This window comes from Alosa alosa, chromosome 3 (genome assembly GCF_017589495.1).
Source record: "Alosa alosa isolate M-15738 ecotype Scorff River chromosome 3, AALO_Geno_1.1, whole genome shotgun sequence".
Taxonomy (NCBI): domain Eukaryota; kingdom Metazoa; phylum Chordata; class Actinopteri; order Clupeiformes; family Clupeidae; genus Alosa; species Alosa alosa.
Genome location: NC_063191.1, coordinates 16,287,688 through 16,359,776, shown reverse-complemented (window position 1 = coordinate 16,359,776; position 72,089 = coordinate 16,287,688). Strand labels below are relative to the sequence as shown.

Genomic DNA, 72,089 nt, shown 5'->3' with positions numbered 1-72,089 from the left:
CTGATGCATTAATCTAAGTGGGCTCCATCCGTGTTGAAGTCAGAGGATTTTAGTGCATAATCATTATTGTGGCACAATTCAATGACTAAATAACTTCCTCAACATTTTGAACGTTTTGTCCTCCTTTTTAGCTGTCATTCATCATCCAGCCACATGGACTCCGATGACTGGGAAAAAACATGAAATTGTCCCCCTCTCAAACACATCAGAAGAGTACAAGAAAATTGAAAAGGGGTTTTTGAGGAGTAGCATAAATGTTGACCAAGGCTATGTTCAAAAGTATCAAGTAGTCAAGGTAACTCACTTATCAAGTAACAAGATCCAAACATGTGCTTCATTAGTTTTGAAGAAAGCTCTAGGCTGTGTCTTTACTCCTAAAAACATATTCTAAGGGTTTAACATTGATTTATGCCCACACACAGATCGAAAGGGTTCAATGTCGGGACCAGTGGCAGAGATATGCGGTATTGAAGCAGACCATTGATAAAAGGCTCCCAAAACAGAATAATCAGCGGCATCTTTACCATGGAACAACCAAGGAAATCGCTCAAAAAATCAACATGTATGGCTTCAACAGGAGTTTCTGTGGGAGAAATGGTACGGTTTATTTATCTACCTACTGGAGCATGGATGAATTTCATCAGCTAGAGGCATGTCAAATAAGATAATTGGTTGCTATCTCCTCTGAATCACCTATTGGGTTTAGTACAATGGGCCTCATTCACCTAGCCTGGCCCCACCACACCTAGATCTTCTTTCAGCAAGATTTTATCTACTATAGTTCATAACCGTATACCTCAAACAAGAAAAATGTCAGGCCAATCAGTGACAAGAGGGGAAGACGAAACCAAAACTTATTGTGATCAACAGTAGCAGCAACACCTGCAAACATAAAACATGCAGTTGCGAAAATACAGACATTTATTTACAGAAAAGGTAGACCCACATACATTGTTTCCTGACTGTTGATGCCGTTTATTGTCCGTTTGTAATGTTAGGCGAAGTAGGAAGTAAGGTTAGGAATCTCTGGCCAATGTGATTGGTAAGGCTGGACTAATGATTTTAAAGTTAGTGCCCATCGCAATGCAAGTGTTCCCATCGTTCCAATCCCAATCGTGAGTCACCAGACTCTATTCACTTCATGAATGAGTGATATCTTCCTTGAAGAAATGTTGAAGTGTGTTTTATTTATTTTAGAATACCTTAATGCTTTGAATAATAATAATAATGATAAAAATGATAAAATAATAAATAAAATATTTTTATTCCAAAATATCATAAACGATAGAATATATACCGGTAGTTGCCATTTAATTGTCATTCTATTATATTTTACACCTGCTGAAATGATGGAAATTTTGCACAAACAAGTCAGTTCTCAAATGAGTGCACTTGAGTGTTCGTAGATTCTGTTCTTACCTAAGAACAAGACAACAAGTGTACAATTTGTATTGAGTTGAACACTGCCTGCCTGTCTGCAGGTTGGACATGTGAATAAACAGATAACTCGCATCCAGAGAACTAATGAGTTTTGAAGAGAAATGTGCAATGAAAAGCACTCAATTCCATAAACATTTAGTGTACAAAGCAGTCTGACCAATCTATTTAAAATCACAAGTATTAGTGTTGCCCTCTTCTCCAGCATTCATCACTTCAGACATAAACCTCTAAGGCCATCTAAGCTTTTTTACCTACACGTATTCGTTTCCTCTGAAATTATTGTCGAGGACAATTGTGTCTCAGAATAACATTCCGTTTTTTTGTACAGCCACAGTGCATGGTGAAGGAACATACTTTGCCAAAGAGGCATGGTACTCCAGCCATGACACCTACTCCAACCCTGATGATCAAGGCCTGAAGTACATGTATTTGGCCAGCGTGCTGACCGGCTCTCCCTGCAAATCCAAAGGCGGCATGAAGGAGCCTGACCCATTGGACGCCAGCAACCCAGGAGCTGGCCTGCACGACTGCGCCGTGGACAACCTGCAGAATCCCTTCATCTTTGTGGTGTTCTGTGATGCTGGTGCCTACCCTGACTACCTAATCACATTTAAAAAAGCATGATTGAATGCATAAACAACTGGCTTGTTAGTTTTGAAGGAAATGGAGCTTCTTCTGAGAGGAATACTGCACTAGTATATTATACTTCTCACGATCATGTAATTCTAATAATCAACATTTACCTTTTGAAGTAGCTCTATTCTATACAAATGCATATTCTATAAACTTTGGAATTTTAACTAACTCAGGGCCAACATGTTTTAAGATTTTTCAGCAATTTACTCTATTAAATTAGAATGCTGGGACACGTCCAGACTGAGTAAGAATGGCTTTTGTTTGTTTCAAAATGCTTGATAACAAACTTGAAACCATATTGCTGTTATGAAATCTAAAGTAACCATTTTTAGACTTTCCTTACGTGTCTAAATATAAATGTAGCATTTGAATGCATTAGAAGCACGACAAGAGTCTACTAACGAGAACTGTGAGTCAACCAAAAAGACAGAAGGAATTTCACACCAGCCCGTCGAGAGCTTGTTTGTTGAAAAACATCTTTTATTATCAGTCTTCTAGTTAGATAAGAATGCTAGAGTGGATTCCATCATCAACTAATAGAAACACATTCTAATTCCGTGTCGGTCTTAACCAAGAGCTGGGAACCTTGATATAAAACGTGTTGCTGGTGGCAAACGCATCCTTGCCTAAGAGCCCTTGGTCAGGTTCATGTAGCGTCCTCTAGGTCAACGGGATTACTGTTAAATAAAAACCCATCAATTCAGTACTCTGGTCATTCCCACACCAGGCAAATAGGGCCTCCTAACCAACACATTTGTTTTTTTTTTTTTTTTATTTAATCCAGGTTAAGAGTAAAAGACACCATTGTCATTGCCTACAGGAGAAGTTGTCCAGTAGATTGCTCACAAGGGGTACTCGGTCAAGATGATGGCATTAACTGGATTATAATTTATACCCATGCAGAGGGATTAGCTGAGGAAACATTTATGGACACAAGAGGGGGGCGTGACACCACTATAACCCCCTATTCCATAAAAAAAAAGCAAAGGCCTAAAACTCAGCGTAACCCACCATTTGGACTAACACGCGCACTTACATACATACATACTTACATACATACACACACACACACATACACATTCAAAAGATTGCAACCGGATCAGAGAGAGAGAGAGGGAGAACTGAAAGAAAGCGAGGAGAGGTATGGGAGGACTTGTTGCTTTTCGCTCTACATCTGCTGGGTGGAGTTGCCATTCCAGGTGTTGTTCTCGTCCTCGCTGTCCTCTTGGGTCCGTAGCCGGTAGATTTTGCCATCTTTTTTGAAGTCCTCCGGCCGTTTCTCCAGGACCCTTTTGCGAATCGTCTCCCTGGAGAGGGAGAGAGTGTAAAGTTGATTACGAACATGTTATAGCTTTAGTTTTGGCAACAATTACTTAATTCATTCAAGCCAATAAAGCCTCATTTGATTTGATTTAATTTGAGAGGGAGAGATGGGAGATCAGGGAAAGGAAACAACTGGTTTAACACAGCCTTAATAATAAAATAATAAAAAACACACTTTATGGCTCAAGCACTCAAATGGAGCTATGCCATGAGCCTGTAGTCACGGGATGCATGTTATGAAGGGAATACTGAGACCCTTGGAGCATTGTACTGGTGTTCTCTTTGGCCATTGTGCTCCTGTATTCTCACACCCACTGAGTGCCTGGTCCTTCCCACCTAAATGCTACCTTCAGTGCTATGACTTTGTATTCCATAAGTAATCGTCTGTGACAAAGTGATTTTCACTACGGAAAAATAGTACAGGGATTTTGAATCATTTTGCACTTTAGCACCACATCCAACAACAACGTACTTGACCCCAACATCCTCATAATTTCTACGTCAAAACAAGGGAAACGGGACCTCCCAACTAAAACGGGAGAACTCCCTCGGTGACCCCGGACAGACTGTGATGGCGGCTCACCTCTTTGGCTCGGCGGCGGCACCTCCACTGGAGGGTGTGGCATTGCGTTGTGGGGGGGCCTGGCCGGCGGCCGCCGCTCCTCCCGAGGCAGGCGGGGGACTGCAGAAGAGGAAGCCGCTCAGGAACCTCCACACAGCCAGCAGCGGGTAGAGGATGGTGCCAAGCAGCGCCCAGATGCCCCCACTCGACGACTGCACCACCGAGTTGGCCGACCTGCCTGACTGCTGCAGGTGACATGTCCCGTGCACAAGGAAAAAATAGAAGAGAAACGGTTACACGGAAAGGCAGAATTACATTTGGCTTCTGGTTAAAACAGCACTATAAAATATTACCATCTCTGTTTGGTTTACAAGTGGTACAGTTGTAACCTGGCAACAACTTAACCATCACTGTTTAGGTTAGTGGTTCTCAACTGATGGGCCATGAAACTAAATTGAGAGGAAGCCTGAGGAGGCTTGTGTTTTTATACAGGCTTATGAAATAGACCAGAAGGCTATTTTTTAAATGCATCAATGACCCTGCTTCTTAACTAAAATGGTTTTAGGTTTCCTAAAGTGGTTGATATGGCCTACAGCAGTGTGCTGTAAACGCTCTGTATACGCTCGTAAACACTCTGTATAGAAAAGATATGGGCATAAGAATGAACACCCCTGTTATAGCCTATAATAATGTGTGACCATAAGCCTTGCTGTTTTGTTTTGATATTTGGTGTGCCTTAACCCCAAAAACGTTGAGAACCTCTGGTCTAGGACAACACTTCTGCTTCCATATTAAGCATTCTTTACCAGTAATGACAGCCAGGAGAAATGAAGGTTACTTACAGGCAGCAAGACAATTGAGGCGCTTGGGGCTAGCTCAAGTTCCAGCAGGGTTTTCTCCAGATCATCTCCCGTAAATTCCCTCCTGGGGAACATGGTAGCCAGGGAGAAGTTACCGTACCTGTTACCAACCTCCTATATATGAGAGGGGGGTAGAGGGAGAGGTAGAGAGAGAGGGAGAGGGAAAGGGGGGAGAGAGAGAGAGAGAGACTCTTGAGATATTAAACATGGACATGCACCAGTGTAAGGAGCCACAGAAAAGATGTGTGTAATTAGAGACATAGTGTAGTACCTTGGTTCTGTCTGCCAGCCTGTATCATGTAAATTCAGTTTTTTTTACTATATAATATTTTTGGGTAGCTCACAGCAGAGACCCATTTCACAAAGGAAGGCTTCCTAACATCAGTGACCTCTGGGAGTGTTTGAGATAAACACATTATTCCCAATATAGTCTTCACAGACATGCATTACTGCCACCACATCAAACACAGACACTTTTATTTGACAAGGAGTGTCCAAACAACAATGGCCCAACCTAGATTTGTCCTTAGGCAAACCTCCTTATCCAGGGAATTGTAAAGAGTGTCAGAGCTACACATTCAATCAGTGTGTAAAGTCTGGAAACTGATCCGTTGATCCCGAGCACACTTCTCCGAGCGACCTGGTGAGCCATCAGCTGTGCTAACCAAGCAGACAGTGTTCAGTTTACAACACTGTAACGCTAAAGCCTATAAGCTGCACTGGGGCCAAGTCAAAATTAACAAAGTACGGCCCACAGGCTGCTCCAATCACCAGTTAACAAGGCCAGTTAATGTGGGGGGTATGGAGACGACGCAATGCCACACAAACACACGCTTAATGCACTTTTATCGTCCACCGGGGGAAGGTAGACAGGCGGACGGGCGGAATCATCACCATAGAAACAAACCTGTGCGGCAAACTGCCGGGCCTCCTGCAGCCGGGTCTCTGAGGGGAACTGGTTGGTGAAGAAGGAACCGTCTGGCAGGCGGAACTGTATCCTCGCAATGGCACTGGGAGAGGGGGAGAACACACACCGTAACGCACCTGCACCTCGCCAGCGCTTGCAAATCCCTTGTCATAGGATGAAGACGGAGCGGTTTACGGTAGAAGGCGAGGGCCAAAGAGACACCAAAATAAACTCCCGATGGATCACTTATACCGACATTTATGGTGTACAACAAAGATAGTTGAGGCTGGGTACTAGCTGTTACACAATCAACACAATACAATTAATGATTGAGAACTCACAACATTTGGATGCGTCACTGATCATTATACTTCCTTCATTTGAAGAGGTCAGATGCAAAACCCTCTAAATCCGTCTGACCACTTTTATTATAAGTGGGCATTTTTTTTTATAGGTTTTTGCCTACAAAACGATATTTCAGACCTGGAAGAGAGTATTTAGCGGGTTTTGAAGCAAAATTATTTGATTAACGTATACTATGTGTGGAGAGCATTCACTCACCATCGTTATCTCATTTTTGACAGAGGTAGAGGGTTTTGCATCTGAACTCTTAATTTTTCCTTAACTGAGATCAACAAGCGGTAAACAAATGTAGAATGCTCTCTCTGACTGGCACTGTACCTCCTCTCCCGCGCTGAGGACTCCTTCTTGGCCTCCTGCTCAGCCTGCCGGGCCTGTAAGGCTGCGAGCCTCGCCGCCTCAACCTCCTCGTGGTTCTTTGCGTAGCGGGCAGCCCGGTCAGCACGATCCTGCAGATGGAAACAATCTTTTATTTGCACACTTTTCCGATTCTACTGTAGATCCTACTGTAGCACATCAATAACTACGTACCAGTGCTATCTGCTGTTTGACTCGATCGCGCGCTGCCTTCTCCTCAGCCTTCTCCCGATTCCTCTCCTTCAGCATCTGTTTGGTTCGCTCATCCTCCTGCTTGCGTTTGTAATCCAGCATGTCCTTCCCCAGCTTCCGTCGCTCCATCTCCTTCTTAATCTCATTCTGCCAACGCACAGGACATCAGTGGTGGAGTGAGCAGTGGACCGCCATCAGATGACAAACTTTATTTCAGCACTCATATCCAAGCATTTGGATGTACATATGTTGAGACTCTGAGAGCGGCTTACCTCCTCCTCCCCTTTCTTTTTCTGCTCCCTCTTCTCCTCCAGTTTCTTGGACAACCTAAACAAAAACACTTATTTACTTAAATAAATGCATTATGTCTCAAGTTACTCTCATACTCGGCTCAATATAACATGTGTCTCATACATTAGAGTACAATTCTGTCCATCCATCAGCTAAATTTGATCCTCTACACAGCTCAACCGCTGCGTCCGATGTGCGCTCACCTCTCCACCCTGGCGTCCAGCCCTTCCTCGGACTGTGATGCGAGAGACACGTCGTCCGAGGACAGGCTCATGTCGTCGCCTGGCGTCTGAGGGCCCGAGGCGCCGTCCTCCTCAGCTGGTCTCGACAGGCATTCTTACACAGCCGAGAAAACAGAAGGGGCCACATGAAAAGTGACTTCACATACCAGATTCTGTTGTCATGTACTGCTGTCAAATACTAAAGAGAAGATGTTTAACTTGTGTAGCAATATTGCAATTTTAGCAGCCACAGCAGCATCCTTTACATAAGGGTACCTTCTACATAAGCAGGAGTACAAAATACAGTTTGAATCACAATCTAAACATACCCAAGCTGGTCTTGGCAGACACATATAATGAGTGATGAGTGGAAGTGAGTGAGTGACCACTAATTTTATTTTTGTGCTAAGATGGAAGACAGGAGCTTTCACCTTTTGACGTGCCGGTGGGGGCTGGCTCGTCCAAGCTCTCCATGGGGCAGGCAGGCGGCTCGGGGTCAGGGGGGGCTGGTGTGTGCTGGGTGGCTGCCTCTGGAGCCATGCTGGTCTGGGGGGACAGTTCTGCCTGCATTTCCATCTCGGCCGCGTTGTTGTCGTCTTGATGGACTACCTGTTGAAAGTGCATCTAAGATGCAGAGGACACACACTGAAGGTTACCAAAAAGAGTAGAGGTCAAAAGCCTTCCATTCCCTCAGAAAACAGACACACATCCAGGAAATAAATCCTGTCATGGCTGAAATAGCTTGCCAAGTTTGCTTCCTTTTTACCTCCCCCAATAAACTATTTAAAGGGAAAATGTGGATGTTTTTAGCTCATGGTTAAAGGTAGAGTCTGTGGTTCTTTAACTGGCGATATTTCTTATTAATGTGGCACATCACTCTGATAGAGACATCAAGCCAGACCTGTTTGACTTTGTGTATTCTCTTTATGAGTTCTTCTGCAGACACACTGCCAGCTACAACCTCCAGGGGAATCCCATTCTCTCCAATGAAGAAACTAGACGGGACGCATACCACAGGATCTTTTTTCATCAAAAATGTTAAGGAAATTCATCAGCTGGCAAACTAAAAGTTACTGAAAACCACTAATGAAACTTTTACATCCAGAATAGCTGAATCGAAACTGATACCATATGTTACACAGGTCTACTGATTGAGAGAGTGCTTGTGTGGAAGGATACATATTTGAGAAAACTGGACACATGTCTCACTGCAAGAAACAGAGAACGTCATTAGACACCATCTTACTTCACAAGGCACAATCGGTCACACACATGATGAACAGAATAATTTCCCCCCCCGATAAACCACTGTACCTTTTGGCGTCTACTTTAATGGCTACAAATGAGTTGTTGGATGCCTCGGTGACTTGCTCATCCTCCCAGCTTGACATCATCTGTGCGGATAGTTCATCGTCACCTATACATGGGCGGAAACAGATCAAGTACGTTACACTGAGGGATCACTAAAATCACGATGGACGTAAAATTAAAACACAGACTTGAACAGACACCTTCATGGAAAGACATGACTGGTACATTCGCGGAGTTGCATTTTTTACAGTCTATGGTTGCAACACTTCGCGCATTGTAATAAACACAACTCATGAGCAATCAGCTGGCCTGCACCCAGCTGACATGAAAAATAATAGTATCGGGTAACGTTAGCGTTGTTTAATGTAGCTGTAATCTACAAGCATCGAGCTAACAAGGTCGTCAAAACCGTAGACTGAGGATATTACATGCGGCCATTTAGCCAACTCTGTCTCATCTCTATCCAACACAGGGCCAATGTAGCTGCACCAAATGTTTCGTTTACTCACCAGATGACACGCAACAGTTCGCCTCAGTGTTAGCTAACTAGATAGCAAAATCGCTAACGTCACCTACTACTCCGTTTTGCTAGCTAATTAGCTAGCTAGAACAAATTAACCATTGTAGCGTGATTTCTAGACAACGACACCGCATCACACGAGTCGAACAAGTAGCAGAAGGGTGTTTCAAGACACACTATTGTTATGCAATATTTCAATAATACCAGCAGTCGGTAAACGCTATTACTTTAATGACACTAGCTACTTTTACTAACCGAGTTGGCTAGGCCCTGACACTAATCCAAGTGCCTAGGAATGACAAACTAACATTGTCATTTGGGTTAAGACATGTACCTGTTATAACGACGACGAATACTGCATTTTGTTGTTTGGCAGCGGCAATAGCTGCTGGTATTGAACCCTCGAACCACAACATCTCAGCAGAATTTTTTTAGATATATCAATTTACTGTGAGGCAGTTTTTGAATGCATCTATGCTGACTGTGTGTACAGCTAGCTAGAACCTTCAGTCTGTAATCACGGAACAGGGTGCAAAGAATTATGGGAATTGTAGTACTAGTTGGCTACATCAATGCACCTGCGTAGGTTGGCTGAATGGGCTGTGTAGTGCTTTGCAAATGTATATGAAACTAGATGTACCGCATAGCGGTACAAAATATGACCGCCGCTCAGTCCTGTACATCCGTTCCGCGAAAATAAATCACACTTCAATTTGTCTCCATATTTTTTACTCCATCCCCCACTCTTGAAACTTTTGTGTATGCTTGTTTGGCATGCCTGAGTGTGTGTGTCTTGCTGCACAGAAAGTACCCTACTGGTGCTGAAAAGGTGAATAGATTGTAGAATAGCCAAAGAAGATGTAGAATTGTTATAAAACCTTTAAAATCTCTAAACAATCACAAGTAGGGCAGTTCATCACAGTTCATCCATTGCAACTGGATTGATGAAAGGTCACTTACACCTGTAGGCTACATTGTATTTGGGAAAAGCAAAAGGTATCAGCATAATGTTATTTATTTATTTATTTTTATGTATTTATAAACAAAAACATCTCTGTCAGTTCCATGCCGTTTTCAACAGCTATCAAAAACAAAGGTCATTTTGGATGGATGGATTTTTTTGTGAATGTTTCTTCTTCTACATAAGATTTTAGTCATCTTTAGTTCATGTAATACTTTATTGTCAATGCACAAATTAAGTAACAGTAGTCTGAAAACGTTATTGTTAATGCACAAATTAAGTAACAGTAGCCTAGTCTGAAACGGCAGTGCTGTTTTACATCTAACCAGTGGTGCAAATAACTGACATGTCCAAATGGGCCTTGATGAAATCGTTCGCTAGACTGTTCATACACATTTTAACAGGCCAACGCTTGAAGAGACTTTTGTCCGTTATTGTTAGTGCAAATATAGGCTGATTCATGTTCCCTTGCATTGTTTAACTGAGGTCCATGGCTAGTCTGGCTTTCATCAGACCAAGTTCAATCTTTTAAGAAATCAAAAAAAATAAATAGCGGGCAGATCAGGCTGGGTTCACCCAGCCTAGTCCATAGGCACCCGATATTGTTTAATTTTCCGATTGAGATATACACGCTCTGGCTATTCTAAATGCAAAAATGCATCAGGGAGTTATGACAAAACGGTAACTAACAAACTAGATCCTAATAGAAAGTTGTTAGCTTCCCCTAAGCTACAGGTAGGGATTATAAGGTAGGCCTATTGACAACATAAATTGTCAATAGGCTATGCTGGCTTACACAAATAAAATCTCCTTTGAAACCAATGGCTTACGCCTTACAGTATCAAGCGGACTTAAACTGTCATATCGTATTTAAAAGTTGTAATAACATTCACGCAGCTCCATGAGTCAATGAAAGCGCCAAATGAAGTAGCCACTTCTAAATGGGACCTACTACACAGTAGCTTAAGGTGTTTTGCTAAACAGCCATAATGAAATGAAGGTGTCATTGTTTGATACTTCACACACGCGTCTTTTAATTTCACAGACTACAACTACCAAGCTGTAATCAAAGCACATCGATTCCCCTCTCACACCCTGCACGCACTTAAAACAAAATAAACAGGCGTCTCAGTCTCAATGCATGTATAGGCAAACTGCATCAGACCGTGTAACGTTGGTAAATCTTCCATTGCACAGAATGATTTTGTAGCACGTGCAATAAATGACAGTCGAAAGATACAAACAGTGCTGCTATACATTTGTTTGGTATAAATCGCATTTATAGTTTTTCTACAAATGCAATAAATCAAATGCCTCCATCACTCAACCAACGCTAACGGTAACATTACCTGGGTCCTTATTGATATTACAAGATTAACGCATCCTGCAGTAAAACCAAGCATGTCCGATAAACATCCTCAGATTTATTTCGCTTCAAGAAGAAATGGAATTACACTTCATGTGAACATCGTCCCTATCCTTATTAGATGTTAAGCTGCGGTAAATTACAGTCCTTGTATGAAGCGCCCATTGTTTTTCCAACCCCTTTAACTTCCAACAAAATTACGTCTCACTGCAACGATGCGCCATCTAGTGGACAAACGACTACTTCTCGCCAATACTGAAAATGCAGCCATGATGATGATGAATATTTATTTTGGCTTTCTTTTAATCCTACTGATTTTCATTTTTTTTTTGCGGGAATCACAAATGAGTGATTATGAGCCAGGTTTATGTGGGCCCTTGAGACCAACATACCATAAAAGATTCACAGAGAACTGTGTCTGCCCTACCCCTCCTTTTCGGGGTCCAGTCCAGCGGGGGGGGGCTGCAGATGAAAACGAAAAATGACGGTTCCATGCTATCCATATGGGGTACATGCTCACCAAGTTTGTGTACCCGGTCTTTCAGTGTCCCGAATCCTTTGTTGGTGTATGCGCCACTAAATGTACACACATAAATTATTTTATTGTAAGGCCCCCATGAACGAAAGTACACAAAACTTGGCATGCATTCAGAGGGTGTCATAATGATCCTACACTTTTAATTTTGTGCAGTTTTGACCTTGTCAGCCAGAGATATTGAGATGAAAACACCTAATTTTATGCTTTTTTTAATTTTTTAACTAGGTGGCGCTATACATGAAATAAGTGGTAATGGGATGGGTTGACATGCCCCCTTAAGACCAACATACAAAAAAAAGGTGGACCTCCTAGGCCCTACGGTTCTCGAGATATTCACAGAAAACTGTCTCCGGCCACCTACAGGCCAGTTGGTGTATAGTAACATAAATTAATTTATTGTGTGGCCCCCCATGAACGGAATTCCACAAAACTTGGCGTGCATACAGAGGGTGTCATAATGATCCTACACTTCCAATTTTGTGCAGTTTTGACTATGTTAGGTCACAGATACCTTCAATTACACCACCTCATTTTTACTTTTTTGTGTTTAACTAGGTGGCGCTATACATGAAATGAGTGGTTATGGAATGCGTTGACATGGCCCCTTGAGATCAACATACAAAAAAATAATGGTCCTCCTAAACCTTACGGTTCTCGAGATATTCACAGAAAACTGTGTCTGCCCTACCCTCCTTTCGGGGGGTGCAGTCCAGCGTGGGGGTTCCATGCTATCCATATGGGGTTACATGCCCACCAAGTTTTGTCTACCCCGGTCTTTCAGTGTCCCGGGAATCATTGACGGAAATTTGGACATGCGAAAAGAAAAAAAAAAAAAAAAAAAAAAATCTGACTAAACCTATATGACCGCCGCTTCGCTGCGCGGCGGTCATAATTACTCAACATTTTGACTTTAGGTAACCTCTAAAATGGTACAACTAGCATTAGAGATTATACCATACATTTGGAACGATTAAACCTTTCACAATAAACAAATTCAATGTGTAGCCTTGGCCCTTGGCTTAACCCACCACCCACATGAAAGCGACGTGTCACGTTAAAATAGCCTATGGAAAGTGCGTTCGATATGAAGATTAGATAACTCTTTTGAGGCAATGTTAGTATTTTAATTCACTCAGGTCTTTTGATGTCGCAGATGGTAATGCCATATTCAAAACCTCTTTTAATTTCAAGTGGTGCTCTTGGCAGAACCACTAGTCCAGCTAGGAGCCGCTAAGGTCAAGCCCAACCTCTAGACCTCGACTGACGCGAATAAAGAAGACACGCAGTTTAGGCCTACCTTACGAGACCGATTAAATACTTTGACACATTTTAATGAAGATTCTGTTTTCAAGATCTGTTTACCCTCATAGGAAGTAAAGCGAGGCAGTAATGAAACATCCTCTAAATCTGCTTTTCCAAGTCTCACCTGCATAAAATATAGGCTAAACACAGATATTTGTGCATTTACGTAGGCTAGATAACATGGTATTTCGGCTACTGTTTTGTCATGTGGCCTTCTTTCTCAAACGATGTCCAGAGAAAGGTCCTCCTCGATGGACCCGGTGGTTCTGCAGTGAGCGCCTTCTCTTTAATTTGCCCATTCTACATGCATGGACTTAGAGCCACCAGTGGAGGGCGTCAGAACTGTTCTAATGAATTAGTAGGCCTATCTGAAAGGTGCTGTGCCCTGTGTGTTTAGAAAGATATTGTTGGAACTGTAAGATGCAGAATGGTGATCCGTGATTATTTCGATTATTTGCCACGATAACAATAATGATCAGGGGACTAAAATATCCACTCCCAACCCCTGAAACAAATAAATAGTAAGCCTAGGCCTATATACAATAAAGTAAATGAAATAAAACAAACTACAAAATCATTTTTATTGATTCCATGGTAGCTTAGGCCTTTATTCCATATTGTATATATGGATTTCTATGCAACCAAGAGGCAGAAAGCACCATAGAACAGCATAGAGCAATGCAAAAGAGCAAAAGAATAAAATGAGTTTTTGTGCTGAAAACTGCACCAATTCGAAATCACGATGGTTAGAGAATGTTAAATGTTCAATATCCCTAATGGAATGCGTGTCTTCGCCAAAAATTACAAAATACGATGTTATATTAATAATGCAAATGAACGTCAAACTTTGAAATATAGTCTGAAATGAGATGTTATTATCATTGAGACAACAGGGGTATACAAAAAAATCCGATTGTAGCTTACAGCAGCTGACTATTTAGGTTTAGTTTATAACGTTGTGGACGGCCACCAAGCGTCCTCACGGCTGCGCGCGCATCTAGTTTTGTTGGTAAACGGGAAACCCGTGTATAGGCTATAGGCTATATCATTGGTGGAGCCCAGCATAACTGGATATGTATAGGGCCAACACAATATGTAGGTCTTCCCTATGGGCCTCCTGATTGAAAAAAAAAACAAACATTGAGACAAGGCATTATGTCTACTGTATAATGTAGGCTGCAATTGTAAGAATGGTAATGACCTTCAGAGTTATTTATTGTCTCCAGATACACATTTAAATATAGAATCGGATGGTCTCCTGATGTGTGTATAAAAAAATTAAAACGAACATTTCAAATGTGTGTTACAGTATGTTGCTAAACTTACAGATAAATCCACATCATTTCCATGTTATGATTCATATTTTCTCTCACACACCTTTTAATTGTTTACATCATCTGCATGTTCTGAGATTTGTTTAATTGTGTGTATGTGACATTCTGATTTTGTTTAACGTTGTAGGTAAATACACCTCCTGAGAATTCTTATTTCATCCTCAAAATTGGATTATTCATGTGCATAAAGTACATATTAAGAATAGGTAACTAACCTAAATAACTAACCTCAACAATGTGCCCCCATTGCCCTTTAAAGGAAAGAAAAACACGAGGTCTCAATTACATATTGGAAGGTTGTGGAATTCCATCTTCTAATGGGACAGGTATCTTATATAAATTAGAACTGCATATAATTGCAGAACCTGTTCACCAACAATGACAGAAAGTAGAAGAGGGCAACACATAGATTATTAAATCTAATAGGCCCATAGGAGATTTATTATGGACATGATCTCTAGAACCTCCATGAGCTCCTATATGGAGAAGTATAATTGTTGAAGTGGTGACTTCCTATTGCAATACTGTATAGCCTTTTTTTTTATTATTTGTTCGGTGATATATGTCAATAATAACGGTTTATGTAGTTTTTACTGGCCTTCATCGGTCATCTGTCTGATACGGTTTATTCAGTTTTCCCTCCAAGACAGAACACATGCTTTCTTGTGAGAGCAAGGGTCTGTGAAGACCAGGCATTTAGAATTTCCATACGTAATACTCCTATTATATGTGCATTAGAAAACACAGATTTTCCCAAGATCTAAAAGGTGACTATATAATTTGCAAGCGACTGTATGAACATGTCAAGGAGTCAGTGCAGAAACCAAAGATTTTGTGCATATAGGCCTACCTGTCCCTTGACATTGTGACATCTGCTTCAGTGGTACAATGCCAGTTGATCTACTTTCTTACCAACTAATCCTGTAATAGGTCCATTGAAGTGTTTTAACACCTTCATATTTATTTCACACGGGCCACACAAGCATACAACACTGCCAAAAGGACCCAGTGAGACACAAATTTATGACAAAAAAAAGCTCTCAGCAAAGAGCCGTTTCACAGGTCTAGGTCAAACCTGGCCGAATGTTCCAGATGTTGACTTAATTAGGCGTTGATAATTCTGTGGCAAGTGCAGCAACCTCTCAACACTGTCGCTGGATGTGAAATGGAGCTCAGTGTGAATGTGCAGATGAGAAGATGAAGTCATCCATTTTCTGGAATCACCGGCTCCCTCAGGCACCGCAGAAAACCACAAGGCAGGTGCGGAGATTTTTCTTGCGGTAAATTGCTTTGATGTTATTAGAGGGTGGAGAGAAAAATCTAGATGAACTGGAGATGAGGTTGGAGGGAGGTTAACGTTGCAGACAAATGGCCCAATAAAAGGGAAATTGAGATGAATAGCAGTGACTACGACATTAGGTAAGGCCGGGATAAAATTGACTCCCCCCTATGGCTCCCAACCAAGCAGTGTCTTCAACTCACCATCTGCCATATGTATGCGGATGCACATGTTAATAAATACTTGTACCAGCGACACGGTGGCAGCTAAAACCACCCATGTGTGGAGAGGACGCTTTGTTTGCTGTAAACATTTATTTGTTTTAAACAGAAATAAAAATGACTTGTGTTTGCAGACACAGCCTCTCAGAAGTCACACACATTCTTTCAGAAATAAAAAGGAAAAAAAAATATATTTATTTATATATATATCTTTAATATCTCAAATTGTATAAATGTGCAAACTTTTTTTCCCAGTGACCCAGCAGATATATAATTTATAAAGACCTCATAGTGAAGTATTTGACACAATATACACTGTATAAGGTGGCATGTGTCAGGGTAGATGGGAGATTGTAACCATTGGAAATTGACCAAAAACATGTGCAACGCAAAGGAGTCGATGGCTTTTGTGAAATGAGGTTATCTACAGGCTTTTCAACACAAGGCTTTTTGGCTTGTGTTTGGACGTTTTACAAACATTCATTGAGAAAACGAAGCAACTATCGAGACGTTATAAATTATTTACAAAAAACACGATGTGGGTCTTCACTGTAAAACGTGTCTCCGTTTTCTTCCGTTGAGAGAAGAGAAGCAGACATTTGGTAGAAGGCACAACAACAGAGACCTAACGTGCAGCCGCAGGCTTCACCGAGTGACCACTGGCATGTGAGATGGCGAAATCTTTTGCACCTGTGGATGAGGAAAGGTGAACGGTTGGGGAGAGGGTGTGGGATTAAACAATCATTGAACTGAGGTTCAGGTCTGAAAATGTATTTCACAAATAAAATTTCGAAATAAAAATCCTCCTAAATAACATACAAACAAACAAACAAACAAAACAACGAGGCTGCCATTCGACATATTCCTATCAATTCTCAAGAGAGCTGACAGAATTCTAGATTTCATTCAAGTTTTTTTCTGTCTATGTTTTTAAATGTTCTTGTGGCTTCAGTTATTTTCCTTTTTTTTTTTCTTTTTTCAGTGTGTAGAGGAAAACCTAAACCGCCACACATTTGTAGAAATCAAAAGGGGGAAAAGAATCACAAACTTATCACAGTCTAATTTCAAATGGAACTGGATGTAGATAGTCATGGCAACGGAGCATTGACAGGGCAGAGGGAAGATTCTGGTGGCTTTGGGTGTGTGTGTGTGTGTGTGTGTGTGTGTGTGTTTGTGTGCACGTGTGCATGCGTTGATGTGTGTATAGTTGGGAAGGGGGGTCCCTCTCACTGGGGAGCTGGCCTACTGAGGCCATGTCCTGTACTCAGACCGAGCCAGTCTGTAAGGACACAGTGTGGGCATGGTGGAGTGCGACTGCCCCCCCTCCCCCTCTGTGCCACCAGTCTGGAGTCACACACACGGCCCGTGGGCCTCAGAGGAGGCCAGGACTGCTTGCCATGGCTGGAGCGCTGTAGCGCGGGCACTGGCCTCAAGAGCCCCCCAACCCCTTGATGGGACATGTGCAGTGCCGGTCCCAGCTGCCCATCCAAAGAGTCAAGGTCACAGTTCCCTGAACAAGGGGTCCGCCTGCGTCCGGCCAACGCCTGGCGGCATGTTTGTCATCTCCAGGACCTGCTCGCTTACTGCCAAATACAAAGAGCACATTAAGAGATCAGCGTTAATAATCTCAGCTGAAATACACGTTTCATAGAAGATAAAAACAGCAAGATACTGGGGGCTTGCCCTTTTCTCAGACAAGTTTCAGACGTTTTCTAGACTTTTTCCAAATTGTTGTCCACTTGTAGTTTTGTGAGTCAAAAGGGTGTTAGGGTGTTAACTTTTGTTAGAAATCTGACTTTGGACATGTTTTGGCACAGTGTGGACTTTTTATGTGTACATTACTACGATAGACACTTCCTAACCTTTTCAAGACTTTCACTCAAATTTCCATACTTCTCCAGGTCTGGAAAAATGGCATACTATTCCAGACTTCCTAGACCTGCGCAAGCACCCTGTAGAAGACTGCCCAGGACAAAACTATGACCATTACCTGTTTCACCTACACTGAGATCTGCTGAAAGCGCTTTCCTTGGCTGCTTCCGCCCTCGACCTCCCTGCCTCATTCCTCCAGGCCCCTGGAACAGAATAAAGTCTTCAGCTGAAATCCTCAAGGTCTTTACAACCCAATATGACTTCAGTATGCATGACTAGCACACCTTAAAGGCACCCTTTTTTTACCTTAACATAAAGTTTCCAAAATCATTTTAATGGCACATAACCTCATAACATGACGAACGACACTTCTGTCATTGTCTAAGCGGCCCTCTATAGGCGCTTACCGACCTAGCAACTTTCTGTGACCCCCCGAAATCGAAACGGAAAAGCTGCTATGCTACACAAATTCTGATATCTTTCTACAGACTGCTGCTACTGTATATATGCTACTGTATATACTCCTAATGGTGTATTGTGTGATTACTGCAGGCCCACTGTAGGTGTGCGTCCCCGGGTGGCCTCACCTGGTGGTTGGGTGGAGCGTGGAGCAGAGGAGGATGGACTTGGGGATTGTACTGGAGGGGCTGACCAAGCAGAGGGTACCGGGGATCAGCTGGAAAGAGAGCGACAGTCAAGATCTCTGCACACGTATTAATGGCCAGCTCCGCCGCTTCACGACAGTGCTTAAGGATCTTCAAAAGAGGCTGGAAGCCTCTTACTTTAGGGGGGTGTTTTTAACGCACATTAATATTTTTGCTAAAAGTATATACAGCAATGTGGTATAGCAGAATATTTCAGCTAAACACTGAAAGGGGCCTTCATTCCTGATGAAGGACAACACCTACCTTGACCTGGACCGAATGATCTTGAGAACTGCTGCATGATGGGAAGGGTGGGGAGGCCCGGGCGTATGCTCTTCACGTTGGTCAAGTGTGCTGGGGACGGGGACTGGGAGGGGGAGGAGGAGGGGCTGCCCAGCTGAGGGCTACTCTGTTGGGGGAGAGCAACAGGAGGAGAGGGGGTCAGTATGAGACCTTATGGGACAGAGCGCCTCATGTCTAAATTAAGTCAACTAAAATGAACTATTAAAGCCACAGGGTTAGGGTTGGGGTAATAACGTCTGGACCACATCTTAAGTTCTTAATATTCAAATCAAATTCTGAATCTAATATTGTGAGTGACCGCACTTCTGCTCAAAGCAAGTTAGCCCTAATCTTAGAACATCTCTAGTACATTTATGGAATCATCTGTTCACTCCGTCACTCAAATATAGAGGAGAGCAGGAGGGGACTCCTGAGCATGGTTCCTGGACAGCACAGTGGGTGGTGCGGAGGAGGCACCATCAGTGGGGAGTGAGGGCCCACCTGTGAGGTGTCCAGGCTGGATAGGTCCGGGCCCTTGTGGTTCCTCCCGTGGTCCAGGCTGTAGTACTTGTTGTTCTTCCACTGGGGAGGCGAGTGGGTCTTGTGCTGATTGGGTGGGATGGTCAGCTGCATCATCACCATCCCGCCACCAGGGGGCGGAGGGCACGACACACCTGCACATCAGAGGAACATACATGTGAGCGTTCAAACAGACCTGCTGAGATTTGCAGCAAGGTTAAAAGCAAATACCCATTTTTTCCAACGCTGGCCGTTAATAGAAGATTTACAGGGATTTAGTAGTAGATGACGTCCAAATCCTGCTTCAGAATGACAAAATCACGTTTTCAGAATTACAGAGGAGGGGATTGTCAATTTGACTAGAAAAGAAATGCCCTTCCTATTATTTCACACGTGCTTAACCAGCTCTCACTACTTAAACACAATTATATAACATTCATCTACTGCTTTATTATTCACAGTCATCTCATAATTAGATTTCACTTGAAGTTGCGTGGAACAGAACAGGAATAACATTCCAATTCAATTCAGAGCCTCATTGTTAGTACTTGTAACAGCATGGACATGTTGAAGTGTTTTCAGAACAAGGAGGGTGCTAGGTCTCATATTAAATGGTCACACTTAAACATCAATTTATTAACTGAGGCTGACGATTTCTGGAGTGTTGGCAGCTAAAGCCTCAGTTTGACAGGAAGGTCTCGGAGTCACACTGCAGCTGCTATGCCAAATAAGCCTGTTTATGGGGGTTAAAAGTCACTTCCAGATAAGTGCTCTGGTTAAAGTGAGACTTACAATTAACCCTTTGTTTTCTGTTTTTATTTTAAATTCCTAACCTTACACATTCTGTTATTTCACAAGCACAGACTTAATCAGTGAGGCTGACAATTAGCGTATGCGTCCTCTGGTTCAAACGGCTGAGGCCTTGATAGCAGAGGTCATCTTGGCTTTACACATTACCCAAAAGGAGAACATGGAATATGCCTTTGGCAAAATATGAATTAAAATGGTCTGAAAATTTATTTTCATATAGTCATTAGGGATGTAACGATTACCGGTATAATTACCGGTAAACCGCGATAAAAATGTTGATGATAATAATTACCGTTTTCATTTCAAACATCATGATTATCACTGTTGATTACCGCGGTGTGGAAACCGTGTGTTTAATTTTTCCCAGCTTCATCCGAGCCTGCTTTTGACATACAGTAGGCCTGGTACAATGGAACAAAACTGGTACTCTACTGATTCTGTTGTCTAATTGATGGTTTTAACTACGATTCGGATTAGGCTACACCTGATTTTAAAAGGCGAAACTTTTTCACCGCAAAATGTGCACTGTATCATGTAGCCACTCTGCGTCTTTTTATGTTCGCGTCCACATTAAATCCATTCCACTCACGTTATCAGGAGAATACAGTAGCCTAAAGTTTTATTTTGAACGCATACTTTGGTCTCACTCATTGCATCCAAATAATAGAAATAGCAAACTCCAAGTTATGGTAGGGTAAGTTAAGCTATAAGCACATAGCCAATTAAACATGAAGAAAAAAGTGAACGGGACACTATTTCAGCTTGTGTAGGCCTATCAGTGCTTTCTGAACATATTGAACACACTTAATAATACCGAAAACCGTGATCATTTTGGTCACTATAACCGTGAGGTTAATAGTAATTAGTAAGTAATAGTCATTGTCTGAAACTAGAGAAAATGAAACAAGATGCACATGATTTGTGCCATAATGGGCGCATTTAGTTTGGTTTATTAACAATTAAACTGTTTTGATGAAACTACAATTTAAGAACAAAGGCCACACAAGGACTACCCAGGAGTCTGTAGGGTTCATTATCATCCTGCGTGTGTGTGCATGTGTGTGTATGCATGTGTGTGTGTGTGTGTCTGTGTGTGTGTGTGTGCGCGCGCATTGGCTGAGGCGCTGAAAATAATAATCCCAGCATGAAATTAAAACATTTCGGCCACTGACTCCAGAGGGATGGGGGGTGAGGGAGATGGATGAGGGGGAGGGGATCTCATTTCAGGATTTGAAAGGCCACTTTTGTCTCCTCTTTTAATTAGTTATTAAAGGAGAGCAAAACAGAAGAGCTTCGCCGAGACGCCTGGCGATCAGAGGGACGGGCCGCGAGAGGGCTGATTCACATTAACCGAGGACACATAAAACGCCAAATTAGAATCCGAGGACCCATGAAGGCCCTTTTTTTTCCCTTTTTCCGAGAAGATCGCCATAGCTGAAAACAAAGCAGCACAAGGAATTACTTTTTAATTACCAGCCCCGTATCTGGCCAGTAATTGGATCGTTAAGACTGGAGAGTGTAATTTTAATTGGCACCTTGCCGCCTTATTGAATGGAGGCCGGGGGAGAGTGAGAGGCCAGCCGCCATCGGGGCTCTTCAAAGTGTCTCCTACGACCGGCGATTGCTCCTCTTGTTGCCGCAAGACTTGCTTTGGGATGAGGAGGTGGTGGGTTAAAGTGGGGAGGCAGACATCCTTCGTTCTCATTTCCCAGATTGAATCGGATCAATATATTTTGATTTGTGGAGGAAACAGAGGGGAAGTCATTCTTCTCTGTGGCCTCCTGTGCTTCGGTTGATCCCCCAGTGTAATTTAGCAGCTGTGGACTGAGGTGAGGGGGAGATGTATTGTGTGTGTGTGTGTGTGTTGTGTGTGCATGTGTGTAGATGGTGAGGGGATTAAGAACGACAAGGTGGAGGAAAACAAAGCAGGCCAAAGCAAAACAAACTGAGAGGGAACTCAGATGTATGCTTCATGATCATTACTTTTTTTAATATCATTTCTAATTCATAGCCATGATCGCACTGAGAGTATCTATCTCAGGGGGCTTTGGGGCTGATGGGCAAAATGTGGTTAATGTGGCTAATCAGGTCAACTGAAATATCCGTGCAAATGTGGGGCTTTGCCTAGAAATCTAAAAACCACTACTAAAATTCATGAGGGGATTTTTATCATGTCTTTTAAACCAATCTGTGTGTGATCTCAATACTGAAATGACAGTGGAGGTAGTGGAGGTCCTCTGTGGTCTGAGTGCAGGTGGGGGTGGCGGTGGCCTGGTTTGGCCCGGTGTACCTGAACACTGCTGGGCAGGGAGCTGCTGGGAGCCGCAGGGGGGCGACGTGCGAGGGAACGGCATCTGCTCCGACCCTGGAGGCGGCAAAAACCCCACCGAGGAGCTGTGGATACACACACACACAGCTATGACCACATACCCACACAAACGGCCATGAACATGCATACAGTACATAGGCTACACATACACATACACAGTGATGAACACGTTGAGACACACTCAGCCATGAGCACATCTTCCCACTCAGACACACGCATAAACACACAAACACACACTGTGTTTGGCTCCATCTTCTTATTTCATACCAGAGGATCAGGAAACACACACCCAAGTTCATTCACTGTCTTTCAAGGACAAGATGACAAAATATTGACCACACCAAGAGATCAATACTGTGTAGCGCGCAAATAAAAGCAGATAAAAAAAATCCTATAAAGAAAAAAAAAACAGATTTTTTTTCTTTCTCCACTAAAACGTAATCCAATTAACGGCCACACTGGTCATCCGTCTCCATGGCGCACACTAACACCTGGAGACCTACGGTGCCCTGCCTTGGCGTTTAATAAGGGGCCGCGTGAAGCCGCAGCAAAAGTGGCGGGCAAGGCTTCCAGGCGGTGTGCCAGTGACGAGTTCTGCGCCCGCAGGACTAACTGCCTACCCCCCCAAACACACACACACACACACAACCCCACACCCTCCCTGCCTCCCTGTTGTGGTGCGGCTCCTAAGACAGATGATGTGGAGACAGCGAGCGGGCCTCATGGGACCAGCGCTGTTATATTAACACTCACTGGATATCTGGCCATATAAATCATCTTGAGCGTGGCCTACTAAAGTCAATGTCACTTGGGAGAGAGGAGGTGGGAAAGAGAGGGAAAAAAACACATGTGAAAGTGACCTCTTCCTTATTCGGGCCATGGTGCCCCAGCTTTGGGCGGCATGGCAAGACTGACCTGCTTTGAGATGAAGGGTGCATATTTTTAACCAGCGTAGTGGAGACACTCCAGAGGTCTAAAGATTCTGTGCCATCTAACACCAAAGGATAGGGGTGGCGTTATGTGGGGCTACATAAATAATCGAAAATGCAACTTGTACTAATGAAATTAGCGAATCGCAAAGGTTGCAATTAATGATGCTGCTCGCAACTCTGTCCCAATACTTAATCTAGTCACATTTATGATTTTTTTATTCACACCATCCTCCTGGTGTGGTAGACCTGGTGGTACAGTAACTCACCTTACATGATGGCTGTGCTTCTCATACACTAGTCATGCTCACCAATCAGAAGTGGCCCAATTTAAAGCAAAAATTGGAATATTGAACTGAAGCTTGACTTTCAAAATGTCTATCGCAATATCGGTCAGAAAAATCTGAATGCGATATTTTCCCCAAATCGTGCAGCCTGAGCGGTCTGCGTCTTCTCCTCTGTACGCACCTAAGGGTGTTCTGTTGGTTTGGTGGGACGATGCTGTAGTAGACCTGGACCCCCGTGGCAGGCATGGTACCCTGGCTGGACTGGTTGGGGATGATGATCTGCTGCTGATATGGCTGCTGGCCTACAGCCTGAGAGCCTTGAGGCAGGGATACCTGGTGGGTCGACACACCACATTAAGGTTAGAACTACAGAAGTCCACTATGTTTTTACCCCAATGCACGTTATCAGATCAGATGCATCACTTTATCAGAACCCAATTTCGTTGTCCAAGCGACTGTGCAATGACAATAAAGGTTAGCTAGTTATCTATTAATACGGAGATCAATACAGCCGAGTGGTTTTTGTATGCTACCTGATAAGATGGCATGGAGGGATACTGCACCATCATGCCTTGCATTTGGGTTCCCATATTGCTGTGCTGGCCACTGACCAGGCCCTGGCTCTGAGACTGCTGCACCCCAACCATGTTCTGGTAGCTCTGCGCTTGATTTGGCATCACAGTTTGATAACCTGCAGAACCACAATTATGAAAGGGTTTATGGTCACATAAACATGACAATTTTGCTGTAGGCGCGCACACACACACACACACACACACACACACACAATACCCCCTCATCCCACCATTCTCAAAAAAGAAAAGTGATTTTCCACTTTTTCCACAGGCTACACCGAGTGCGCAACTGAAGTGCAGTTCCATTAATTATAGCTGGTAGATGGTAGCTCATTGTTGCAGCAGACTCTACGCGAACGGAACACTTCAGTGTGTAGCCTCTCTATTAGCCTCAAGAAATTCCCATCATTTTCATATGCATCACACACAAATTAAACCATTAACATATCAAGAACACAGAAGTCCTCCATCCACCCGACTTGCATTTCAAGGTTAGCAGAAGGAGTGTAGTGGAGTGGTGATGTGATGCGCCCCCCCCCTCCGGGCTGCCCTTTAGCTACTGCTGCATGGGGGGCCGGAGCCAGTGGAACAGTGGCGGTGGCTGAGCGCTGGGAGGCGAGGCTGGGCAATTTTCAATTTCTCCTGGCGTTTGGCCAGAGCGACAGCAATCAATTTATCCCAGATGAAAAAAGAAGTGGGACAAAAGGCATGGATGGAGAAAAGAGAGGAGAGGAGAGGGGGAAGGAGGGAGGAAGAGAGAGAGAGGGAGAGAGAGAGAGAGAGAGAGAGGGAGAGTGTGTGATGGGAGTGTACTATTTTTAGCCCTAAATTCTCTCACCTCCACTTACAATTGGAGGATGAAGGGAATACAATATTAAACACTTTGGGCTGTGGCTGGCTGAGCGCAGGGATGAGGCAGAGGAGATAATGGCTGCTCCCACACCTTCCCCTTGTGCACGCATGCCTCCAACTCTCCAGCAGTAGTCTCTACTCATTTGGGGAAAAGGGGGCACCGGACAAGAACGAGGAAAATCTAGGCCTTTATTTATCATCAACTGTTTTCAGCTTCAGTGTCTAACCTTCAGTAAGAGTTTTACATGTGCTTAACCATTATAATTACAACATTGCATTTATTTCAAAAATATCATATTTTCTTTTTGGGCAGTTTTTTATTAAATATATATAATTCTTGGTATAGCATTTTATTTAATGTAATTCATTTCTGATTGCTTTTTTTTTTTTTTATTACGGTCATTCAGCTCAAGCTTGTGTTACATTATTATTATCTCACTTGTTGAGCAGTGAACGGGTCATGTTACCTTTTCAAGTGGAATTCAAACAAAAACACAGTGGTGAGGAAAGGGACAAATTATCATCATCATTCATTTTGAAGGTCAGAAATGTGATCGGCTGCTTTCCAAAACAAATATGGCCGCCAAAAAGCAACAAACAAATCAAAACCTGATGAGCAATGCTACCTTTCATTGTGAAGTGTTTAGCCCTGAGTAATGTTTCATAATTCATCTGCGTAATGTTTATTCATCTTAATACTTGATGCTCAGCTCGTTCATTACACAGGTATAGGGAAAAATAGCCACTCTCATAGGTTGCTTGAACTGACTGAGCTGAAGATTTAGCAAGGGACTCATGAAATATCTGCAGACATGAAACTGGAAACCACACTGCTAGAAGATCAGTGAAAAATGAAGTTTGCCTCACAGGCTGGGTGATCAGTGACGGTCGCGATGGCTCTGACACTCCTCTTGGTCTCTCGGTCCTGTCGTCGTGCCAGATGAGGAGTGAGGGGCTGGAAAAGAGACCGGTTCACTGTGAGAATCATAAAGCCTCTCAGACAGTGTCCCGGCCCCGCATTCAGCCACTCTGAGAAGACCCGACGACACGCCGTCTGCCGTTCTCCACACGCCATCACGCCTCACGCCCCATCCTAGTGGTCATCCAGACCTCACCCCAAACTCTTTTCAACCTCCTCAGTCCACAATCAGGTGGAAATTTAGCAGTTTCTTCCAGGTTTGTAGTCTCCTACAATCACCTTTCATAAGGCAAAACACACAAAATGGCCTACGAGTACAATATCACAAAATGGTGTTCGCTCACATGGGGCGGACTTTCACAGGGGGAAAAGCTTTTAGCCGAAACATCTGTTCTTACAGTGGTGGTCATGATGGGCGTGTCATGTTGTACTAATAGTGTTCTTGATTGGAAATGTTTATTGTGTGTGTTTAGTGTTTAAGGTTGGGAGGGGCTGGGGAGTGAACATAATTGTCGCGCCCGTGCTGGGCCGCGCCCGCCACCTCACTCAGGCCTCCGCCCCTGCTGGTGTGCCGGTGGGGGGCCTGGCACAGCACTCTGCTTTGCTCGCCATCTGCATCTGGCCCTGATGAGCGCATTGTGTGTACCCAGCACAGCAGCATTAGGCTGGAGGGGAACATGGTGCAGAAGAGAGAGGGGGGTGAGGGGTTGGAAGAGAGGAAAGAGAGAGAGAGAGATGGTTGAAGAGATGGAAGACAAGGGAGAAAGGGGACAGGAGGATGAAAAAAGACAGAGAGAGAAAGAAGGGACATAAAGAGAGATGGTAGAGAGAAACAGAAACAGAGGCAGGAGAGGGTAGAAGAGAACAAGAGGAGAACAGGAGGAAACGGAAGGAAGAGAAAGAGAGAATAGAGGAGAGAGAGAGGGAGGGGAGGGGTGGGTAGGTACACGCTTTCCCCCTGCAGCATTGTGTGAATAGCATCTAAAATAATAACACATTTCTCCACGGAAGGAGGCAAGCGAGGGCATTTCAGACTAAACACTTTCACTTCAATCAAGAGGCAATAAGAGGCTCCGCTCCTTAAATCCAGGAGGGACGTTTGAGAAACACATGAGTCAGACGTCTACACTGCACCCTGCTGAGTCGAGACGAGGCGATCTGAGCCGAGGGAGGGATTGGAGTCGCTCTCTCCACTCCTCGGGTGCTTTTACCTGGCTGCTGATTTGGGGGTGGGGGCGCGGCGGCGGTGGCCATCGGCTGGTTGGGGGGGCTGCTGTACGTCACGCTTCCCACATGCCGGTACTGCTGGCTGGAGAGGGGGTACTGCTGACCCGGAGCACAGTAACACGAGGCCATCTGCACGGGACACACAGCAGCGGATCAATGCTATTATCATAAATTATCATTATATATATTTTGCTATTATTCAACATCGCACCATTCTGGTCTGTGGTAGGTCTGTTTCAGTTACTCATTAACATGGATAATATCTAGGATCTCTAGGAAAACGAGATATTGAAACTGAGGGAATTTGCACTTTGTCTTTTCAGAGGGGTCTATACCAACAACCAAGTTAGAAAAGATAAGTACTGTATCTTCATATTCTCTACACATTAATAAACCTGTTCAATAAACTACCCAAGAAATAGTAGGGCATGTGCATTTAGCATTCATATAGTACAACTAGGCTTGTCCTGATTTTTGCTGGATGATATATTTTTCCAGTAAATATTGTGATAAGCGATATTATTGTAATTTTAGACCATTTTATGTCAATTTAATGCAAATACAAGGCCTCAAACTGGAACTACAGCTTTCTGTATGCGACTGAATGTGATGGTGATGTTTTAGACATTACCATCCTTATCTGCTCCTATCAGAGACTGAAAATGTGTATGTGCATGTGGCTCTGGTCAAGAGAAAACATACAAGATATAAACTAATTATTATTTTAGCAGACATATTCATGTGAACGGCACACATACGCGCATATTCATTTGAGTGTTCTCAAGTTTAAGCTCCCTAAGACTACAACTACAGAGACCTGAGACTGATAAAAACGAGAAATTATTTTATTCCATGCAGCGAACTATAGCTAGTCAGATTACCACTGACAGTATTTTCAACTAGGTAGCAATAGCCGTTTAAATATTAGATAATAAATCGGTTATGAAAAATTAGAAAAATATTAAGACCTGCACAAAATAGCAATCTTTGCCGTAGAATTGCACAACACAGAGATATTATTTCAAACAGCATGATAGAGCTTGCACTGCTGAGATGGATCCGCAACAGCAAAGGGAGTATACTTTAGAGACACCGATGTATACGACTGTATGTTTATACAGTATGACCATATCTGCAGAAGTACCCTCAGGCCTTTAGGCTAGTTGTTGGTGTGTTTTAGGATGCCACTTTAAACATAAATATACAGCAAATATGTTTAATACTAATGAAGTGAACATAAACAAACAAAAAGACAATAATCGGTTAATATCGAGGTGTGCAAAAATGATTGTGGTCATTTTTATGTATCGTACGATAAGTCGATAACATAATAACAACACCTAGTGGTTGTCAGATAGTGGGTGTGAGTCGCTCTGCTAGATGCGTAGAATGAGTCCTCCTGGAGACAGATGGCTTTATCAGACAGAGGCCCATCCTCACCTGCTGCAGTGGCTGCTGCATGTAGCCCTGCTGGGAAGTTTGCTGCTGCTGCTGCTGCTGTTGGTGGTGGTGTTGGTGTTGGTGGTGTTGTTGTTGTTGATGATGATGGTGGTGGTGTTGTTGATGTTGGTGGTGTTGTTGTTGCTGCTGCTGCTGCTGGTGGTGGTGGTGGTTGTGGTGCAGCAGTGGCTGGGCATGGGGCGTCTGGCCTGGGGTGGCGTAGGCCGCGCCGGCAGGCACCCCGGGGTGCCCTGCTGGTGTCACCATGTAGCCGGTCTGCTGTTGGGGCGGGGGTCCCTGCAGCAGGACGGATGAGGGGTACATGGCAGTGTGGTGCGGCGCATCGCGGCCGTCGACGAGCAGCTGGTGGTGGGCCAGGCTCATGTGGCTGAACTGGGCTCCCAGGTTCTCTTGCTGAGGGAAGTGAAGACGACAGGATGGACATCCATCAGAGCATGCATGAGGAGAGGTTAATGGCAGACATCAACTTGTTTTAGAAGAAGGAAATTAGCTTTTTTTTTTAGTAAAGACATTCAGTCTTTAGTTTTAAAGAGGAAAAAGCTAAAGGCATAAGAGAGGCTAGGGATGAAAGTGCTCAATACATTCAAACAAAATGTTTCATTGTCGGGGAAAACAGGCGGCTATTACTACCCCCAAAAAATATGCTAATGGCGAGAGGAGGCGTGCATGGCTGAGCATTTAGAAGCCTCTATGAAGTCATGAGACGACTGGGGGTGCTGGCGAGAACGAATGTTCTAGTGAATGGGAGATGAGCTGAAGAGCAATGAGCACATTACAGGAGGCAACTCTGCGCCATTTGTTCTGCCCGACAGCTTCTCTATTTTTTAGTAGCTAGACCCATCCATCATGGCCTCCATGAAATGGCCTTACAAGGTTTGAACTTAAGCTCCCAGCATCCATCACACGCTTGGCTGTCTAGTGTTTCAGGACTAGAACTAGAGGAATATACTGTATGTTTATATTATGAACAGACGTGTGCGCATGCACACGCACACACGCGCACACACACACACACACACACACACACACACACACACACACACAGAAAGAAAAGTATATCCAAGGGGAAATCAACTCACAAAGAACTAAGAATATTTATGCAAGATGGAGATTGTTAAGGAGACCGACATGCACAGGAGAACAACAAAAGAATAGAAGAAACTGAGACAAAGAGAAATAAGAAAAAGCAAGCAAACAAATAAACAAACAACACAAAGACAAAGTGATGGAGAGCAGAGAGAGAGGAAGTACCACAGTGTAGTGCTGGTTAGGAGAGGCGGAGAAGAACGGAGGTGCGTAAGAGGCCGTGGCGTGGTAGTGGACAGGCTGAGCCGACGGCAACACGGGCGGCAGCAAGGACCGAATGGCTGGAGGAGGTGGAGGTGGAGGAGGAGGAGGAGGAGGAGGTGCAGACTGAAGGACAGGTCAGAGTGAGATAAGGAGATTAGACCAGAGATGATCAGACACAAGCTGAAGATGTCAAAGAGATTCTGTCAGAGACAGAGAGAGCGGGCAGGCGGCATTTTACTAACTAACATGGAAAAGTAAGATGGAAAAGAAACGTAGAAGGAACAGTTTAACAAAAACCTGAAAGATAAGAACAGTAGACTGGAATGTAAGGTGGAAACGACTATTATCAGACTTTGTACTTTGGTTACAGATGTCTACAATGAAAAATATGACTTTGCAGATATGTCTACAATGAAAATATAAAGAAACAAAGTACATATTGCCTCCTCAATTCCCCATGGGCTGAAGTAAAATAAAATTAGTTCTACATTAGCTAGATCCCATGCAATCACCTCACCACTCAGCCATCATATGCAGTAATCACATAATGACCTCTTCACGCTCATCCTCACTCGCCTGGCCACCCAGCCTATCCCCGGAGTGGGCCGCGTTGGAGGAAACCATACCCCCCCCACCCCCGTCTCATTTCCTGTGACCAGCGAGGGTCAAATCAATTTCACATGCTCTGCTTTCTTTATGGCCCCTGGGCCCTGGTGAGGGACACGACGCACTGTGATGATGACTCCTAATGGCTGTGCTGGGGCTTAATATGCTGATACACAATTAAGAGGCTACTGACTGGACAGTGGTGGGACCACACGAAGGGAGGAACAACTAACACATTAGGGGGGGACTCTGTGTCAGAAACTGCAGTCGCTCCGGAGCTCCAGAGAAGTTTAATCTCCTTCAAGCTGTGAGAAAATGCCTCAAGTCCACACCACTGGGACAGTCGAGTTCTCTTTCTCTACTGTCTTTCTTATTTCTACTGCTCCATGGAGTGTTTTAATGGTCAGACACCATTAGCCTAAATAAACTGTGAGATTTGTTAATAAACTGTTATAATTCTTTGTAATTTTTTAACAAACTTTTGGCTAGTTCCTACAGTTTCTGAGCACCTACCACTGTTCCTAAACTTATCTAAAACTGAGCCTATTTCCTAAATTGGATTTCAGGTGCTAGTTTATTTTTGTTAGCCTGAAGACTGCATCCAGTAGACTTTCAGAGCTTCAAGTAGAGCAGACCCTGTCTGTGGTACTGACCTGGGAAATGACGTGGTTGGCAGAGCCAGGTGGCACTGGGGGAGGCTGCTGGGGCCTACCAGGCTGTGCGCCCAGGGTGGGGCCATAGAGCACCGCACTGCCCTCGGCATTCACAAAGGGCTGACCTGTAGGGACAGAGAGGGAGAGAGAGAGAGAGAAAGAGATTGACAGACAGGGAGAGAGAGAGAGAGACACACATTCAAAATAATACTTGCATACTGATGACTCTCACACACACACACACACTGACAACTCAATAATAATAATAATAATAATAATAAAAAAAAACATTCACATGGCCCAGAGACCATGAATTTCTGAAGGTTCTTGCTGGTGCAGAAAACTTTACTTTCAGCCTGCACTCATGTCTGCGAGGCATGGCTCAAGTCAGGCATTGATTGAAAAGCCTTTATTTAGACCGTCTAATCTACAGAGAGAGAGAGAACCGAACACGTAGCCTGCACGTTGGAGGGACAGCCGACTCCAGCCCACACCCACACACCCACACACACACACACACACACACACACACACACACACACACACACACAGAAGCACATAAATAGATAGATAGATATCTATGTGTAGATACTTTATTGATCCCCAAGGGGAAATTCAAGATTGCTGACTGCAGGGCACAAGTGCTGGCTGTCAAGAGCTAACCAACAGTGAAGACCGAAACAAAAACTCCAGTCTTGGTGTGAAAAAGCACTTCACTCAGGCCCACTCTTAAGTCAAATGTAAAATTCCATGACAAAACTGAAAATTGAAACTTGAAATCTTGGTCTTTTAGAGTGGGAGATGAATAAATGGGCATTGAATAAACAAAGTTGGGCTAACCACAAGTACTCAACAAAATTCCCTGATATTCCATGACTTTTCCCCAAAAATGACCAAATTCCCTGACTCTCCATGTCTGGAATAGACTTTCTAAAATTCCATGATATTCCAGAAATTCCATGACCCGTGGGAACCCTGTTCACTACATTCCGAATCGATTCAATCAGCCTATCTCCACAGGTCTTTTCTTGGTCATATTTTAATTTGTTTGTTTTATGCATTTTAAATCACCTTTTTCTTTTGTAAATAGGGTATAAAGGTTCTCACGTGGCAGCACATTTTGTAGTGCTGTTAGGTTGTGTGACACGCTTCAGCAAGAATTAAGAAGATCAAAATGGCATGTAATGGGTCTGCATATGGGACTTGGAACATTTTGGGTAGCTTTCATAGTCAGTTGAGAATCTGATCAAGCTGATATGAATGCCATTGTGCATTAATTCCAACTGGCAGTTCCGTTTCGCTGTGCGAATGTCCAGTTTCCCTTCTCGTATTTAATGTCAACTTCACCATCACTCACACGTAACAGGACAGTCTATAATGTTGATTTGCATACATCTGGTAATATGTAGAAGGCTTTAAGCACAACTCCAAATAACTAGAGAAAAGGAGAATGGCAACTCTTTCCTGAGCCACTCTTAACAGCCACTCTTAACATCACCTAAACAAAATAGTTTAAAAACCCTTTATTTAATACTGGCTAGTGCTACATCACAAAAAGTCTTCATAAGGGCATTTACTCCACATGAACTTGAGTTTGGCATTCAGCCCTCATCAGTTCCCCCTGGTGACCCTGTGATAAGTGCCTTTCCTTGAGTCATGAGGCAACTGTATCTGAACACACTCCTGGGGCTTCCTTGCACACACCGGGACAACAACTCACATTTGCCAGCTCCTTAGTAAAGGTCAATAAGCAATTACCTGGCCTGGCTGCTTCTCTAACATGTATCAGTGTCAGCCCTGTAGCCCTTCTGATTAGCCGCATGCATATTTAAAAGCCAGAACAAGGTGAACGGGGATAAATGTATTATGAATTAGACTCCGCTATGGAAAGTTTCTGGGTTTTAACAGGGGGGCTACACCAGGCACGTAACTGAAGCACTCCGTTCGTGTTGCGTCTGCTGCAACCATTAGCTTCTGCTATAATCAATAGAACTGGCTACACTTGATATGATTGCAGCGTGTACGTTCGAAAAAATTGGACCAGTCTTCTTCTTAAAAACAATTTTTTCACTACGCAAACGGAACACTTCAGTTGTAGACCCGGTGTAGCCTTTGCCATGTCCCTTTATCAAGGGTTCCGGAGAACATTTAGTTGCTTGGATTCTTCTACAAAGTGGCTTTTGCTTTACTGATCTTGTGTTCAAATAAGATGCTTCCATAATTGTTTAAGTTCTGCTAAGTTTTAATGTGCTGCTACAGCTAGTCTAAATTGGATAATGATAGGGGATTAAAACCTATACCTTTATTTTTTCAGTATCATAGGGATTATAGAGTCATTCACATGACTGTTACTTTTTAATCCATCACTGAGCTACACAACAGAGAGACCAAGATCTGTCTGTAAACAACTATGGAGAATGGGATTAGTTTCTTGGTTAACAGGACATTCTGGCACTGTACACACACACACACACACACACACCCCAGTAAGACCCTGGCTGAGGGATACCAACCTGTGTGCAGGTTCAACAGGATACCGCTGGGGGAGATCCCGGTGGCTTCCAGAGGAAGCAAATAGTAGCTATGGTTAGCCAAGGGCGCTGTGTAGGAGGAGGAGGAGGAGCCCCCCCGGCACCCCTTGTAGGGTGCGGGACCAGCAGGGCTGACGGCAGGGTAGGAAAGGGGCGCGCCAGGGCCTGGCTGCTGGGTTAGAGGCAGGGCGGGGAGGAGAGGCGGCTGGGAGCGAGAGAGCGAGCCCGTGGACGAGCCTACACTACTAGACGAGTCAGAACCTGAGAGGCAGGGAAGAGGAGAGGAAGAGGAGGAACAGGGAAGAAGAGGAAGGAAGGACAGGAGGCTTAGCCCACAGGTGTGTGTTAGACATGCAACACTATAATCATGCACTAGTGGTGGAAAGGGTGAGGGAGGTCAAAGGTCATGCTGTGTTTAGGGACAGGGACAGGGTCAGGGCAGAGAGGCTAACAGATCATAGATGAAGGGCCTGTGTCCACCAATTGCATTTTTTGCGCTGACTGCGGCTAAAGACCGTAACCTAGCAACAATAAACACTTGACCGAAGCGCTCTGAAAATGAGGTTAAGGGCGCTATCAGCGAAATACGCGATTGGTGGACACAGGCCCTAAATGCTTTGGTATCTTTCTGCCTAGACAGTAGCCGGAAACTGAAGGCACTGATTATTTGTGTTGCCATCTGAATTGGATTGACTGATTTAGACAATATGTCATGAAGGATCTAAATGTTTTTACGATGATCATTTTTTTAAGGTAGTACATATCTTAACATCTCTGAAAGGTCAAATCTAAAGAAATCAGATACATCACCAATTTCCCTCTCTAATTACCTCAGGGATCAGGGAGACAAAGATAATGATTTTATCAGCAATGAATGGCAATTTAATTAGCTCCTTGATTAAGATCTTGATTAATTTAGCTTCTTTGCTCATAAGTGGATATATACGTTGATTGTCATTGCACCCAGAGGACATTTAAGAATTGCTCTCAGTAATGTATAATATAGTGCTGACACTTGCTTAAGTGTTTCTCTGGCATATATTATTGCCTAGTACCCTGAACTGTCCAACGTTGTTTAATTAATTATTATTATATTGCCCATGGGGGAAAGCCAGAGAAATTTGGCCAGTTAAATCTACTTCATACTGTAGGTAGTGACAAAACACTAAACTATTTTAATATTTAGAATATGAATCAATTCTGTAGCAATTGCTGCTTCAATGAAAGGTAAAACCATTCATTTTTGTTTTGGCACAAGATAAGTTTGGACAGTGAATCCATTCCAGAAGAATTACAGAGAGAAACACAGATGTGGTGATACGGATTGTGAAATAGGAAGACAGTATAAGCACGCAAAGCTCCAATGAACAGATTCAGTACTAAATAAAACATCTTGCAGTGTTTCCCCTAGAATTTTTTCCGGCAGCGGTGCTGTTGATCGTAGGAAGCCACCCCCAAAAAGAGAAAAATTTGACTTCTTTGAAATTTGAAATGGTGACTTCTGGTGGATTTTGTGAAATAAATGGACAGATTGAGTTACAAATTATGATATAACCATCCAACCAATCAACACAAGCATTTACAAAGCATGATTATTGCAGTACTTGAACAGGATTATTCACTTGCGTCTATTGTTTTTTTTTTAATTAGGCAACTTTTTTTGCAGTGGCGCTTGAATTCCAGGAGCGGCGCTGCGCCGCTGATGAATACATTGTAGGGGAAACACTGTCTTGAGCTTCCCCGTAATGAGCGCTTTAGACCAGCAACTCAACACTATAAATGAGAATACAGCGAATATAAATCACTGAACCAAGAAGACGCCGACAATATATTGAATTGCCCTTGAATAAAAAAAGAAAGAAAGATCTACCTATTCATGTGTGTGTGTTGTGTAGATGTGTGACTACAGACTGGTTGGAACCTGGTGACGTTGGTGTAACCAAGTGGAGAAGCAAAGCGCTAGGGCGCTAGTGAGTAGGGTGGGTGGGCAGAAGGCTCACCTGTCTTGGAGAGGCGTCCAGTGCTCTTGCTACTGTTGCAGCTGTCGCCGCGCATGAGCACGGGGATGCCGCTGAAGCTGCTAGCCTTGGTCATGGCCGGACGGAGGTTGCGGTTGGAGCTGTCCGAGTCGGTGCTGCTCCACGGCCGCGGCTCCGAGTACCTGGGCTCGTTCTCCGAACTGCTCTGCCGGCTGTTTCCCGACCGGCTGTCTTTTAACCTGGAGGGGACAGCATGTTTTCGGCAACATTGGTTAAGAATGTATTCTCTACCTGTGTGTTAAAAAAGGCTATCTTTAATATGATTCAACTACAAATTAAATGATAGCAAATCTAATGTGATGTGATGTAGAAAAACAGATTGTCTTTACCTAAAAATCTGTCGTCTTTGCTGTGTGTTGTTATAGCCGTCGTCCTCCTGTATCCTGAGATCAGTTCAGAGAGAGAGAGAGGGATCAGAATGACTAAAAGTGTTCAGATACTGGACAAAGATTTTGCACAGTTCTTGTTTTTGATATATCTGAAGCCATGCAGAAAACTATTCACCTTTTGTCAGGAGGGAAGCTGTCAGGACCCTGTAAGGCATGTGCAGAGTATAAATGGCAAGCCAAGCATGAAAAACACTGATGGTAATCAAGACTGTCACCATTATTATCCATCAGACAGGACACACCATTATTATCCAGGACACACATTATTATCCATCAGACAAGCTCTTACATCTTGGGCAAATATCCTGTCCCTGGCTCGCTGATACTCCTCCTCTCGCTCCTCTATAGACTTACTCCTCCTGTCCTCTTTCAGGCGCATTCGCAGCTGAAAGAAAATCACTGTCAGTTCTACAGCCTTTAAAGAAGCATAATGCCATTGACAACAGCTACTAAGGGACCGCTAGGTTAGGAATGATGAGAGTGGCAATATGGACTAATTGAGTTGAGAGACCAGTGTTGCTCATTACCAAGTTGTCATCTTTGTCTATGCTGGCATTGTCCCTTTTCAGAATGTAGCGTTTCTGGAAGTCATCTGTTTTGTCATCTTTGATATGCTCTGAAAATTTTTGATCTGGTCTGTTAAGACAAAAGTTTGATAAAAGACGTCATCGACTTTCCATCAAAGGTATAATGAAACAGATGTTTTTAAAATTCAGAGGAAAATGAGTTGTAAATCATCTTTCAACCTTAAAGGATAATTCCGGGATTTAGCACTTTGAATCCCTTTTCTGGTTAGTTTTGGATGAACTAGAGTGGTGGACAGAGAAATGTTGACGATGGGTCCTGTCTCGACTTTTTGACTCGTTTAGAATCGCCTTTGACTGCTTCAGAGTGGCCGGCTACAGGCATGCACAAACATGTAGCCAGCCACTCTGAGGCAGTCAAAGGCGATTCTAAACGAGTCAAAAAGTCGAGACAGGACCCATCGTAAACATTTCTGTGTCCACCACTCTAGTTCATCCAAAACCAACCAAAGTGCTAAATACCGGAATTATCCTTTAAGTAGAAATAGATGAGAGTCTAAGAAAGACTTACATTCTTGTATTGCTAGTTTTGTTGATGATGACAGATTTCCCGGTCTGGTCAACGTTGTGGTCTAAGCCAAAGTATGCAGCAACCCGGTGCAGCAGCATTCGATGATATGAAGTCATCGGAGGAAATTTTCTTCTCTGGCTTCTGGTGACAAATGGCAGACCCGAGGCAAATAAATAATGCATGTGTGTAAGTCATGATTAGAATTAATCTAACCCAGCATCGCATCCCTACCATGTTCATTTAAACTTGCTCAATATATCCCACACTTTGTGACACATGACCACCCACAGTCAACTCTTGGCAACCAGGAGTTGGAAGGAGATTGAAGGTAAGTACATATATGAAATAGAGTGTTTCATGTGGTGTGCTGATATTACAAGCAATTCATTATTATTCCACTCATGACACTGCTTTTTTGAATTACAAGTATGATGTAAATGTTTGTATAGACGAGGTAATATAGTGTCTACATACTCATTATTACTGATGAAGTCCAGAATGTCTTGCTCCAACTTCAGCAACATCATTCGGTCCCTGTGAAGGAAATGTACAGATAATGGGTTTCTGGGGGACAAAACTGAGAGGAAAATATCAAATAACATAAAGAGATTAATATCTAGCAGCCAACTTTAATCTACAACCAATTTTCTTTTCTGATGACATTAAAGATCATATTAACGTCAGCAATAAAACAGTGGAAAACTTATTTAGATCGATTACAAACCTGGGATTGTTTTTCAGTGTGTTCACCAAGAATTCGTGGAGATCGATACCAGTTGAGTCTGTGTATTCTTGACTAGAATCTGAAGGGAAACAAACAAAAGCACTGAGCTGATTGTTCAAGCATGAATTCCTTCCTTGTTGTCCTGTCTGGATTATTTTTGACATACAACACAAACCAAGCAAAGACCAAAACACACACACACTAACACGAACACATCCCTACACCAACACACACCTCGAGACAGCATCTTCCGTGGCGTTTTCTCAGCCTTCTCCAGCTTGTCAGGGCATCTGTCTTTGCCATCCTCGCTCTTGGGTGGAGCCGTCTCCTCTTTGTCAAACGACTGTGAAAGCTGGACCTCAATCTCACCCTGTAGAAATAGGACAAAACACACGCTGCTGATTGTGCTCCACGATACGTTAGAGAGTGTCCAGCCAAACCCCTTTAATGACTAAGGACATTCAGAGTCCAAACGGACCTGTTCCATTTAAGTTTATTTTCAGACACTGTTCTATATTTTGGGCCACTCATTGATGCCCTCCTTTAATATTTGAACTACATTATGCTTTATAATATGCAAACTAGAACCATGAATTAATACAACATTTATAAATGATTATACAAGGTTTACAACATGTAAAAAAAAAGATGTCTAGTAAGCTAGAACAGAAATACAATTGAAGTGTTGCACCTCATGTTAAAAAAGACCACCTTCTTCCAGTTGAGGTCATTACACATGTTTAAAATACAAAATACCAAGGACTGGATTTGGATTAAGCAAAATACCAAGGAATGATTTGGATTAACAAGATGATAAAATTGTTTATGATACTTTATCATAAACAGGTGTTATTCGTCATCACAAAGACTCCAAATGTGAGTTTATGTGGTTTTGTGTTAGCCATTATGTAGATTTGTGCTAGCCAGTAAGGAGATTTCAAATTCCCCGGCTGATGTATTGTCACTGAGCTGGAGGGAGAGCATGCTGGGAAATCAACTCCACTGGCACTCATGGGGTCTCTCGTCCTTGAGAGAGCATTAGAGACTTCTCCCTGAAGAAACATCATTTATTTTTCTGTTCTGAATCTACCCTACAACCTGCTCTAGCACTTTGAGTGAATACAGGCAAAGGTGGACGAACCCTTTGATTTACTAAATACCCAGAATTGACAGAAGGCAGTCAATGCCAGCATGGCCTTGACAGGGCAGCCTGAGGAGAAGCCTTAAGGGAAAACGTTTTTTTCTTTTCAGCCTTGAGCACTCTGGACCTCAACCCCCCTCCGTGCCCTAAGCTACTGTATAGCCTTCAAAAAAAAATGTATAAATTAGAAAACAGCACTCAAAGCATGACAAAAGTGATGGTAATGGCATCAGGCACACAATATGACACCGAGGGAATGGCACTGGCCCCCCTACGGTTTCCCAAATGAAGGGAAGTGCACACCGTTTACACTGGCGAGCGCGGCTTGTGACTCCTACTGTGTGGGAAAGAAGCCTGCTAGAATGTCACTTGCTAATACCTCAGAGAACGCCATTGAAACAGAATTGGCAGGCAGAACACTCTGTGGGACACCTCGCATTATTCTGCTTGCTAAACCGAAGTCATTTTTATCAAAGTAAAGTTTTTGAAAATGTATATTTCCTTTTAGTTATATAAATATTAAACTGAAACTAAGCACAAAGAAAAAAGATGGGGAAGGGAATAAGTATCTCAGGAGTAAAATGGCAAGCTCATAGATCTGAGTAATGATTGGCTGGGTGGTACTTCAGACTTGCTGCAGTGGAGCTTTACCTGATGTTCTCCAGGCATTTCTGTGGAAACAGATGGAGGAGAGGGCTCTTCGCAAATGGCCAGGCTCCGAACTAACTTTAACTTTGCATTAGACTGAGGAAGAGGCAAGGTTAGAGGGTCAATCAGGTTGAATGAGGACATGCAGAACTTCCACATGATATGAATAATAAAAAAGAAAAGGTGTGAGGTTTGGGGGAAGGACAAATCGTGCAAACTCTCATACATGCCATGCATTATGACAGTTTGTCAAATAAAAATAAAATTAACAAGGCAAACCAAGAATTAAGGTCAACAGTAGGCAGGACATCACAAAAACAAACCAGACAAAATGCTACCAGAAAACAAAAAAAGACATTAAAACAATGTTTTGTTTAATAACAACATTGTTATTAAAACAAACAAACAAATGCATAAAAAATTACCAAAAAAGATACATGCGAAATGTGTAGTAGAACACATTTCCGACATGCCTCTTGCCACTGTACCTTGGACCTGATCCCTGTATGTCCAGAGCCTTGCTGCTGTGAGGTGGGCAATGAGACAGAGTGGAACACGTGAGAAACGGCATTTTCAAAATGAGCCGACTGCCTTTCTCAAGAAAAGACCTCAAACAGAAGGTTCTTTCGAGGAACACACCACACGGCATACATTTGCGCTTGTGTGAAAACAGATGTTCACTGTTATGAATTAATATGTGAAGATGTGACACAATACTATGCACCAAAAACAATTTACTGCCAAACAGCTTTGCTGCAGTGAGCTGTTATTCAAAGCAAGGTAAATTGGTTGGGGACTGCATCACAATCATTTGTGATGTATCTTTTTGGAGAAATTATGTAACACCTGTTAAATGTACACCATTTTGCATGGTGGCAGAAGTATTATGGGTTTGGAGTGAGACACACTGCCTCATGCTATTGACAACAATCAACAGTAAACGAGCACTGGAGCCACCATATAATTTTCCCACAGTCATTTCTCTCAGCCCAATACCCGAAAACCCTGCGTGCACATTCATCATTCTCAGAACCTCTTTTATGGGATCACATGCATTGCATTTCATAATCAAAGGTATTTGTAAGCTTCCAACAACAACAAAAAAAAACTAATCAGTTTGGCTGTTTATTCATGGTCAAATAGTACTTCAATAGATGCTAATGGTGTGAAGAAAATCCTTAATTTTAAAGATAGTGATGTACAGAGAAATCAATCTCATCAGAGAATTCATTCAATCTATTCTGCAAACAAAATCAGGCTATCGGTTCCATCTGTGTGCTCGTATGACTGGAAGTGGGTGTGATTTATACCAGAACCCTAAAAAGAACCCTTTTTTTTAAATGGAGGAAATTAACACATACTGACAGACACTACAAACTGTACGCTTAATTTGTATGTATGTTTGCAGGCTCCTGTTTCTGATGCCTTGATGTGCTAGTTTCCATGAGAGGCAGCTGGGAACGGTCAACTCACAGCATGTTGTGTGCTGACTTGTTGGACGAGACTACAGAACAGATAAATGAAATGACTACTTAGGGAAATCAAAATGCTATGTTGGAAACAGAACGAACATTTATTTTTTTATCTTGAGGCCATCTACAATTATATGAATCGATTTGAAGAAACATACTAGTTGACACACAGACATGTCAGTCATGTCGTGCTTTTCTGAATAACATAGGCTTACACCTCGGACTTAAAGGGACACCAGGCAAGCCTGATGCTTTTTCTCTACGAAACTCCCCCTCGCTCGGTCTGAAGCTCTTTTCCTTTTCTTTGCGTCTTCCGTCCAAGGGTTTTTAAGCTGCTTCTTCGCCGGCTCTGCCATTATACACACGTTTGCAACAATCTCTAGCGTTTCGTTAGCCTGCCTCCTCTGTGCTGTAAACTGATCCTGCTTCGGTCGGCGGGTAGGATACACCAAACTTGCAACTTGCAAAATTCTTCCTACAGGCAGTAGGGGCGGGTGAGAGAGCTTCATTCGCCCCGCAATGAGTCAGTTAACCATATACCGACTTACGAAGATGATTAATTAACACGAAAACGTTGCCTGGTGTCCCTTTAAGTTATAGATGTCTGGAATACATCCACCTATCCACATTAAACATAAATACATCTAAAACACATATGTACAACATATGAGCATGCACTAAATAATATCATATCCACACATGTATGTGCCAGTGTTTGATCTCAGTGTAGAGTTTAAGGGTTCAGATAATGTAGTTAACCAAGATGGATGCTTAACCTTCAAAAAACATGGATGTTATTTCACAAATAATTACGCACGCAGACAGACACAGACACAAAATCTGCATCTTCTAGATTAATCGACATTCCACACAAGCTTGTCAGGTGAGACCGCATGCATGAGGTGGAGGAGTGCAGGTAGCAGTGTGCCGAGTGTTCAGTCAGCCGAAACGATTTGCAAAGCAAAGGAGACAGATGGCAGCCACGGCCGCTTGCTGCGCCTCCACTCCCCAACCGCACCCCCCTCCCCCCTCTCTCCGCGTCCCCCCCCACCCCCCAACCACCCCCACCCAGCGGGCCACACAGACAGGAAGTCTTGTGGATCCGCTCAGATTGCGAGGTGCCCGGCTGTTACCTCAGCTCTCTACGATTCTCAGCAAGCAAAGTATGTTGGGAATTTTCAGTTGTTTTTTTTTGCTTCTCCAAAGGCAATGTGGGAGAAGTGATTTGTGGAACGACATAAAAGGAGGACTGTGGGAGCAACGCTTCAGAAAAAAAAAAAAAAAAAAAAAAGGGGGGAATGAAAAAAGAAGAAGGAATCCGGAGCAGGCGATGGAAAATGTCGCCGCATCTAGAGGGTGCCGCCGTTGAGAGCCCCTCGCTGTCAAGCAACATGAAATAAAGACACACCGGGCAAGCCTTCACAGCTCTGACCTTCACCGCAGCGCAGGTGAGGCGGGACGGGGGTACATCCAGCGCTGGCTTCCCACCGCACAACACAACTACCCGGCGATTGATTAGCTGTGCTAGACCCGAGACTCCCTGGGGCTCTGTGCTCTGGTTTACGAATTGGCATCGCAATTTCTCTGATGCCCAAGCTGACCCCTACCTGAACATCTGTGGTACAAAAATCAGTGGTTCTCTGTTATAGAAAACTCCCCTGCATCGAGTCAATGCAATGTTATTCTTCACTTCCAACTCATCTCAACGGTTTTCAATTCCAATGTGAACTTGTTCAAAAGATCTCCCTACTAGGGCTTGTGCCAATGCATTCATCATGTCTAATGTAACTGAAACACGCATTCATCGCATTTGCCTGCATAATCAGCCATAATGCCTTTGGCTGGCATCTACAGGCACCCCCCACCCCCCCACTCGGCGGCCATCTTGGCAACACACTTTGGGCCATTATCAGGCAGCTATTTTACTATTCAAGTGAATGGGGAGGCATACAGGAAGGTGCGGAATATGTGTAGACTACTGCCATACTGGCCTTATAAACTAACCCCATGCATTTCTATGGAGGATTCTTTGAGTGCTGCGTCTCCTCGTTAGAAAGTCTCTGCTTCTACTCTTTAGGCTGATGTGAATGGCAAGGGAGGTGAGGGGGGGTTTACCTGCATCTCCTTCTGGTTGTCCTGGCTGCTTTCCTCCTTGACTGGCTCGGGCCGGTCTTTGCTGTCAGACCCGGAGGTCTGGCCTTGGACCTCTGGCGCCGGGTCACTCTCCTCCTCCAGAACTCTCATTGTTTCACTCGTCTCCTTGTCAGTGCCAGGACCAGACATCCTCATCAGAGAAGGCTACTTGGAACATCTACCAAGAGCTCTGGACCTACAAGAGATCGGCACATGGGCCGAATTAATCACATTTCTGTCCATTTTTTTTTTACGTTGACATACCATTACATCTCTATTTGTGTCTCTTTATCCAAATTACATACTGCTTATTTAAACGTTCCTTATGAAGACGTTTCTAGGATGTCCATGTATGTTCTGTCAGCCACATCTACCCTATGCTGTGGCTGGCCAACATGAAACACCCCTAATGGTTATGAGCTAGAGCAAGATTTTTACCCAGTGTTGTGTTTTACGGACAGGCCTGCGGTAGCGTGTTGTCGTGGTGTCCCAGTGAACGAGGCAGCGGTGGTGGTGGTGGTGGTGGCGGCGTGTGTGGAGCGCGGTGGAAGCCCTGAGGGAGAGGCCCATGTCCCCATCACCAGCACTGGCTCCCGGCCGCGACAGCAGTGGGCGCCAACGAGCCACTCATACCTCTCACGACCCTGGAGGAGAAAAGGAGAGGAGGAGGAGAAGAGCAGAGGAGGAGAGAGAGAAGGCCAGGATTAAGGAGTAGGCAGCCACACAGTCACTTGTTGGGAGATTACGTCACAGGATCGAGCAAAGATGCTATCTTTGTTTGCTTTTAGCTTGTGGCAGGCGGTGCATCTGAATTTCCCGTTAATGATCAGACTACACTGCCACTCTGCATCTAGCCCTCTCAGGGCAGACTGATCTGATTCATCAGATCCATCAGATCCAATTCAAGCTTCCAGGCACAATTACAAAGACAGAGAAAAAAAAACTTGGGACTGTCACCGTCACTAGTATCTGTTTCCATCAGATTATACATCTACAGAGTTTGTATAGTCTATAGCCTACTAGACCATCATATGAAATTCTGAAATCTGTCACATCTGGATAGAACACGAGCTGGCACACTTTAAAATTCAGCATCTACAGCACTTTGTACCAAATAAATCCCCCTTGGCTCTGGGTGGGTGCCACCAATGATGTGCTTCCGATGCAGAGCTTCAGCAGTCACTGCGATGTGAGCAACCCTTAATGATCAAATTAATCTTCAAACTACACAATAATGTGGAACATGCAGATTGTTGTCAGTGGGAACAAACAAGTGGAAAAAAACGAGAGTAGTTCGAGAGAGAGAGAGAGACAGAAAGAGAGAGGGAGAGAGAAAAGGAGGGAGAGAGAAAGGGAGGGAGAGAGAGAGAGAAAGAGAGGGAGAGAGAGAGAAAGAGAGGGAGAGAGAGAGAAAGGGAGGGAGAGAGGTGGCGGGGTGCAGTAGTCGGGGCTCTCTGGGTACTGGGCAGGGCTAAGCAAACAGGGGTCTGTGTCTGTGTGGCGCTGTAGCGCATTTATCACGCTAATGGAGCCGTGGCGGGGGCTGCTGCATTATTTAAGTGGCTGATGGGCCCGGCTGATTGGGATTCATGAGGACTGGCACTCCAGGGTGCCGCCACGGGCCTGTCATTGGAGAGGACAGGTGTGAGGGACAAGAGGCTCCATCACACTCACATACACACACACACAAGCATCCACTTACACACACCGTACACACACCCACGCCACGCACACTCACACCACCACGCAACCATCCACTCACACTCTCTCACACACACAGTACGCACACTCAGCCCCACACAGTACCAGATGAACACGCAGACATACATATGTTTGCACACATGCACCCATTCTCACACTCACACACACACACAGACGCACACACACAGACACACACACAGGCTGACACAGGTGTTCATCTGTCTCGCATCATCACACAGTGGCAGGTAGCAGTGGAGCCGCTCCTCCACTGGGCCTCATTTCACCACTTCCCGCCGTCTCAGCACAAGCCTCCGCCGTCACAATGACAGCCTGCCAAAACCCCGTGCACCACACACCTCCATCACCCTCCCCCCCATCAAATGAATTCTGCACACTTCATCGCTAGGGGCTGCAATCGGGACCAGCTCAGAGGTGATGAGGCACTCTGCATATTACCCCCCCCCCCAACACACACACACACACACACACACACACACACACACACACACACCCACCCACAAAAAAATACACCACTCAAGAATGATTATGCTCCTAATGTGCAGGGGAAAAAGCTGTTCTCGGCAGAGAGGGAGGGACAGAGAGCACGGGAGATGGAAAGCTAGAGAGAGCGGAAAATTTTGCTTTGTTTTTATGCGTCACATTTGGCCCTCTAAGTACACCCACTCCCACGCTGGCCTGACCCTCTCTCTCTCTCTTTCTGTCTTTCTCTCTCTCTCTCTCTCTCTCTCTCTCTCTCCAGGGTCCTTGTGGCGAGAGCTCCAACAACAATGTCCAATGTGACTATTCTGCCAAGTCACTTCAGATTTGTGTTGTATAATGTCTTGGTGTTGGCCTGGTATCTGTTAATCTCTGCCGAGAATCTATTCGGAAGCGGATCTATTTAAAAAGCAAACAGTCAGTTGGAAGTGTAAATGTTGTGAAAACGACACACTTCAAGGAAGGTAAGTTTTTTTCTTTTTTTTTAGGAAAAAAAAAAAACTTTTATCAGCATCACAGAAGCTGAAGCGGGCTGTCTGCACCAAGCTGTCTTGTGTCCTTCAGTCCCAAGGGGTGTGTGTGCTTGCATGTGTGAGTATGTGAGAGCAGGTTTGTGTGCGCGAGTGTGTCTCTGTGTGTCTGTAAGATGGGGGTAGTGCGGTGTCTGTGCATGTGTCTGTGTTCTGTGTGTGTGTTTGTGTGTGTGTGTGTGTGACGGGGGTGGGGTGCGGGGGGGCTCTCTCTCTTTGCTCTCCAAGAAACGCGGCGCTTTTCTGAAGACTGAGGAACAGCTGTGGTTCTGTGTCTCCACTCTCCGCTAATTGGGCGGTTGGTGCCAGGAGAGAGGAGAGGCGAGAGCGGGCCGGCGACGCGCCATTCACTGCCTCGCCGCCAGAAGCCCGTGCCGCTGGCACCCAATGAAGGGAAGCCAAACACTGGGCCGCACGCTATTACTAGTGCCGAGGAGTCTTTTAAATCAGCGCAACCCATAAGGCAACGCTGTCTGGGCTTCAGTTTGAAAGACTGACTGGTGAAAAATATACCGTATTTTCCAGACTATAAGTCGCACCACTTTTTTCATAGTTTGGCTGGTCCTGCGACTCAGGTGCAACATATATATATTTATATATATGTTTTTTTCCTCTTCATGACACATTTTTTGACTGGTGCGACTTATACTCCGGTGCGACTTATAGTCCGGAAAATACGGTAAGTGAAATATTCAAATGAAACAATTAGGATTTTCAAACCAAGATGTTTGTGAAAATGGCAATGTACATGAGTTAGAGATGCACCTGCCCATTTAGGCTAATATTAAAACATTATTACATTATTACAAGTCAAAAACATTCAAAATTAACAGCCTTTTTTTTCTGGATAGACAATGAGAGAACAAAATTAATATGAACAAACAATGTAAATAAAATAATAAAGAAATCAATGGCACAAAAGACCCGACGAGACGTCTGCTATTCATTTTCTCAGAGCCGCAGCTGTGCACACTCGGGGCTGGTGTCTGCTTTAATATAATCCCCATCACAATGTTATTATTATTACTTCACAGCCAATTATATTTGGAGATGATTGACATTTGGCAAGCACGGGCGCTGAATATTAATGCTGGGGGATTCTCAGATACCTGCTGCTTAATTCATCTTTTCATTTAACAGCAGCACAGGGACATGGGGAAATGAGAGAGAGAGAAAGAACGAAAGAGAGGAAGCAAGATAAGATAGTAAGTTTGCCTTGACCCTTATGAATATTAGAGTTATTACAGGTCATTTGTATTCTGAGGTTGTAACTTCATGCTGCTGTGTTCCTCTCAGTCCTCTGAAATTAAAGCACATGGCTTAGCCTATGTTACAAAACACTGTCCCATCTACAATTGTGTTTCTTCTAACTCCTTTCTCGTTCTGCCCTTAAGTTCACAAATATCTCAAATTGGAAAAACAGAATGTGCATTTCAGGACTGAATGACAACGGCATCCTTACACAGCGACAGTCCCTTGCCCAGGCTGAAGAGCACAAGAAATATGACTATCTGAAAGGTGCTTTAAAAAAAAAAAAAAAAACCCCTCCCTCCTCTTTCATTCTCCTCTGAGATCACTGATCCCCCCATTCTAAAGCCCTGCCATCTGTCTCCCTGCAGGACTCCACTGCCGTCGCTCCGACTCGCCAGCTCTCAATGACACACACACACACACACACACACGCAAACACACACACACACACACACACACACACTGCAGAAAGAAAGTGAAAGGAAGGAGAAAAAGAAAAAAAAGCCTCGCAGAACCACAAATGCAACTAGATAATGAATACCGTGGCCTTTGGCGACGCCCATTTGCCAGGCTTAATGAATCAATCCCAGGTGTAACCTTGTCCCACTTTCTTTTTTTTTCGATTCGATTACCCCATTTTACAGGGCTCTGCAGAGCACACCGAGTCTACGAAAGATAATTCTACAAAGACTCAATCGCTCGGCACTCGGTGCCAAAACAATCCTATTCGCCCCTCAAGGTAGACTACAGGAAACGCAATCAGGGCAATTAGCGGGGAATTATTAAGCTATTAAGCAAATAAATGCGAGAGTATAAAAAAGGAGGTTATCTCGGGTAGCGCTTTAGAACTGGAACATTAACAGGAGACCTTCATTAACCTTCCTTCAATAAAAAAAGAGATATATATAGTTTTTTCATTTTGTTTTTTAAACCTCGCTGAACTCTGCAATGCTAGGACTCCTAGGAGTGACAAAAACAATTAAGGTCAATAAAAATTAAAAAAAACCAGGAGGAAACATCTGTGGCTCACTCAATGAACGAAAATTAGTTTTCAGCAGAACGTACACACAGACACTTTATGGATCTATTTGATTCCCACAATCTTGCATTTCCAATCAGATACGTAAGTTCAGCGATGCTCTGTTGAGGGTCATTTAAAAGCGGAGAATCACCACCTTGCAGTAGTGTTCTCCTCCACCTTCACTGAACCTCCCCACCCCTTCACAGTCAGGAGTGTTGAGGGCAAATAAACCGCTTGCTTCCACACAAAAGGGAGCCATCCAGGGGTCAGTGAGACGCGTCGCGTAGAAAAACACTGTTCAGACGACACAGCGTTCTGAGCGTCGACCACACACAGACACAGACACACTCACACAAACGCCTCCACAAAGCGTCTGCAAAACTTTTAACGAGGGCTGTCAACAGATCTTTTACAAACGATTTTCTATGGAAACCAGGCTCAAAAGGAGAAAAAAAACAATGATTTAAATACCACTTTACACAGGACACCAGCATTGTCTGTCAGAACTGCTATCATCACACCATGTTGTATTAGTTTCAATTTGCCTATTGCGTTCAACAATGACCTTCTCACCTGAAGTGCTGCTGGAGAAGTATGGATACCCAGGCAGACAAACCATCACTCACCTGCAACATAGTCGACTCCATCATTTTCATTGGTCAATACTTTAGTTTCCATAGTACCAGACGATGCATTGGCTATAGAAGTTGCTGTTTGAAAAAAAACAAAAAACAGAAAAACTCCCAAAGCAGCTTCCCCTCCTCCCCTCTTATTCTATTATTTCACCCTTTCTCTCTCTCCTCAATCTCTCCCCCACGCTCTCTCTCTCTCTATTCCTCTTTGCTCCCGTGCTCTCTATCCCTCTCTCTGCAGCGACTGCTCCGTCTGTAGCTTAACTGTCGGAGCCCATGGCTGAGGCTCAGACCCCCCCCAAAAAGGCTTGGAGACGGCGGCAAATCAACGGCCGGGCTGCGTGATGTCAGCGGCGCTCTCAGCCAGTCAGCACGCGCGGCTACGCTGCCGGCGCGTCACTGGCTAAATTGAGCTCTTCATTAGCGCCTGAGCCGCAGCCCGTGGCGGCAAGCAGCGGAACTGTGGGAGGCTTTACCTTCCCACCCCCAACAGAGTGTATGTGTGTGTGTGTGTGTGGATGGGGGGTGGTGGAGGGTGCTTTGGGAGCAGTTTGGGTCACACGCCCGAACATACATTCACTCACTTCTCATACTCACACACACACACACACACACCTCACTGCCAGCAGGCTTATGCAGGGTCAGAAGTGTGTAAGAGACAGAGGGCTTCTGAAAACACACCACCGTGCAGTGGTCTTGCTTTCAGCTGCACCAAATTTTATTCAGGAAACCTCAATTTCTCATTGATGACTCTCGCCTCCACTAGCCTTTTGTGTGGGATGTGCACTGTATGACCTTATATTTCATAAAACTAAAGGCAGTGTTTTTACGAGGCAGCCTAAAAGCAGCCTCTGTTCCTGGTAAATGGCCCTCTCTTCTCCAGAACCAGCTCTAATAAAGATCCAACAGGCTAAATGGTAATCAGGCTACTCTCCAACCCAACATTTAAGGTAGCTTTGTGCAGTGAATTTTTGCATCTAAATGAAAACATGAATGAAAAATTACATCAGTAAGAGGTTGATACTTCTCTTCTTCAAGAAGCATAAAGAGTGTGACTATTATGGTAAGGGAGACGGGCTGAATCCCTGTTGGACTATAGATCCACTCATTTAACTTTTTGTCCTTGTGACATTTAGCATGGAACCACAATTTCCCTTTCTCTCTCTCTCACATACACACACACACACACACGTACAGATGTATGAATGTTGTGCACGTCTCCTGAATTACCACTTCAGCTACAGCCCCCTCTCCAAATAAAGTGTCGGCTTAGGTCCTTGACACAGAGCAGTCCAGGAACAGTGCGTTCATTAAAAGTGTTTACATTATTCGCCGGCGATGCAGGGCGCCGAACAGCAGGCCAGCGGCGATAGCACTCGGCAATTATTAAACGCATCGTTTCGCTGTAATAAGAATGTTTGAGGAGACTCGATTTGAGATGTGACGGTAATTGAATCGAGAGGTGTTCACAATTTCTGAGGCGCCGTTTCTGCAATTGTGCTGCTGAATTAACCCAGACAGCCGTGTGGTTTCGATTAAAGCCTTCCCCTTTGGGCCTTGCAGGCAGCGTTAATATCACAATATTACTGTACAAAAACGCCCCAAAATGGAAACCAACATAAAAAACCCTAAAAAAAACCTGCATCCGGGTAGAATATTTCATAAGAGAAGAACAGCTGGTTGCGTACAGCAAGGACTGACCCACAGCTTCTTTCCTGAGTGACACCTGCATGGGCAGAGTGTTCTCTGAGTTTTCTTCGCAGAGAGGAAGAAAGAAGTGGTACGACAGCAGTCTGTCTCTGCCACTTGCAAAGGCTTCGGCGGTGAGTTCTCACCATTCCAGTGCTGAAGTTTAGGCGACGCCGTCACACTGACACGCGGAGGCGTGAACAATGCATGAGTGGGAGAGAGGCGTCAAACACACCAAGGCAGACGGATAGATATCCATAGCACCGCAACCCCCCAGAAACTATGTGTGTACGCGTGTACGCGTGCACGCGTGTGTGCAAGAAGCTTCACAGGCACTGCAAATTCAATATGTCAGAAGCTATTCACAGATGATCTTTTAATTAATTTATTTTTTTAAATTAAGAGAGTTCGCACATCAGTCACTCTAGCACCAACACACACACACACACACACACACACACAAATACACTGACAGTGAACCCACAGGCTCACTGTAACACACGGGTATACACGTAATGTGAGTCACATGCCATCACTCCAACGCACCCCAAACCTGTGAGATTTTGACAGTCCAATCATGGTTCTCCAAAGAAGTGCGCTGACGGCTGGCGAGAAACACAGCCAGGCGAGCACAACTTCCCTAATTGCCCCCTCGCCTACTCCGCCAGGAAAATGAACTTCTTACTTATTCAATTACAAAGACCAGATGTCAGACACAATGTAAAATAAATGTAGTCACAAATGGCAGGCCGTTTATATTGATCACCATAAATCCGAAGGAGGTGTCATGCCATGGCTAATTACATATGCTCTAAATCAGACGCTGAAAACCTCGCCACCAGAGAATATGTCAAAGTAATTTATGGTGCAACGTCGAAGGCTCTGAAAGACGTTTCATCCCAGCAAGGATGGAGGAGTTACTGGCCTGCTGGGGTGCTGGAATGACATGTCTCATGACACCTATTCCCTTACCTAGAACATCTCAGCATGGCAAGAAGGATTTCAGACTAAGGAACGTTTTCATATGGTAAGAAAATTGACCATCCTTTAGCATCTAGTGAGCAAGGTACATTTAAATGTATATAGGGTATAGATACCAGACATCCAACAGTTCCAAGGCAAGGCAACATTTATTTCTTGAATTTCCCCTGGGGATCAATAAAGTATCTATCTATCTATCTATTTATATAGCACATTTCATGTTTCCACCCAAACAAACAATTGTGTCCAAAGGATTTAAATAATTTGACGTATGGAAATTGACGTTTGGAATGCTCATCTTGATGCTGGAAGCACATTCTAAAGTCCTATGATTTAGCAGTTCAATGGTGAAAAATGGATGAAAATGTAATCACCTCCATATATTTCCTGAACTTGCTCTGCATACAATTTCATTCAGCTCACCCTTTTGCACAAAGCAACGTGCAAAAAATAGAGAACAATCAAGGTGCTGTGTGAATAGGAGTAAATAGTGTAATAAGTACCTACTACCTAGAAGGACATTTCAGAGTCAAATTCAGTCAAAAGGGTGTAGATGAGAGGGATAGACAGGATCGAGAAGGTCACGGGAAGTGCAAGTTAAATGTGCTCGGTTGTTCGTGGTGCTAGGAGAGAAGGCGCTCTCAGAAGAGCAGAGTCTTCAAGAGGTTTTTGAAGATTGAGAGGGACGCCCCTGCTCTGGTGGCAACTGGGAGCGCATTACATTATTGGGCCAAATTGGGACAGCACAGAATAGTTTGGATTGGCGTGAGCTTGCGGGCGACAGTGCCTGGCGCCGTTCTTCGGCAGAGCGCAGCGGTTGTGTGGTGTGGTCGCATATGCCTTCCTCTCCATGCTCGAGTCTATTTCATGGCCTCATTGCGAAGTGTGTGGGTGTGACTTATGCGTAAGTGTGTCACTACTGGAGGGCAGCACATGTGCATGCATTTCTCTGTCAACCATTGGGAACCATGGGACGATGTGTGTGTGTGTGTGTGGGGGGGCTAACACATCAGTGTCCACGAGTGTTGATTTCCTCAAGCTCTAATGACCCGTCAACCTGCCAATACGAGCATGGACTGTTTTTTCCCCCCAGTATTAATCAGCCACTAACGCCCACATACTCTCTCGACAGATATAAAAGCACATGCACAGATTTCCACGGATAGTCCTGCGGTAGCTAGCTCCCACGAGGGAGAAGGTTTAGGAATGATGGAATACAGAGCACTTGGAGCGCTGTGGCTGACAGCCGTCAAATTCTCTAAATCGCCCAGCAGTTTCCATCCCGGAGTCGCGACAAAGAAAATCAAAGTGGCCCCATCATTTACATCTCTCTGACTCTAAAGCAGATCAGAAAAAGGTTGGTGGGGGGTGGGGGGGGAGAGAAAAAAAAATCTCAAATAATTACAGTACAGTTGTCTTTTCTTTCTGCAGAAAGAGGGAGACAGAAACAGAGAGAAAGTGCAGCGGAGAGAGAGAGAGAGAGAGAGAGAGAGAGAGAGAGAGAGAGAGAGAGAAACCCACCCTGCATTCAGGCACCAAACACCTGGCACACGGCTGGTGAGACAACACTTCCAAGCGCCCGTCCACCCAACCACCTCCCTCCACCACTGCCCGCCCGCCCCTCAACATTTGCATAATAAAGAAAGCGTAATGGCAGCACTTACTAATTAAGCCTTGCGATGCAATTTTTCTGCTTTTCCCGAACAAAACGGGTGGTGCATAGAGTTAGAGCAAGTCAGAGAGAGAGAGAGAGAGAGAGAGACAGAGAGACCAAACGAGGGAGGGAGATAAGTGACAAATACGTTTATTTAACATTTTCCCTAAGGGACCCGTTGATTCCTCCACGGAGAGGAGGGGGGGCCCTAATGAGGTCCCTGGGGGGGAGCAGAGGCCTGTAGCATCGATGCAGCGGGGAACATGACAGAGCTCGCGTGGACACAGGTCCATCCTCATTAGGCAGGGGTGGGGAGAGATATTGGGGAGGGGAGAGCACCGCAATGTAGCCCGACAGAGAAATGTGTTACAGGAAACTTGTGCCATCACTTTATACTAGTGCTATCAAACGATTAAAATTTTTAATCACGATTAATCGCTGAATTCCTATAGTTAATCACGATTAATGACATATTTTATCATATGATTAAAATTCTATTTCTAATTCTAAAATTATTTTGCATTTCTGAACTTTCCAGGAGTCCATATTAACAATAAAGTAATTATTGTGTATCTTGATTGGGATTCAAATGAAAGCAAAGCAAGTTACTTTATTAACTGAACTTTTAAGACATAGGTCTATTTGATTATTTCAAATCAAATTTCAAAAGATGTGCAGCAGACCTGAGGCAACACAATATATTCTTCAGAAATAGCTGATATAAAATGAAATAAATGCTACCACAGAAGTGCATGCACAAAATGTAGGCCTACACACATTATAAAGGGCATAACAAACAGAAAATATTATATTCATACTATATTCATTATCTTTGAGTTCAGTTGAAAATAAGGAACTTTTTAACATGAGTTCATTGCCATTTTATAGGCGTACAGTCTATGGTGCACTGTCACTTGCAACACACATCAACGCCGAAGTTTTTAACAGGCAAACACTGGATGAACAATGGATTTTATGGAGCAGCGTCGACCAAATATAACTGAATCGTGATTTACACGGCGGCAAAGTGTGATGCTGGTGTGCGGAGTTGTATTGAAAAGAATGGAATCTAATGTAAATGAATGTCGAAAGCAGAGTGCATCGCAAATAGTAGCAGCCAAAGAGGAATGTTGATAACAGAACAAGTGAATGTGAAAAAATCTTTGGCGGCACACAACTAACGCGTCAGCCTAGGCTACTACTCTTTGGCCAGCTTGTAAGCCCAACCAAGTGTGTGCAACATGCCTTTAGCCTACAAACGGCGCATCATCATAAAGATACATTTAATCTGCAAATGTTTCCATTCCATTCATCAGTGCATATTGTTTAGTTTCTGTTCTAGCTAGATCCGGTGTGGTTTTGTAGTTGTTCTAACGTTACTAGTTGTTACACCAAAAAGAACGTTAATCTCGCAATAAAAAAATGTACGCCGTTAAAATAGGTTTACGTTAACGCCGTTAATAACGCGTTTAACTGACAGCACTACTTTATACTGGACACAGACATGTTTGTTCAGGTGTGTGTATGTGTGTGTGTGTTAAGGGTGTCACGATTTCGGTTTTAAGTCGAAAATCGATCAAAATTATATCTCAGTCGAACTTCGAAATCAAATGTAGAATCGATGATTCAGCCACACCCCCAATGTCAAGCTCAGCATACATGCCAAAAGACCAAACACACACACACACACACACACACACACACACACACACACACACACACACACACGCGTGCACACTCACACACACAAACACACACATGCGTTCACACTCGCACACTCACACACACGCACACACAAACACACACGTGTTGAACTGTGGAGCGCTATCTCCTATAACTTCAAGCTGCAGCCAGTTAAAAAAGCCTCTCCTGCTAAACCGATAGCCTGCTTCCGGTATTCACGTCAGTTAACACTAACTCAACTAACTCAAGTAGGAACTGTTTCAAAATGCCGCCCCCACCACCACCACCACCACCAAAAGACAACTGGAAATGAGGCAAAAAAGTAAATAACTTAAAGAAATGCATTAATAGTAATATAATTGAAAAAAGATTGAAAATCTAATCCAATCGTGACTTTAAAATCGGATTTAAAGAATCGTGACAGCCCTAGTGTGTGTGTGTGTGTTTTTTGTGCGTTTTTTTGGTGCTGCCTGACAGGTTCAACCATAGCTACAGTATGATCCAAAAGCTTTCCATCTTTACTTACAGTGTGCTTGCAATGCAAAAATGCTATCTGGCAAAACACACACACACACACACAAACAATACAATCATTACAGTAGGCCAGTGTGACCAACATAATGTGAATTTGTAGTTAGATATTAATGGGGGATATACAGCCTACTGTTCTCAGAAGATCTCAAAACACTGATCAAATGGCTCAAAAACCACTTAACACAGCTCTGGCTGCCTCAGTGCCCTTGCTGCATTAGCTACTTAAAGCTATAGACTAGTACCGTCATTTAATTATGATCAACAGCCTACACCATCACAAATGAATCATCACAGTTTAGATCAGTAAGATATGAAAGATCTCAGCAGCATAACCTCTGGAGGAATCTATGTCCCATTTTAAAACACATAGGCTTATCTGGAATGTCAAGAGCCCAGACACAGATCTTCTTTACACACAAAGCTTCGCGAGCAGCACAGCACCCCTCCACCCGCTGGAGGTGAGCTTTGAAGGGATCCAATTCACAATGCAAAACTCCCTCAGTGATTGACCTTTCCATAAAGGGACATGAAAAGCCTAGCCACCATCACTCCAGAGCAGAAAGGACAGTGTTTGAAGTGTGCTACTAAACCCTGCCAGTGTCCCCGTGTCACACTCAACATATTAAACGAAATGGCCACAGACACTGATTAAGAAACCGTGTCAGGATAAAGAGGCCTACCCTCACACATGCGCAGACCTTTAAATATGGGGGAGTGTTGTCAGCCCCAATACTGCCATTATACTGACCGAGACAGCTTCAAGGGGAATCATGTCACTCAAAATATATTCAGCAGGGCCCTGAGAAAGACTCCAACCTAACCAAAGTAGATGAAACATCTTCAGTTTCAACTGGCGTCTTTTTCTATTGTTTTTTCCATGCTCAGTGAGGTTTGATGCTGGAAGTCGAGCTTAAACTCTTTAAATCTCAAAAATAATTTCAAGTTTTTGCCTGAAATTGCACTGTGCCTATTTACAAGGGCATTGTTCCCACCTCTTCTGGGGCCTACCATCAAATGTTGGACCTCTATAGAAAGCTGAGAACCTGTAGTAGGAAACAGTCAAAATAAATGTGTGATGTACTCACAAAGAGTTACAGAGGCTAGAATATAGTTTTTTCTTTCTGCCAGATTACAAGCATCTCTGAACTGACCACATTTCAGCCCTCTAGGTCACTTGATATCACTTAGAAACACAACTGAGCCCTAGCACCAGGTCTTGTGATGTTGTGTGCAAATGTAGATCAATATAGAATGAAAATATGAGTGCTTTAGACTATTATTTGCCAAGGTATGCTCATGCGTTTTGAAAAATGCCTATGGAAACTTCCCATTTGACTTTTTGTTATCCAAAATGCATACTGACAATCACATGCTTACTGCACATGAACCCCTTTGTGTAGAAGCATAATCCTAGTCTCAAATGAAAGGTAACACTTTGAGGTTTCTTGTGAACTATTTAGATTGTATGGCAGGTGTTCTGATATAGACTGACTACACAAAATATGGAATAATTACAAAAAAGTCTCTATTTTTGCATTTACTTTGTTGGTTCAATGAGTGTGTATAAGATAGACTATACATATGTACAACTAATATTGGATAACACAACATGAAGATTCAATTTCTATGGATTCTTGAGAATATTTCAGTACCCAATATGTTGCATCTACTTATTGTACTGCAGCAACACTGCAGCCAGAAGTCAGGGTAGCACCAAAAGTGGAGGGGGGGGGGTTTGGATCAAATTTAATTGAGACATAATAAGATTAATCTGAGAATGTTAAACACTATACAGATTGTACATGAAAAAAGTTGTCATTTTTGGATTCCCAAGAATCAAAGCTTTGAAATGGTGTATAACATTACTATGCTACATAGCAATATGGTGCATACGATTGATTTAGAATGTTGGGGGGAGGTGGTAACCGTCCCGCCGGCGGGACACTGAAAATGATGTGGTTTTAACCCTTAAAGGAGTACCGTCACACCGGTGTGACGGGAATGTTGAGAAATGAACATTCTAAAGAATATCTGGGTTCATTGAATTCAACATAGAATTTTAGAACCTTCAATTGTTGCGGAACTTAGAATGTTCAAAAACCTACACCTTTAAGGGTTAAAGGTAAGAAGCAACAAATGGCCGCCATGGCCCGAGTGTGACTTTCATTCGCTGGTGGCTCCATTGAACTCCTGACAAGCAACTTGTCATCCACCACCTCACACTGAAAAACAGTGGTTAGATCACAGCACTGACAAAAAGAGTGGATGAAGTTGGATAAGACACTTCTACGTACCTGAAAGAGAATTCAATTATATCAGAAAGAAATGACCTACTTGCAAAGCAAAAGCCCTCTGAAAAACATTTTGTTGAATAATGCAATTGCGTTTGTGTTGTCTAATGCAAATGGGATTTCTACCTCTCAGGCAGGAAGAGTGGGCTAGCTCCTGAGGGTGTTCATACATACACCAGCGTTTGTTCACCTCTTGCCAGCGCTAATGCATCAACCAGACACTATAAATATTACCTGTGACAGATACAGGCCGTGCACACGCAGATATTGTGAAACAATACCACACAGAAAAATTAGCCTCGATGTGATTAGACACCCTGAAAAACCTGGGGCCTCATGTACAAAGACTTGCGTGGATTTCATACTAAAACATTGCGTACGTGCAAACCTGAAAAGTAGCGTACGCACAAAAAAATCCTGATGTATGAAACTGTGCATACACAGCATTACAATCCACCCTCTCTCCTCCCTCAATCACACTCATTTTAATATGCTAACTAAAAGGCCACTCGAGAGCGCAGACCTCCGCGAAGACAAAATGGCCTATCCCGCAATATTAATAACAATGAAAACTCATTTGTGGATCCATTCATACTCGAACCTGCTCCAAATCATCAAATTAATTTAAAAAAGTGTTTATCCGACGAAATGGCAAGAATCTTATGTCTTTATCATCTGTAATTAATAACAAACAAAAAAACAGTGGCAGAGCGTAGCAGTAGCTAGCTATAGGGTCAGAGACCGTGGTAGAATTATTGGTCAGTCTGCAAGTAGGTGACAGGGTTCGCACAACTGGGTTTGATGCATTTGAACCATTACAACACAACTGCATTAATTAAAAAAAACATTACATCAATTGTGTCCAAGAAGGCTACCACGCATCGCGCACTCGAGGTGAAATAAACAAAGTTGATCCAGGCCACATCGCCACAACATTACGATTTCTGGATCATATCCCTATATTTGCACACAAGTGTGACAACAATAATGCAAATGCTTACTCAAGGAAAGTCATATCCTATGCAGTCAATCACACTAAGGGAAATAGCTTATATCCGCACTTATTAGTCAGCCTATCTATTCTATCTATATGTGTAGGCTATAGGTTTCACATTCCCTTTAAATTCTGATCCTCTAATAAGTCTACAGTTGTCATTAGATAGGTTGTTGCATAACTTAGTAGAATTTGAGCATATTGCATGTCCATTTATATAGAAACATAGGCCTATTTTCGAAGTGTTATCATTTTTAATAACCCACGTTTCACAATATACTGTGCAAATAAAGGCCTAGACTCGTGATCAACTAATGTTGTTGCGCTGCATTGCCTCTAAGTGTCGCCAACTGACGATACACATTGGAAATGTGCGTACACCAGACATGACGTTTGCGTGGAGGACCGCACATTCTCACGTTCAAGTCATTCTTCGTACATCCGGACGTGAGCGTGAGAAGTGGCGTACGCAGCATTTTTGCGTGTACGCAAGCTTTGTACATGAGGCCCCTGGTCTGGACAACATGGAGTTTTATCTGTAGGGAGAACAGTAGGCAGTAGCTAACTGATCATTTTCTTTGAAAACACAACACACACACACATAATTAAGATTGTCTTGGTAGTGTATAGGTCTAATTGAGTGCCTGTCACTTTAAAATGTTCGCGAGGGAACCCTTGCAATTGTAACACAGTTAAAAGTTAAAAGGCTGCTGATGTGTGGATGCAATTCATAACGTTTTCTACGTAGTTACAGTTAATTAAAAATAAAGGTTCGTACTTCTCTTTGGGACAAGCACTTTTAAGTCTTGGAAATCACTTTTCCATTTACATTGGGATTTTGCAAACATTCAGTGTCAGAGTCAATAAAATGAGCCCTGCATGAGTAACGAAATTGACAAGCAGCTGTAAGCATGCTAAACGACATCCAAACAGTATTCTAACGTTAGCTTTGAGATAGATACAACAGCATGCTATGATTTCTAAAGACAAAGTTCTCTCCTCAGCTCCTTCAGGGTGAACAAAGTGAATAATGCTTAGGATGATGAATTTGTTTAGCAATACAGACAACCAAAAAAAGAATCCTGTCACATGCCGAAAACTCGTCCTACAGGCGTTTCAACCTTTCATTGAGGGTTAAAACCTACATTACAAGTACAAGCACATATGGAAAGTGAATGAATGGTAGGAGGAAAAGACTACTAGATCTATATTAAGAAGGGAAGAAAAGATAGCTGAATATGTACAGACTAGACGCTTTATTGTGTAATGAAATCTGTTCACATGAAAACTGTGTATATTACCTTTACTACTGATATATAACGGTGTAATGTAGGCCCACGCAATAACCTTATCCTATAGTCTAGTCAGCATTTTGATAAATGTGCATTTCTATAATAGAGAAGTGATAAATATTGTTACATGTTCCCATATGTTCATCAATATTTTATATTATTTTAATTATATCATAATTTAAAAAGCAGTGAAAACGGTAACGGTATGCAAAAGTACATTAAGAAAGATGCATCTCGTCATCCTGCAACCAGAGAGGATTAAAGCGGATCTTTGCTGCAACATTGAGGTTGAGATCAAAGATTATTTAGATTCTTTTAGAACAATCAACTGGCTCTAGAACAGTCTATGCGCAGGACCTACTTGCCGAAATCTGCCTGACTCTCGCGATGGTTAGTTCTAGCGAGTTCATCATTTATGTTGGCCATGGCCATGTATAACGTTAGCTTAGCAGACAGTGCAGCAAGGGTAACGTTAGCAGATGTAAATTTAACAAGTTTCAATTGATATTGATTATTAATCACGTTTCCCCACCTTGATGACACCTCATATTTGAACTTTCTCAGCCTCGATAGTCTCACAACTCACATAAGAATGTAACAAAAGTTTGCCAACTTTAGCCAGCTAACCTTCACGAAACTTGAACCAATTTTTTCAGTAACATTAAGCTAAAACTTAACTAGCGCAGTATCGATAGCATAGTTAACTTAACTACGACTCCTTCGGCAGTGAAAAATCTAAATGATGTCTGGTTGGTCATTCAACGGCACAATGCATTGAAAGACTTAACGTTAAAGTTTCACATTAACTAAGGTAATTGAACTTCAGAAATATCCCCAAGGAACGTTAATCTTAACTTACGGAGCTAACACTAGTCAGGTTTACCAAATGTATTCACGTTAGCCAATATCGTTAACGTTCATATACAGTCTATGCTAACGTAGCACTTGTCTTGGAATGACTACCGTTAGCTAAGTTAACCTTAATAGGCCACAAACTGAATTAAAAAAAAAACCGGAGTGAAATACCTGAACGTTAACTTAACAAATGAGGAGATAACGTAGTGGTAGGTTAAATGTCATGCTGACTTTTAACGTTACAATAATGTGTGTGGGGCAAAGCCTACTGTACAGGAAATTATCCACAACATTAACAGAAACGATAGGCGATAACCTTACATTATTTCCAACCTTACCATGGGGATATGTTAGTAAGAGGGCCTCATCCAGATACCAACTAGCGTACTTGCTAACTACATAAACTGTCTAGTTCAGATAGCCATTCAAACTGCTATCGTTAGCCATTACGTTATTATATTTTAGATATAACGTATACATTGCTACAACGGGGTAGAAACAGTAATGTTAATGAACATCGGTTCGACGTGATAAGTTACACATTGCTTGAAATTAACTGAATACCATGTAAAGAAATAATGCGCTTAACGGTTAAAATTATTACATTGGTTTAACAACGATTAGTTAGCCAGAACCAACTAGCGGCCTAGAGAGAGCTAGCTAACTCGGTCAATATCAGGGTTTTCTTGTATTAGCTTGCTAGCTGAAAGCTAACATGTAAGTAGCGAGCTAGCCAACTGGCATAGGATTGGTTTCGCAAATTACATTCAAAATCATTTCATTCAAAATTGAGAAACGTCGTTAGACACTGAAGAATTAACGTAAATATTCTTACCTTGTCCACAATAAAGATGGTAGCTGTTGCAATCAACTATTGTGACACTGGACAAATTTATTTTGTTATTCAATCTACATAGGAAACATGAGAGCTCGGCGAGGGATAGAGCGTCCACAGACGGGACCGAACAGCATGCTACACATCGATTGACAGGTCATTTCGTCCAATCATTGTGATCACCTTAAAAAAAAAAAAAAATCACTGTCTTCCTCCAGTTGCCCACCTTTGAATACGAACATTTACTATTGTATTGACAGATCTGAGTAGCAGCAGCTAGCGTACTGTGGAAACTTTATGATGTCCAAGTTGGTGAAATCTCTTTGCCTGTGAATAGAACGCCATCAGCAACTATGGAGGACAATGCATGCATGGTTTTAAAAAGTTTGAGTTCTGAAATCAGTTGATAATGAGATGTAAGTAGACAACGATCCCATTAAGAGTGAAAAATGTAGGGTTAACCCTAAATATGAAAGTTTTGGCATACAAGTTACACATTAGGCTACTTTAAGACTACCTGGGTTATTTTACTCTGACGGGATGAAGTAGGCTACAATCTTACAGACTGTCTCTATTCTTTGATTGAAATTAACACCCTAAAGTTAGGCCCAGTTGCTACTCAAGCGAAATTATAGGGCACTCTAAAGTACGACTAGTGTCATATTTTCATTTCCATATGTGACAGCAACCTCTTTTTGACAGTGGTCAGGACTAAAGTATCTACTGTATATCTATCAATCTATCTAGTAATGATCCTAAACTCAAAACCAGGCCTAGCCAAACTTTTATTTAAGCACAAAAATAGCATGTGCAAACCACTTGATTCTTAAGCCATTCAATTCTCAGGCCTAGATTAGTGGTCACTGACACATTGCATGCTGGCTGATATGGTTTTCAAATGTCTATGCCATTAGCTTTGCAGTACTTTGCAGTACTGTTAACCTACGACTTGCCAGTCAGTCTCTCATAGACATAGACAACCAATTATAGATCACTTGTTTTACCTATTGATTTAATTTATTTATTCATTAATTTACCCTACCCAGTGTTCAAAACATTTCTGGTCCTTGAAAGTTGAACTTTTTTTTTCAGATGGATGGTATCTTTCAAAACATGGTAGCCTACATGCTGTCTAATACTCCCCCCTTGTACTCCACCCCACCCCAGTAGTGTTAGGAGGCTCGTAGACAGGTGTCTTAAGGGAAGTCAGCCATCCAGTACAAATCAAGCTAGAGAAAGCCTGAAGTATTGATCACAGATGTCAGATTGTGTCTTTCTCATCGTATAACACTGTGAGTCTTTTTTATAGTCTTCATCAATTACGTAATGAAGTGGCCTGCCTCTACTCAGTCATACAGCTATCTGATTTCTCTTTCCTTTTTTAGTCAAATACTTCAATGAACATTCACTGGACAAATGGCTGAATTATTCCACTAACTATTCACCGTGATCTACTCATTCTCTCTCTTTCTCTCTTCTCAGTCTTTCAATCAGACCGTGGTTAGCATCTGAACTGAGCCGCTTTACGAAGCAACGATCCACCATCACCGAACACAAAGGAGAAATTTGGGGTTCATCTGAGGTAGCATCTCCCTGCCGCCCCATAAAAATTGACTGGTGCCTTATGAGAAGGCTGCCTGCCACTGGTGCTGCTGACGTGCGTAGCCTACTCCGCTGAAGAGATGGGCTGATCCATGGCCCCGTTATTTTTACATAATCACTGAGTGGGAGGCTGGTGCTGAGAGAAGGGGGCTCAAGCAGTGGGCGAGAGAGAGAGAGAGAGAGAGAGAGAGAGAGAGAGAGAGAGTTCGGAGCCACTGAGATGTGTGGGCAGACACCCTCAACAAATGGATACCAGTGCCTCAGCATCTCAGTGTAGGGGAGGAAACTATAAAAAAAAGGGAGTTATGTAAATACTCTTCAAAGCATTGGTGACACACACACACCGGATATGGTTATGAACTCCAGCAATGCAAAAATATCCACAGATTTTTTTTTTAAAAATCAGGCTATTGTAGTTGTGAAAGGCAAAGTAGATAGATAAATAAATAAGTGAATGAATGAATGAATAATAAATAAATAAATAAAGGCAGTGTAAATCATTTCAAAGGGAACAGTGAATTGAATGCAACTCCATGTATTGATAAAGATTACACATGGTCGTTAATAGATTTGTACTGGCAGATTGAGGCAGGAGGGGAGGTGGTGACTGCACACTTCAAGTGGTAAACTTATTTATCTCATTTTATTTTATAATCATGTAAAAATTAAAATAGTAATATGCCCTGCTAAAGTTCTAGTAGTTTTTGATGGGCTTGATTACCATGCAGGCCACCATGTGGCTCTGTTCTTTGAGTATCTGATGCACCATGCACTAAATCCTATGGAACCCCTTCACTTTTTAGCTCATTTTTGATTTTATTACCTTTAATATATGCCTTTGTGGCATACCAATTGCCACCATCTTGGTTTTCTTCTGCTATATGCTATCACTGAATGGGTTATTTATGTGTAAATTGGTCATAGAAGGCAGACGTCTAGCACTGAAATTGGGGGTCAAGTTTTGCCCTTTCTCATTTTATGAAGCTGCAGCACCTCATTGGGCCAATCAGGTCTGCACTCTGAGCTTCATGAAGTCCCATATGGCATCTGCCTTATTGTGTAAATCTGGATCTCTATCTAGCATCACTCAGCCATAGTCTAGGTGAACTTGATGCCAATATTCATACTTATTTGAATGGTCTTAGCTTTTTGTCTTTTTTATCATTCTCACTGAAGCTACTGTCACTCGGGATGAATAAAATATCTATCTATAGGCCTATCTGTATATATTATGCACTTTTAACCCAGCCAAATGTCCTTTATGACAAGGTTGTATGCCCTCTATAATACATCAAGTAGTGTCTCAGATCAGCATGTCTATTTTATCTATAGCACAGTTACTGTGTGCATGTTTAGTCATCTTTGTGTGCATGTGTGTGTTTATACTTGTGACGTTTGTCCATGTGTATGCGTGAGTAGTGAGAAACAGAGATAGAGCGAAAGAGAGGCATAGAGAGAGGGTGAGAGAGAGAGAGCAAACTTTCTGTATGGTTGAAATTGCCCCTCAGAGTGGGGCAATTGAGAGAAGTTATTAGAGTCAGGTGGCTCTAGAGGCGGCCGTGTGGGCGTGAGGGAGCGTTGCGGCTCTGAACGCAGAGCCCCGCGCTGACTCACCCCGGTGGGTGAGGGCCAGCGGAACATTGGGACACCCACGGCTTCGCCCACTTGTACTCCAGCTTTGCACTGACCTGGAAAGAGCGCTTAAAGAGTGAGAGAGAGAGAGAGAGTATGTGTGATAGAGAGAGAGAGAGAGAGAGAGAGAAACAGACGGTATGCGGGTAAAACAAATGAAGCACTGTTGTTTTTTGTTTGTTATTTTTACATTTACCGACATCCCTTTCTTATAAATAGTTGGGCTGATGTTTCTGATGGCAGGTGTGCTTGCTTTAAGAGAGAGGGAGTGAGATCTTTGTCTGTTACCACTGGTTGCAACCCAGGAAGACAAATGTCTCATAGACCAAATGTCTCAAATCCACCAGATCTAAAGATTAGGTCTACTGTTTGACTCGGTTCAGTTCACAGTGTATAAGAGTTCCACACGGAACCGGATTCCTTTACAGGGAAGCTGCTGTTGTATGTGGCTTCTACTGCATTATACCCTTTCCTTTTCTGCAAAACAGCCCGCATCTGTAGCCTGACACACCGGCATGAGAATAGGCTGATCGCCCAGCTATAAGTAGGGCTCAGAACATGTGCTGATGATTCACCCTTCATAATATGAATATTTGGTCCTGAACCCCTTAGCCTCAGTGTGCTTAGTAAGTATTGATTTCCACAAATACACCGGTGCTTCATTTGGGAGTCTCCTTGGACATCCATTGAAGTAACAGCAGGTTGTCTTGATTGTCTGCACAACCACTGGGCAATGTTAATGCCTTTCTAGTGTGAACACAAATCACATCGCAAACTTTCAAAGACTGGTTGAACGGTTCAGCAGAGCCTTCACAAGCCACAAGAGGACAATCTGCTGGTCTGTCATCAAGTGATCTTGATGGAGATTATTGCAGTGACTTTATTAGATACCGTCACAGCCAATAAAGGAGACTATAGTTATGGACCGTTTTAATCAGATTTCAAGATATTCTTAATTTTGTTTTCACATTTAGTTGCACGCCAACCAAAGTACTGTTATGATCCTGGCTATTAATTGTATTTTGATTATAATTTGACATACGGTGAAACTTATGTTTCAGTTAGTCAGTCACTATTTGTTTGTGACGGCTTAACACCTGTTTTTTTTTACCTATAAGACTCTTATGTAACAAATAAAACATGATAAAACTTGTCTGGATATTGGCTTAAGATTTACACAATTAGTTTTGATGAGTTGTAGTAATCAGTGAGAGATCTATTACAGTTGCCATGAGCATGACACAGTGACATCATTTATATGAGGCCTTTTGTGCCTCTAAAGAATCATCTTATTTTACACTCGATATATGCACGGTCAAGCAGTCTCATCAGGACCGCAATCAGCTCTGCGAAGCAATAAAAGAATCAGCAGAGAGGTGATCCTTAACCCTGCAAACCATCCCACCTGAAGTCATCATGGTTCTTAAAAATATCTAGACAAGGCCATTCTGATAATTATGATAACTTTAGTGTTGCACGGTGTATCGATACTAAAAAGGTATCACAATGTCTTCATGCAAAAAACGATACGGTTTCCGACGTTTTTAGAATCGATAGCCTACTTTATTACAGTGCATTTTCACTGTACTGTTCTTCCTACTGTAGGCAACAACAACTTATTATTATTCCGCTTACCACTTTTTCCGTATGCAATTTCTCTTGAACAGTTTAACTTAGAAACTTAATTCAAACTTTGTAACGTAAAAACGGACCAAGCTGCTATGTCTTTTCAACTTTGAAACTTTTATACTTTTTAAACTATTAAAGAAAAACTTTTTAAAAATCCCCATAGACTTAACATTGCCGATTGTGACATCATAATACGGCCATTAAACAATTAGAATCCTATGCCAGGTTAAGGCCACCTGCAGCCTCAGGCTTTAAGCATACAATCTAGGTCAATTAAGACTACACATCCTATTCAACTGTTTCCTCTGCCTAAAACTGTTTCAAAATATAAGTCCTCACTACAATAATCCACTGTTAAACAATTTAACCCATTAAACTACTGAACTTTTTACATTCAACTTTTAAACGGTCTACTTTTAAACTATCATTAAACTATCTATCTATTAAACTACCTGTCTATCAACAACTTTTAAACTATCTACATTCAACTTTTAAACTATATACATTCAACTTTTAAACAGTCTACTTTTAAAAACGATCATTAAACTATCTATCTATTAAACTAGCTGTCTATCAACAACTTTTAACTTGTCATCAACTATGACTCCTACCAACTGTAGCTAATTAGCATTGTTAGCATAGTTAGCATTTTAACATTTTTAGCAAAACTGCTAAACTTATCTTCTACACAGGACACATTCTCACCTAGACAAGGGGAAAAGTGCTGTGAGAATCATGTTCTTTGATTTCTCAAGTGCTTTTAACACCATCCAACCCCTCAGACTGGGAGACAAGCTCTTGCAGATGGGTGTGGGCGCTCACCTGGTAACCTGGATTACAGACTACCTGACCCGGCGACCACAGTTAAGTCAGACTGAAGAACTGTCTCTCTGACACTGTGATCAGCAGCACCGGAGCGCCACAGGGAACTGTGCTCTCTCCAGTCCTGTTCACCCTGTACACATCTAAATTCTGCTACAACACCGAGTCATGCCACATGCAGAAGTTTTCTGATGATACTGCAATTGTGGGGTGTATCAGGGACGAGCAAGAGGAGGAGTACAGGAGCCTGGTGGAGGACTTGTGACTGTGCAATGGTGCAAACTCAATCACCTTCAACTCAACACTTCAAAGACCAAGGAGATGGTGGTGGATTTCCGCAGGTCTAAGCCCGCTCTGCTACCAGTCTCCATTGATGGGGTCAATGTGGAGGTGGTAAGCACCTACAAGTACAGGGCTCTACAGTGCGCCCATTTCACTCGCACATACGAGTAAAAATGATGCCGGGCGAGTGCAAAAAAATATTTAGGCGCACTGGTGCGAATGACTTCTAACCATGTCAATGTTTGTCTACAAAATACACCGCAACATCGAGAAACATTACTGGTGCAAACCATAGAATCACGTCACGAATGCAGCATAAAAAACTACACCTCCCATCAACGTTAGCAGTTTCGCATTGTGACTCTCGCTAGTAGTTAAAGCTTCTATCAAATCCAAGAGCCAGCCCAGAAAAAGCGGAAAGTTAGACTAGCCAGCCAAGATGCAAAGATTGAAGAAATTAGTTCTTCTATTCACCGAATTCATTGGCTATAGGAGGAACAGGATGAGATTCTGAGAATGCAGTGAGAGAAGGAAAGGTAACCCAACATGCCTTTCAGCCCAGTGGACGTATTGGCTGCAATAAGCAAAATATAGCTGTAGCGAACCGGCACAAAAGTAGCCTCCCGTATTACTCCCATTTTATTCAAAGGTAGAACGCTACTGACAACTCCAGGCTTCCACGCATGCTTGTTTGTTTACACCGAATACAAGCTGAAGTGCAAAACGAAAGTAGGCCTAACGTTTGCCTACTGCCCCTATCAATGCAGATATTTAAAATAAAAACTTAAAGTATAAAACATATATCCTTGATTAGCCTATGTTGGGTTTTGTGGAAGAGAAAATGGACTGTTTTAGTAGTAGTATTAGGCAGTATGCAGTCAGTTAGGTCACCATGGGCATATTTGGTTTAGCTATAGATGGATTCACAAATAAATAAATTAGCCTACATTTGGCAGGATACTTGATGTACAGGCTAAATGCAAATATGTCAATGTATTATATTATTTTACATTAACAAAATGTAGGAAAATAGAACAGACTGAAAATAAAGTAGGCACTGATCTTTAAAATCCTGTTTCCTGTAGCCTAAACGTTGTCAGTCATTCTTAATGTGACTTAACTGACTGTGCGCCCAAATTTTTGTCTGTGCTCCTAAATTTTTTAACTTGGGAGCACAAGTGCTGCTGAAAAAAAATGTTAGTGTAGAGCCCTGAAGTATCTGGGTCTCCACCTGGACAATAAACTGGACTGGTCAGCCAACACTGACGCACTCTACAAGAAAGGGCAGAGTAGGCTGTACTTCCTGAGGAGGCTGCGGTCCTTCAATGTGTGCAGCAAGCTCCTCAGGATGTTCTACCAGTCTGTTGTGGCCAGCGTCCTCTTCTATGCAGTGGTATGCTGGGGAGGAAGCACAAAGAAGAAGGATGCTGGGCGACTTGACAGGCTGGTAAGGAAGGCTGGCTCTGTAGTGGGAGCTGAACTGGAGTGCATCACTTCAATATCTGACAAAAGGACCCTGAACAAACTGATCAACATCTTGGACAATGAATGCCATCCACTCTACAGCACTATTAAAAAGCAAAAGAGCTTGATCAGCTGGAGTCTTCGCTCACTGCCATTCACAACTGAAAGGCTGAGGAAGTAATTTGTCCCCAGGGCCATTGAACTGTTTAATGCTTCACTAAAGGGAAGAGGAGAGATAAACTTCTCTGCTTAGTCTGTCTGCCTCTCCACCCTCTCCATGTTTGAATACTGACTGCCCACTACTGCTTTACTACTGTTTTACTATGTCCACAGCCTAATGTTTTTACTACTGTTTTCCTGCTACACTGTTTTTCATGCTATATTAGCACACATGATCAATGGCTTCTGCTTTTTTATATTACCTTGTCTACATTATACTTTACTCTCCTATTTGTCCATATTATTTATGCTGGTCTCTAGACCTTATTATTGCACTGTTGCACTGTTGGACTAATGTTGGACTTCTTTTTGCACCTTCACCATGACACTCACTCTCTTGAGCACCTTACCATGCACACATAACTAAAGGACTACTGTTGGACTACTTTTTGCACCTTCACCATGACACTCACTCTCTTGAGCACCTTACCATACACACAGAACTACAGGACTACTGTTGGACTACTTTTGCACCCTCACCATGACACTCACTCTCTTGAGCACCTCACCATGCACACAGAACTACAGGCCCTGTCACTACAAGCGTCTCATGCTTGATCACCCTCAAGCACACTAGATTTTTTACATTTAATTTATATAGTATATTTAGTATTTAGTTTTGTTAGTTTTTCTTATCTCCTACTGTCTCTATTGTACAGTGGAGTTTGGTTACATGTTTATACTTACAAGGATACAAGGAAGTTTATTGTCACATGCATATAGTTACTGGAAGTAAGAAATGCAGTGAAATTATGTCTGGTGTCAGCCTATTTCTCCTCCTCTACATACTTGCTGCACACTGCCCCCACATACACAGCACATTGTCTTCAGGATCTTCTCCAACACACATCCTCTACATAATTACAGCACACTGCCCCCACCTACCCACACACACACTACACACACACACACAGTCACTGCTCCACTCCCCTCCCGCCCACACACACATCTTCACTGTCATCACTCACATACATTACATACAGTACTCTGCTTGCAATAGTAAGTCCCTGCCCCCCCCCCTACATACACAGCACATTATTTCATCAGGAAGCTTCTCCAACACACATCCCCAACATACTACCTTACAGCACACTGCCCCCCCCCACACAGCACATTGTCTCATGAGGAAGCTTCTCCAACACACATATTGCACACTGCCCTCTCCCCCACATACACAGCACACTATCCCATCTCCCCTGTCATCCCCCCAACACACACACCAAGACCCTGGCAGTTGGGTTAGCCCCTTGAGCCGTGGATCTGCCCAAGGTTTCTTCCTTGGTAAGGGGAGTTTTCCTTGCCCCTGTTGCTCTTGGGTGCTCCTTGTTGGTGCCCCCCACCCAATCCCAATCCTCCCCCACCTTTTTTATGCAGCCCTTGCCACTTAATCTACTCAACCCCTCTTCTACTGCACTTTTTACCCCCCATTAAAGCACAAATAGGCTGACACCAGACATAATTTCACTGCATTTCTTACTTCCAGTAACTATATGCATGTGACAATAAACTTCCTTGTATCCTTGTATCCTTGTACTTATACTTATATTTACCATTTCTGCTGTAAGTGCATGTTGTGTGTGATGTCTGTATGCTACTGAGACCCCCTGAATTTTCCCTTGGGGATCAATAAAGTATCTATCTATCTAGAAAACATTAGCTAAGTAGCATTGCTAGCATGTTAGCATTGCTAGCATAGTTAGCATGTTTAGCAAAACTGCTAGAAAACGTTAGCTAAGTAGCATGGTTAACTTGTTAGCATTGCTAGCATAGTTAGCATGTTTAGCAAAACTGCTAGAAAATGTTAGCTAAGTAACATAGTTAGCATGTTTAGTAAAACTGCTAGAAAACGTTAGCTAAGTAACATGGTTAGCATGTTAGCATTGTTACCATAGTTAGCATGTTTTGCAAAACTGCTAGAAAATGTTAGCTAAGTAGCATGGTTATCATGTTTAGCAAAACTGCTAGAAAATGTTAGCTAAGTAGCATGGTTATCATGTTTAGCAAAACTGCTAGAAAACATTAGCTAAGTGACATGGTTAGCATGTTAGCATTGCTAGCATAGTTAGCATGTTTAGCAAAACTGCTAGAAAACATTAGCTAAGTAGCATGGTTAGCATATTTTAAAAAGTTAGCATAACTGCTAGCAAACATTAGTCATTCCAACTTTCAGTTATTGTCAAATATCTACCTATACACAGCCATTAAACTATTTGAAAATCAACATTCATTAAACTTCCAGTCTGTCAACAACTTTTAAACTATTTACCTTCAACTTTTAAACAGTCTACTTTTAAACTATCATTAAACTATCTATCTATTAAACTAGTTGTCTATCAACAACTTTTAAACTATCTACATTCAGCTTTTAAACAGTCTACTTTTAAACGATCAACTTTTATTAAGCTATGCAACCACCATGTCTGTTCTAGGATCACCGCAGTAACCATTATCTATTTTAACTATACATGATATTTTACATCACAACTTTTGCATTTTAATGCACTGGTAATTCCTTGGAATTGCATTTCTAGTTAAAATTAACGTTCTGTGTCTGTGTGAACTGCTGCCTGCTCTCACTGCTCCTTAAACG

General features: G+C 43.0%; 3 protein-coding genes and 1 long non-coding RNA gene across 16 annotated transcripts in view; 2 read left to right on the top strand and 2 right to left on the bottom strand.

The window, feature by feature from the left end:
• The window catches only part of parp14rs3 (poly(ADP-ribose) polymerase family member 14-related sequence 3), a 12,702-nt gene extending 10,375 nt beyond the window's left edge, over window positions 1–2,327 (top strand). For both annotated transcript variants that reach the window (XM_048238812.1, XM_048238810.1), the window contains exons 27-29: window positions 132–295; window positions 423–597; window positions 1,769–2,327. In XM_048238812.1, coding sequence (XP_048094769.1) covers window positions 132–295; window positions 423–597; window positions 1,769–2,064 — 635 coding nt within the window. In that variant the 3' untranslated portion in view covers window positions 2,065–2,327. The remainder of the gene's footprint in view (window positions 1–131; window positions 296–422; window positions 598–1,768) is intronic.
• A 211-nt stretch (window positions 2,328–2,538) lies between these two features.
• Window positions 2,539–9,505, bottom strand: ubxn4 (UBX domain protein 4). Its single transcript, XM_048238813.1, has 13 exons — window positions 9,315–9,505; window positions 8,464–8,566; window positions 8,329–8,357; window positions 8,051–8,169; window positions 7,581–7,773; window positions 7,132–7,264; window positions 6,910–6,964; window positions 6,620–6,784; window positions 6,410–6,537; window positions 5,729–5,831; window positions 4,804–4,935; window positions 3,983–4,206; window positions 2,539–3,383 (listed from the first exon to the last, which is right to left on the bottom strand). The coding sequence occupies exons 1-13, from the start codon at window positions 9,394–9,396 to the stop codon at window positions 3,245–3,247; spliced, it is 1,605 nt and encodes a 534-aa protein (XP_048094770.1). The 5' UTR covers window positions 9,397–9,505; the 3' UTR covers window positions 2,539–3,244.
• Window positions 9,506–16,176: 6,671 nt separating this feature from the next.
• Window positions 16,177–62,122, bottom strand: LOC125291687 (R3H domain-containing protein 1-like). 11 transcript variants are annotated; one of them, XM_048238509.1, is made up of 27 exons: window positions 61,850–62,122; window positions 43,847–44,052; window positions 43,391–43,604; window positions 40,292–40,327; window positions 39,807–39,899; window positions 38,249–38,384; window positions 38,015–38,093; window positions 37,765–37,824; window positions 37,291–37,431; window positions 36,723–36,831; window positions 36,485–36,580; window positions 36,311–36,339; window positions 36,136–36,189; window positions 35,768–35,985; window positions 33,750–34,028; window positions 31,237–31,361; window positions 29,939–30,100; window positions 28,667–29,080; window positions 27,211–27,355; window positions 24,187–24,344; window positions 23,835–23,986; window positions 22,399–22,502; window positions 19,281–19,453; window positions 18,762–18,906; window positions 18,441–18,529; window positions 17,972–18,056; window positions 16,177–17,564 (listed from the first exon to the last, which is right to left on the bottom strand). In XM_048238509.1, the coding sequence occupies exons 3-27, from the start codon at window positions 43,562–43,564 to the stop codon at window positions 17,482–17,484; spliced, it is 3,339 nt and encodes a 1,112-aa protein (XP_048094466.1). In that variant the 5' UTR covers window positions 43,565–43,604; window positions 43,847–44,052; window positions 61,850–62,122; the 3' UTR covers window positions 16,177–17,481. The 11 variants fall into 11 exon arrangements, with proteins under 11 accessions (XP_048094466.1, XP_048094468.1, XP_048094467.1 ...); XM_048238511.1 differs by lacking the exon at window positions 61,850–62,122 and adding an exon at window positions 49,036–49,340 and having other exon boundaries at window positions 37,291–37,428; XM_048238510.1 differs by lacking the exon at window positions 61,850–62,122 and adding an exon at window positions 49,036–49,339 and having other exon boundaries at window positions 40,292–40,324.
• Window positions 60,647–63,843, top strand: LOC125291688. Of its 2 annotated transcripts, XR_007193033.1 has the most exons (5): window positions 60,647–60,970; window positions 61,932–62,005; window positions 62,110–62,265; window positions 63,017–63,141; window positions 63,332–63,843. It is a non-coding gene; the product is annotated as an uncharacterized LOC125291688 (long non-coding RNA). The 2 variants fall into 2 exon arrangements; XR_007193034.1 differs by lacking the exon at window positions 60,647–60,970 and having other exon boundaries at window positions 61,930–62,005; window positions 62,187–62,265.
• The last annotated feature ends 8,246 nt before the right edge of the window (window positions 63,844–72,089 follow it).

Bases quoted from the DNA above. Each gene is read 5' to 3' on its own strand.
- LOC125291687 (XM_048238509.1), bottom strand. From the start codon at position 43,564: ATGAGGATGTCTGGTCCTGGCACTGACAAGGAGACGAGTGAAACAATG. The intron at 38,094-38,248 runs GTGTGTGTTGGT...GTTTCCCTTCAG, and splicing joins ACGGAAGATGCTGTCTCGAG to ATTCTAGTCAAGAATACACA. The intron at 18,057-18,440 runs GTGAGGCCACCC...ATTCTGTTCCAG, and splicing joins ACGCTCCACCCAACCACCAG to GGGCCTGGAGGAATGAGGCA.
- ubxn4 (XM_048238813.1), bottom strand. From the start codon at position 9,396: ATGTTGTGGTTCGAGGGTTCAATACCAGCAGCTATTGCCGCTGCCAAA. The intron at 6,538-6,619 runs GTACGTAGTTAT...TTCCATCTGCAG, and splicing joins TCAAACAGCAGATAGCACTG to GATCGTGCTGACCGGGCTGC. The intron at 3,384-3,982 runs GTGAGCCGCCAT...CTCCCTCTCCAG, and splicing joins GCCGCCGCCGAGCCAAAGAG to GGAGACGATTCGCAAAAGGG.